The sequence below is a fragment of the Camarhynchus parvulus genome, chromosome 7 (genome assembly GCF_901933205.1).
Source record: "Camarhynchus parvulus chromosome 7, STF_HiC, whole genome shotgun sequence".
NCBI lineage: Eukaryota > Metazoa > Chordata > Aves > Passeriformes > Thraupidae > Camarhynchus > Camarhynchus parvulus.
This window is the reverse complement of record NC_044577.1, coordinates 2,191,285-2,250,358: the sequence shown is the minus strand read 5'-3', so window position 1 is coordinate 2,250,358 and position 59,074 is coordinate 2,191,285. Positions and strand designations below refer to the sequence as shown.

Genomic DNA, 59,074 nt, shown 5'->3' with positions numbered 1-59,074 from the left:
TCCACCACCCCCTGTTCAGTGCCCACTGACACCCAGTGAGGAGCTGCAGCTCCTTTTTGCCAGGCTCATTTATTATTTGGGAACTCCCTGCCTGTAAGCTGCAGCCTGACAGATTTTGGAGGGGTGGCATAACGCCCTGCTTGCCTTTGGGCACGAGGCTGGGGAGTTTCTCCACTCTGTCTTCAGCCTCTGCCAGCACCAAGCCAAGCACAATTTCTAAAAGGAGTTACTGCCTCAGTCCAAGGGCTCAGCACTTCCCTGAAGCATTCCAGCTATTTCTTTATGTGGCTGCTCTTTCAACAGCACCAACCCAAGAGCAAACATCATAAATCCCCCTTTGAAAAGAAAAGAACTTGACTATTTGATTCCAGGGACGCCATCTCCACTCCAGCCTTATATGGAACCAAGCAAGGGCAAGAGATAAGAGTTAAAGTTTCCATACCAGTGCTTATTGCAAAACACAACCCAGTCCTGCCTGAAATCTTTGACTTTGACCAGTAGTCCTGTTGGAATACAGGAATAGAAAACAGGATTAAATTAGCCCCAAATTTATTAGGCTCTGCTTAATGAAAGGTTAAAATATTCTTTCACTTCACATATGTTTAAAAAAATTTTAAAACTGCCAGTCAGGAACTTGCAGACTGGATTTGCTGCCTTTTAAACTTTTCCTTTTAAACCTGTATATCTTTTAAAATATTCATCCTTATGCTAAGGTGTTATAAGTTATGCCTCCCCATCTGGGGAGGTATAAAAACCTGCTGTTACATTTCAGTGGGAAGGTGCACAGAGAGGAGACTCTCTCCCCTTGTGCTGGTGTTAGCACCGCTCAGGGAGAGAGGCTGTGCTTTACCCAGCCTCGAGCATCTCCGAGCGGCGCTGCTCCTTTGGGGTAGTCCTTGGCATATCCCCGCTCCTGCAAACATCCACGACCAAAAGACATGGTTCAATCAGCTTCCTCCAATCCCACTGGTTTTTTTTTAATCTTTCCTTTTCTTTTTTTTTTTAATTTTAATATCAATTTCCCACCAACAAGGGAGCAGCGCTTTGGACGCGGCGGGGCCAGCGCGGAGAGGGGGAAGCCACAAAGCGCGGAGGCGTCCCCCGAAGAGAGAGGGGGGGGTGATGACTTCGTGTGTGTGATGAGCAGCTCTGACCTCAGCCCCGGGAACGCCAGCACCAACCATCTGGATCCCATTTGCGACGCCGGCTCGCCCGGCCCCCCGGCATTCCCGAGCCAGCTGCCTCCTCCGGCCGCGCTCAGACCCACGGCAGCCGCCGCGCAGGGACCAGCGTCCCACCAGAGCCTCGTCCCGCCGCTGCTCCCTCATCCCAGCAGTGTCCGCACCCCACCAGAGGGGACCGGGAAAGCTGAGCAGCACCGCACGCCATGAAGCAGGGGTGAGAGGCGCTCCGGAGAGGAAAATCCTGGAGTAAGGAACTCTTCTGGAGGTTCACTCAGGGGTAAGTGCTGCTTTCCGTGTGGGAGCCCTCAGCCGGAGCTCGGCAGCTGCTAAGGCATGGTTCTTCTCCTTGGTGGGGTGGTAGTGTTTGGGGTTTTTTCAGCCATCCCCAGGTTTGCATCACTCTTAGAAAAGCTGCCGGCTCGCTCAGCCCGTGAGCTCCTCCCGGAGCTGATGCACCACAGGTGTGTGGGAACACTCCTGTCCCCACCACTGCAGGGGAACTAAACCCATTCAAATGCACAGACCCGTGTATTTCCCCTGCTGCCTCAGCGTGGGTTTTGGATTTGACGCCTTGGAATTGGTGCAGCAGCAGTGTGATGGGATGGGAGCAGGATGACATGGGAAGCAGTGCCCAGCGAGGGCATGTGGTGGTTTTTGGGAAGATGTATCAGCACAAGGAGGTGGGGACATCAATGGGACCTGGCAAGGAATGTGCTGAGGGGGTATCTCAGCGCCCCTTTCCTGCTCCCAGGGCTGGGATGTGTTGGATAGCTGCCCTCACCCCTCCTGCCCCAAGGTGAGGTAGAATGAACCAGCAGAGGTGCTCAGCTGTGCCAACTCAGGTCCTGCTGCCAGACATGCCCTCACTGCTCCGGGGTGGGCTGGCATGTGGCTCCAAGGATAATCCTCATCCTCTTGTGGTCATCCACAGAGAGGGAAATTAGCCAAACAGCAGCTTTTCCCCTCAGGGAAAGGGCTCTCCAGCCATACATGGAACCACTGTCCCCTTCCACAGCTCCCTCTGCTCTCCCTCCTGCCTTCCCCAGCCCTTTCCCCCCACAGCCCCAGTTGCCCTGAGCCTCCTGGGACTTGCTGAGGGGGCGGCTATGACTAATCTGGAGACACCCTGCCACCATCCCGCTGGGCTCAGCAAAGCCCTCCCTTCCCAAGCAGAGCTGGGGTGAGAAATGCTTGTGGCCAAACTGGTTTCCTGACCAAGAAGAAGGGCCAAAACTGGCTGGAATGGGGGTAGCCAAAGCCCCTCTGGTTCCAGGGAGTGCAATGGGAAACTCTCAGCTTGTTTCTGGTTGCTGTGATGATTCATGTGCGTGCTCTTGGGGGAGGAATCTTTCCTGTGTTTTTCAAAATTCTGGCTTTGCCCCATTTCTTGCTGGTTTAGGGAAAAAAGAATCAGTATTTGTGGTTGTGTAATTATGGTGCTTATATAGTGATATATATTACATTTGTTCTGGGGCACAGATGCCCAGTTTAGGAGGTTTGTAGAGAGATGCCTCCAGACTAAAGCTGTTGGAGGGAGCTGGAGAATTCCTCCAAGGTCATGTAAGAATGCAGTGGTGGCAGAGGAGAGACTCAACTCCACATCTCCCTGGCACCATCCCTTCAGTCAGAGCTCAGGCAAACAGGCTTTTCATCCCCAAAATGTCTCTGTCTTTGCAGTGAGGCTGACCATGACCAGGGCTGTGCCAGTGTTTAAGACAGGAGTGCAGGGCTGCATGCTTGCTGCCACCACACCATGGTTCATTCATCCCCTCTCCAGTTTCCAGCACCCTCCCCAGTCCCCTTTCTGGTTTTTCAAACATCTCTACGACTTTCCATTCAAACTCAATAACTTTCCCTGATTTCAGGGTGAGCTAAACCAGCCCCTGCTTTATTCCCACATGTCAAGGAGGGGGAAAAGTTTTTTTAAAAATTAGCGTTCCTCCTCTACTTTTGCTACGTGCCTGTCCAGGAACAGGAGGGAACATCTTATTCCTTCCACCAGTACAAGCTGTGGTAAGTGCACAGCCTTGCCAGCCTTGGATTGTGTTCCCCACAGGATTTGCAGCAGAGGGGTGAGCCTGCCCTGTGCTGGGCGTGCACGGCGCCGGGTGGCACTGCGTGCCTGCCCCCGCTGCTGTGAATCACAGCCAGCCTTACCCCTCCACATGCCCATCACTTTTTCCACCTTTTTAAGTGATCTGTGTTCCACATTAAGGAGCTGATTTGTTTGGGTGGAGAGGCTCCAGGAGGCTCCGGTTACTATACATAAAGAGTCATTGATCTTCGAGGGAGTTTCCTCTTTTTTTTTTTAGCAAATACTCCCTTTCCTCTTATTAACGACTCTATTTTGGTCTCAGTCTTTGGATGGAGAAAACAACGCGATTTTAAGCCAACAGCATGCTTAGAAGGACAGCAATGAATATGTGATTCATATTAAATTCTAGCACCCAGAGAACTTGCCTGGGTAGGATATAGAAGCACTGTAACTCTATTGCTTTGCTGAACCCTGGTTTTCAAAAGTCAGAGTTCCAGTGGCTTGCAAAAGCAGGGAGATTTTTTCCACCCTTTCTGTCTTCTTTTTCTTTTTTTTTTTTTTTAAATATTCAGGTCTGCCTTTGTAGGAATAAATTTTTTCAGGGTCAGCCCTCAACCCCACAAGCCTCACCTTCCCAGTAGCACTTGGCAGCAACGTTTACACTTCAAAAGAGCTGAGACAAATCCTAATGTCTCCACCTGGAGCCATGAATAAATCCAGGATCTGTCCTGTTCAGCTCATCCTGAGTCTCTGGAACTAGCTTGGCTTCTCCCAAGGGCTGTGGAACCAGGCAGAATAGTATTCTGTGATGAAGAGGTGGCCAGACATTGGACACTTCTGTCCCTTGAAAAGGTGACCAAGCTTTTTTTTTTTTTCATGGAAAAAATCATGGCATTCAGCTCAGAATCGTGCTGGGAGTGGCTTTTGGCTAACGTTTTCCCCAGCTCAGGGAAATATGAGGGGGAATTCATCCAGGCGAGAGAGGAGCATGCCTCACCTCCAGAGGGCAATCTGCAGCTCCCTGGCTCCGCATCAGGATTTTGGGAGCTGCTTCTCCCAGCTGCTCACTCCACAGCCATGACTGCAATCTTATCCCACTGCTGGGGGTGCAAAAAAAAAAATTTAGTTGTTCTAGGTGCCTGGTGTCCGCTTCCAAGCCACTGGCAGGGCTTACAACTGCAGGTGAAGGCAGAAACCTCTTTTTTTTGGCTCTGACATCCCCATGAGAGACTTCTGGAGAGCTCTAGAGGATGCTCACAGCATCCTGCACCAGCTGTGGGATGATGCTTTGCTCTCCCTGTCCCCCTTTCAAATGCAACTCTTTTTTCCATGAGAAAAGCACGATCCACCCCACATGCACAAGGGAATTTAGGGGCTGCAATTGCTTCCCAGGTTTTTAGTCAATATATTTTTTGTGGATGCTGCATGGCTGGGCAGGAAAAGTGGACTAGATATCCTGTGATTTGGGGTAGTGGGGCATCCCAAAGGTCCCTGGGCGTGCCAGCTGGGAAAGCTGCACAAGGCCAACCCCAAATCCAGGCCATTTGTCCCCAAAAATGTGCCAGTCATGGCTCTGCCTACCATGCTTGCCATGCTCTGCTCCTTCCCAGAGGCTGCTCAGCTTTCCAGCAGGAATGTGTCACAGGAACAGGGAGATTATGGGTGCAAATGTCATAAATGCAATCACAAAATGGTTTTGGGTTGGAAGGGACATTAAAAACCATTTTGTTCCAGTCCCTTTCAACACTTCCAGGGATGGGGAAGCCACAGCTTCTCTGGGCACTCTGTGCCAGGGCCTCACCACCCTCACAGGGAAGAATTTCTTCCCATTATCCCATCTATTCTATTTTAACTACACACTAGTGAAAAAAACCCACCCAACACACACAAGCAAACAAGAGCTTAGAAAGTGAATTTAAAACATCCACTCAAAGGAAAAAAAAATGTAAAATGTCAGATTTTATGCACAGAGAAGTATGCAATATATGCAAAAAATAGCTGCTGGGGAAAATATTTAAGGAAATCACTTCATTGTGTCGGAGGTAGAAATGATTGCTTTTTGAGAGCAGTATTAGGAACAGATGTATTGCTTCTGATGAAATACTGTAATATTAAGAGGTCAGCACAGACTATATAAACTCTAGACAGACATAAAACTTTCAGATTATTGAAGGCTACAGAAGTTAATCTCTTAGCACATGAATCATGAAGAAATTGGCTCCCCAGGCTTTGGTGCTTGCTTAATTCAGGAAAACTCTTTCCTTTCCTAAAGGAAAAGAGTCAAGTTTTTCAGCATATTTTTCCAGCTTGGAATGGATATAGCAAAAGATTCACCAGAGCATTCACCCCACTGGCCTGCAAGGAACTTTTCATTTAAAAAATGAAATAAATCCACAATTAAATTGCCTTGTTGAAAATACATTATTGAAAACCCAACAATGCCAGAGAATAAAGTTGCAACACAAATACTTACCATAACCAAGCATTAAAATGATTTCACATCTCTGGTTTTATCATCCATCCCCTGCAAGCTGGTGCCACCTCCAGCTCCTGTGACTGGTGGTAATTTGGGACGCAAAGCAAGAACACATTGAGCAACGGAAATTACTTCTTGTGCCTTGCTGAGGCAAGCCAAGCAATAAAAATCACATTATTCATTGTCTTAAACCCACTTTTCTCACTGAGCCAGAGACTTTGCTCCGTCAAAACAGAGCTGAGTAGAGTTTTGGGTGAACTCCCTCATCTAAGGAAAGAAAAAACAAATTAGCTTCACCCACCCAGCCCCCACTACATTACCTTTACAAAAAAAGCTGCTGTCCTTGCTGCGTCTTCTTCTACAGGAAAATCATCTCCTTGCCCACCCCTTTCTGCAAGCACTGAACTCTTCCTCATTAGCTAATGAGGGGGCTATTAGGGAAAACCCTGCTCAGGAGCAACTCTTCTTAAAGGCTCTTCTTTTCCTTAAGTTGTCAATCTCTAAGAGACATCCATCATTTCTTCCTGCAAGACTTTGCTGCCTTTTTCCTTCTGATGACTAATCCTGGCTCCTATGACGTTAGGATGGTTTTGTGTGGTGCTAAATCTCTTCTCTTGCTGATGGACAAGTGCCCCTGCTTGCACAGAAGTATAAATACCACCATGGAGGTCACAGAGAAAGCTGGAGATAGATCTGGAGGCTTCCTAAAAGATAAAATGGGGAATGAGGTGAAATGGGCTGCCCAGGGAGTGGTGGAGTGTCCATCCCTGGAGGTGTCCCAGGAACACCTGGATGTGGCACTCGGTGCTCTGGGCTGGGTGACAAGGTGGGAATCGGTCCCCAGGTTGGACTCAGTCTTGGAGATCTTCTCCAACGTAAGAAATTCTGTGGAAAATCTCAGCTTCCCACTGCTGTGGGAGTTCATGGGTGACCCTGTGGGCAGGGGGGATTCCACAGCCTCAGGGAGTTTCACTTTTCCCTTTGGCTGCATCTCGTGGCTGTAAACAGACTCTGAGCAGCTGCTCGACGTTAAGACCAAAAAAGCCCCCAAATGTTTGCTTCAGTCCTGTCACTTTTTAGCCAGCAAGACATCAATTTTCACTGGTTTATCTTGGTGCTCTGCTCATCCCCAGCTGTTGTGTCTGAAGAGGTACTGGCTGCCAGCAGCTAATAAACAGGATGATAACACAACTTCCTGCATTTTGGGAAAGAAATATGAGCAGTTCTACAGCACACATTAGTTTAGTGGGCTGTTTTCCTTAGCATGCATTTTATTTCATGTTTTTCATTCAGTTCTAGCAGCCTTTTCACTCTGTGGCATCCCACCCTTAAGGGGAAGGGGGCTCCCAGGGTTTGTAGAGGCTCGTGGTTGAAAGAAAAGACAGAAGTGAGAGGGCCTGCAAAAACTTGCAATGTTTTATTAACAAATTACACACTTGGCATGGAATTCGGTGTGTTAATCACTGATCTCCCTGATCTCAGTATAAGCACGTGGCAGGGGCTTTTGGATAAAGGACAGAGTGAAAGGGAAGAGAGGGAGGGTGATGGATTAAAGAGGGAGAGACAGAAAGGAAGGGAGAAAGAGAGATCACCATTCCTGACTCCAGCATTGATCCAGCTGGTGGGGTATCCAGGGGCACAGATGCACCTGTACCTTTTATAGCTGCATTTCCCCCTTCCTGGAGAAAAATTTCTCACTTTCTATGCAAATTAGCTGACAAGCTTTTTCCTAGACCTTTCTTGAAATGGGTCAAGGGGCTCCAGAGGTCTTCCTGCTTCTCAACACCATCCCTGTGCTGTGCTTATCTCCCCTAGCCAGAATAAGGAAGTTTGTCCCATAAAATGCTGCCGTACCTCCATGTGGCCTCTTCTCCAGCCACATCCTGTTCTTCCTCAGGGTGGGTTACTGCCAGCAATCCTTGGTTGTTATCACCAGCAATCCTTGGTTGGCTGCACAGCTATGAGGGTTTCAGATGTGCACATCTTGAATCAGAGAACCATGGAATATCCTGAGCTGGAAGGAAGCCACAAGGATGATCAAAATCCAGCTCCTGGCCCTGCACAGGACACCCCAACAATCCCACCCTATGCCTGAGAGCATTGTTCAGCACTCTAGGCTCTTCTGGGCTTCTATACAATCCCAAAGGATGCTGCAGGCAAATCCCACTCAAAAACTTGCAGCTCTTCCATAGATTTCTTCCCAGAGGGAAGACTCTCCCATGGGGTTGGGCGAGTGGTTGTCATGAGCTTGGTGCTTTTTGCAGAAAAAAAGGTCTAGGACCTACAGACCCTTCTGTATTTGTGTGCTCAAGGGACAAACCCTCTCCATCCATGCCTCCTTTGGGTGAAACTATTTTTTCTGGGAGCAAGATGCCCACCAAGGACACAGTCCATCTGAGCAGGTTTGCTCCTGCTGGAGGCACTGGGAGGTTTGGCTTGCACTGGGAAAGCCAGGTGGATGGATGGCTGCCAGCTCACAAAGGTGATGGTTTAATCTCTTTAGGAATGACAATGATACCTCTGGGCTGCAGCAGCTGCCTTTCTAAATTGAGGGGTTGCCAATAAAATGGAAGACTTTGCCATGTCTTGATTAACCTTGTGTGCTGGCTCTGGGGGCCTGTTCAATATCTCTCCTATTATTATTATTATTATTATTATTATTATTATTATTATTATTATTATTATTATTATTATTATTATTATTATTATTTTGGGGAAAAGGCAGAGGAGAGCTTTTCCCACACTCATGCTATAGGGCATCCATAAATTCCACCTGGAGCACAGGAAAGACCAAATGCTGCAAATCTCTTCGCCCAAGAAAGACCAGACCCCAGGCCGGCTTTGACACACAGGGAGCCAGAGGAAGTGTCAGGATCACATTGGATTTCAGGAAACCAGGTGGAAGTTGTCTCCTCCTTTCCACAGAACTGCCCTCTGATATCCCTGAGGAGTGTGTCTACAGCAGAAGTGGGATTAGCTCCTTATGTCCAGATTTTCTCATATTCCCAGCTCTTGGTTCTGTTCCCAGCCATGCTAACAGTAACCATCAGTGTAATTACCACAGTTTTCCTGAAAAATAAGAGTTACTCTTCCTCTTAGCTCTCTTAGGCTCTTGTTTTGGTCGTAACTGTCTGGATTGATGGAATTGGCAAGGATGCTAACAAGAAAATTGAATCACTTTTTTTTTTTTTATGATGACCTGGTTAACAGTTTGATGTGTTGGAGTCACTTTTGGCTGATTTGAGTAATTGATCCCCTTTGGGGAATGAAAGGTATTAAATCACTGTGTTCCCTTTTGGGAGGATATTTTCCCAGTTAAGCAAGCCTTGCTGGTTTCTGCTCTGTAGGCTTGGAAATGAAGATTAAATAATAAATTGGTCATCTCTATGACAACAGAAACACAGCCTTCGTGGCGGAGACGTTTCAGAAGGCTTGCCAGGTGGATCACAGATAAGAAACTTGCTTAATTTATATATTTTTGGCTCCAGCAGATAAAATATTATTCTTGGTGCCTTTCCAAAATATGATCAGCCCAGTGCAGGCTATTCCACAACCGGGGCTCTGAGCCTGGGGGAGTCCAAGGGCTTTTTGCTCTGCAGCCAGATCATGTGGCTCACTTGGGTCTAGAGTGCTTAAATTTCCATTTGTATATTTGGGACAGCTGAAAAGGTGAGCTGAGGCAAGGGGGGATTTTCAGGGGAATTATTGTGGTGTTTGGAAGAAATAAAGTGAGAAAAGGCAACAGCAAGAGGAAGTGTGTTGGCAAAGATGTATCAGCTGGTCATCCATGGTTAGGGAGGGCAGGTGGGAGGCCACTGTGTATTTTGGTAGAGAAAACTAAGCATTTTCCTATATATTACATATTGCCTGGGACAGCACAGGTAAAAAAAATCATCTAATTCCACAGAGATGGTTAAAGGTCAATTAGGCGAATTGTCACTCTATCCAGCAGCAGAGAAATTTTTTTCCTGCCAAAGTGCCACAAAAGCCTTGTAAACCCAGATGGTTTGGCTTTTCTACCTCGTGCCTCATCTGTGCCTGGCTAGCACTGCTGCTATTTCTCACTCTCCCTGTTTTCCTCCCTCAGGTCTCACGTCAGGTGCTTTGAAACAAAAGAGAATAGAAGGAAAACTCATAAAAGAGCAAAATGAGGAAACATCGACATTTGCCCCTCGTGGCAATGTTCTGCCTCCTGCTCTCAGGCTTTGGCTCAGTTGGTGCTCAACAGCAAGCAGGTAAGAGCCCGGGCTGCTTCACCTGACTTTGGCCCTGTACAAGCCCTCCTTGGCACTGTTTGGTGTTTGACGTGCATGTTCATGGGATGTTGTGGATGGATGTGTTCTGCTCCTCAGCTCCCACCTTGCTGAGGCTCCTTGGGACACGGGCCTTGCCCAGCACTCACAGTGCCTCCCCAAGCATGACACTGGCTGGTGCTGTGCCATGGAGGATGCTCTGCAGGGCACCAGGGTGTGGGACCTGCACTCAGGGTAGTCCTGAGAGGGTCTTCTCCTGGGCAGAGCTGTTCTGCCCTCCCTGCATGTGTAGAAGGGCTTTTAGCAGTGAGAAGAGCACTGCCAGTGACCTGCAGAAAGGCTGTTTAAAGAGGTGGTGCTGGCACCTTTGGGACCAGACCTGGTGTCACCAAGTGTGACAGCAGGAAAAATGCAGAAAACTCATGCCAGCACCCAGGCTGCTTAAACCAAGCTGTCCTTCCTTCCTTGAACACTACCATGGAGCCAGCAAAAACCATGCAAGAGACACAGGCAGCTAGAAGCTGAATGAGCCTGAATTAACAGGTGAAGCTGCCAGGGTCTCTGCCTGGCTCAGGGCTGGTGTCCAAAGCCATGGGCGAGAATGAAGGAGGGCAGGAGCACCTTGGCTCCCCCTGTCTGGGCAGGGCAGGTGGCATGCTGTCCCCCAGCACCTGTGGGGCTCTGGTGGCTGCGTGGTTGTTCTCCAGTGCTTCTCATTTTGCTGTGGGCGATAAGGGGAAGCTGAGCTTCACTTTCACCATGCCAAAGAGGCTGTTGGTTGTTTTGGGTGAGGAGGAGGAGGAGGAGGCATGCCTGTGCTGATCAATAGAAAATCCTAAACCCCCATCTGTTTTTTTAAAGCTGTCAAAACCATTGCCGTGGCTGATATAATATTTCTAGTGGATTCCTCCTGGAGCATTGGGAAGGAACACTTCCAACTCGTTCGAGAGTTTCTGTATGATGTTGTAAAAGCTTTAGATGTGGGAGGAAATGATTTTCGCTTTGCCCTGGTCCAGTTCAGCGGAAACCCCCACACAGAGTTCCAGTTAAACACCTTCCCCTCCACCCAGGACGTCCTATCCCATATTGCCAACATGACTTACGTGGGGGGAGGCGCCGAGCCCGGAAAAGGATTAGAGTACCTAATCGAGAAGCACCTCACTAAAGCTGCGGGAAGCAGAGCCAGTGAAGGCGTGCCCCAGGTTATTGTAGTGCTGACAGACGGACAGCCCCGGGATGATGTGGCTCTGCCCTCATCTCTCCTTAACTCGGCCCGTGTAAACCTGTTTGCGGTCGGCGTTGAGGAGCCGGTGGAAGGGGAGTTGCGGGAAGTAGCGAGCGGACCCCTCGATACGCACCGCTTCAACCTGGAGAATTTTACCACTCTCCACGGCATAGTTGGGGACTTAGTGGCGAGTGTCCGCTCCTCCATGACTCCAGAAAAGGCTGGGGCCAAAGGACTGGTTAAAGACATCACAGGTAATGGCTGACTGGTGGTATCTGCTGGCGCTGCGCTGTTTGGCATTGCCACTCTGTAGGGGCAAGACTGAGATGGACATTCAGAGGTTTAAAAATAAAGGTTTGAAGCATGTGGCCCCGTGTTTGCAGCTGCTGAGGTGCTGTTTGCAGACTGAGCCAGGGCTGCCAGGAGTCAGGGCAGGAATCCTTGAATGGGCAGTGGCACCTTGTGGCCATCCTTTGGCACATATGGCGTGGAAATTCAAGTGTAGGGAGCTCTGCAGAGTTAGCAAATTGCCCTGTCCTATTCACTCCCAAGGTGGGGAAATGGAGGGTGAACACACCAGACCTGATGGTAACCTTGACTGAAATCCTCTGGAGACTGAGAAGGTCGCTGCTGGTTATGGGGACACCATGATGGATGTCCCTTTAGAACCAGGTAGAGGGACAGGGAGATGTGCAGTGTGCCAGTCCAGAAAGTCACATTCTTGGGCAGTGTGCCATTCCAGAAAGTCACATTCTTGGCTGAAGACAGCAAAAGAAGCTGGGTGGGTAATTTCTCTGCTGAAAGCCCACCCCTGAGCTGTCCCTTAACCTCTCTCCTCATGCACCTGGAGAAGGAGTGTGATTGAGGTGTTCTCTACCAACCCATGGCTTCCACCTGCTGGAGCACTGGACCCTTCCCATAACTGAAACCTCCCTGCAAACCACGTTGGCTTCAATGGACTGACTGCAACACAGGGCCCAATTTCCCTGAAAAAAAAATCCCAAACCAATCCTCCTCCATCCCTCCTCTGTTTACGAAATTCCAGCATGGCAAGAGCCTTCTGAGCAGCTTTGTTGTTTTTCAAAACAGAAGCCCTGGGGATCAAACCTTTCTTTTTATTCCTGAGACTCCATCTGAAGGTCAAGAGCTTGTGGGGCGACGTAAGGCCACAGCAGTGTGATGAGGCAGTGTGACATTAATCCCCCTGTGTTGTCTTGCCTGATTAACCCTCACGCCAGTCCCACTGGGTGCTCTCCATCACTGCATGGCACCGAGCAACACCAAGAGGCTGTGCTCATGTGTGTTTTTTGTCGTGCAAAGCGCTTGACAGGGCAAATATCCAGGTCACAGGAAAGCCACAGGGGAGTAGCTGCCCCACAAATACAGCAACAGGCTTGCCAATGCTCAGGAAATGACACCAATATATGTGGAAAATGAATGTTACACCCAACCTGCTGGCAGCACTCTGTTGGCCGTTGGGCATCTTAGCCGTGAGGGACCCCAGTGAAATTCCCTGTTGAAATCAATTGGGAAATGGGTCTCTGGAAGTTGGCTCTCCTCCTCTGGGCCATGCCAGCAGGTAACCCCATTGAATGGAAACATCTGGAATCACAGACTTTCCCTTAAAAGCTTTAAAGCCAAATTCCTACTTTGTGTGTATTGTGCATTTCCAAGTTTGTTTCTGCTTAAAGGTATGTTTTGCAAGCATTTCCTTCCCATCCTAAAGCACAAATTTAAGGTAATCCTACTGTTGTAGTGTTGTCCCTTTATGACTTGCATGGGTGATATACCAAGTATTGTTAAACATGGGAAAAGATGTTACAGGTCTTAAACCTTGGACGATAACAGTGCGCAAAACATAGTACAAATATCTGCATAAGAGTTTAAGAAGCCATTTATTCACCTGATTACTACATGTGGCATTAAAATGTCTAAAATTGCCATAGATGCTATGTTAGAAATGAGCACTAATATGAAATGGAAGTGTAAAAAAGCCCCAGTCCTGTAGTGGTTCTAGTAAAGAGAACCAAAACTGTTGGTCTGTGGCAGTCCCTGGAGCTGACTCGTGTAAGTACAACAGTCAGCCCCGAGTTTGCCCTGAAGTATTTGTTAAATCTGACCTGTCTGTCTCATCTGACCCTCCTTGCTTAGTTGTGTAACCAGCATGCTTTTATTTGTTCTCCACACCAGCTTGTTCCATAAATGTGCACTGAAGTACAAGGTTTTTTTTACAGTGATGACAAATTATCCAACACATCTGTTTCATATCTATTTTCTCTTCCGTGGGAGCAACCCATTAGTGCCTGGAATCTTGCTCCTCCAAAAAGATATCCAGGATTATCTAAAGCATCCCTGGGTAAAACCACTGTGAGGTTTCCCTTTCATTTTTATGATGAAGTGGAACGTGTACATCCCAACTGAAAATGGCTCAGTAAAACCAAGCCTAAGCACCCCTAAATTTTGCCTCCATGGAAAAATAAATCCTGGAGCTCCTTGAAATTCTGAACCCTGGTGATTTCCTCTGAGCCAACACTGGCCATTGAGTTGGTCCAGGGGAGTGATGGCGACTTGGAGACCTTCTCCTTTGTCGCTGGAATTGCAGCATTATTTGAATCTCCTGGTTTATGAAAACATGTGCTAGAAAAATAACTGAGTTGGCAATAAATAAATAAATTTACTGGCAGTACTGGTTAACAGCAAAGATCTCGGGTTTATTCCTAGCCTTGCTAAGCCACATGCCAGCTTTGCTGCTGGTTCCACCTTTGGCTTTCCAAAGTTGAGAGCTGACAGAGAGATTTCCAAATGCTGCTTGTCTGTCATTTTCAAACAGTGAAATTTGAGTTCTTAATGTGAGTGGACAGTAACAGCATGGAAACATCTGAGCATGCTTTGGGGTTTTCCCCCCTCCTCTTTTTTGCATGCATACAGCTCTTGATGATGTTGATGGTAACATTAGTTGAGCAAAAGGAGTAAGAGCAGACACTATTTTGGATCTGCTTTGGTAAGTCTCAAAAATACTCCCCGTCAAAACCAGGTTCATGCCATGTGCAAGCTTTGTTTGGCGTGTGTATATTGTCAGCAAATGCTTGTGATCATGCAGGTATGGCCACAACAACTAGAGTTGGATAATTTTGTCATGACTGATTTCATCACCCTATTTTAACCTGATTCTGCATTCCTTGATTGAATACCCAGAATCCGTATGAAAAATACTTTCCAGAGCCCTCTGGCAATAATCAACCCACCTTTGAGTAAAATGTTTAAAGTGACACAATTTTTGTGTGGCCTGGGTTGAGAACTGTGTGGGTCAGCCTGCTAGAGACATAACTTCAGGTGGATGGTGGCAGCTGGTCAAAGAGTTACAGTCAAGGAAAAATAATGAAAACCTTTTCAATTGTTTCTAACAAATGTGTTTTAAATAATATTTATTCATGGTGGGAGAAGCCCATATATATTCAGCTTCTGTGTTTAACCAGCAAAAGAGCAGAATTGTGACAGAGAAGCTGAAACTTTCCCTGCATCCAGTAAATGCTGGCTTTTTCCTCCCCAAAAATAGAAGGCAGCAATGATAAAAACCTCCTCACCCTATACCTTCACTGTGAATTGCCACCAAAGTCCACCTTTTCTTTTGGCTCTGTCTAAATGTTTGGACAGTACAGGCCACTGATGCAATGTGCCTAGATTTCCAAAAACTGTATTTTGCCGAGGTTTCTCCTTGCATACCAATAATGCTGACCCCATGTTACTACAGCCTCTGGCTCATGTTGTGTCCACTCAAGCCCTCCCTTGATGGGCTGTGGATGCTACTGGGAAGGGCCTGAGAACTCATATTCAATCAGAATGCAGAACTAAGAGGCAAAAGTCACCTCCTCAGTGATCACGTTGTTTTGTTTTCTCATTTTCGTGTTTCTCACTGGTTTTCCAAGAAACATGTCAGAACACTGTTACAACTGCATGTAATCACCCATTTTAATGCTTTCACCTTTTGCATTTCTTTTTTTTAAAGCTCAAGAGTCCGCTGACCTAATTTTCCTTATTGACGGATCAAACAACATCGGAGGTGTCAATTTTCCAGCCATACGTGATTTCCTTGTAAATTTGATTGAAACCCTCAGAGTTGGAGCTCAGCAGATACACATTGGGGTGGTGCAGTATAGTGATCAACCCAGAACCGAGTTCTCTTTGAACAGCTACTCCACAAAAGCGGATGTCCTGGATGCCGTGAAGGCACTCGGATTCCGCGGGGGCGAGGAGGCGAACACCGGTGCGGCACTGGAGTTCGTGGTGGAGAACCTCTTCACCCAGGCGGGAGGCAGCAGGATAGAGGAAGCGGTGCCTCAGATTTTAGTGCTGATAAGTGGTGGAGAGTCTAGTGATGATATCCGAGAGGGCTTGTTAGCGGTGAAGCAAGCTGGTATATTTTCGTTTAGCATTGGGGTCCTGAATGCTGACAGTGCAGAGCTGCAGCAGATTGCTACTGATGGAAGCTTCGCCTATACTGCCCTGGATATCCGTAACCTTGATGCTCTTCAAGAATTATTACTGCCCAACATTGTTGGAGTGGCCCAAAGACTCATTTTGTTAGCGGCCCCAACCATTGTGACTGAAGGTATGTATGCCTTTCTGGACCCTTACATTTCGGGGAATCGATGAATGATTGAGCTTTTGCACTCTATACGAGCATATTTAAAGCTTTAAGTATTCTTAATTTTTTTTTCCAATTAATCTCTCTGGTCTGGTTATGGAGAAGCAGTGTTTCTGTGCAGAAACTCAGTGGCCCAGTGAGTTATCTCTCAAAAGCCATGAGGTCTTGTTGCAATAACTGGCATGACATGTGGGGTGTTTTAAAAGACAGGAGCAGAGTATAAAAAAAAAAGGATATGATAAAAAACCTCATATAATCCTTATCGAGATATCGAAGCACCCTGGCAGTAAACACTGCAGCACTGCCAGTTGTAAAAATATTTATGCCATGTAAGCTTACATTATATGTCAGTTGGAAGTGTCATGACCATAAAATGTGGCTGAGGAAGGTAACAGGAATGCTAAATGGATCCTTATGTACCAGAGTTGAAATTATCTCCTTGCTAAAACAGTAAAACTCCACAACTCACTGAAGCTCTGGGCTGCCCTTGGTAAAAGGGTGTCATTTCTGTGTTGTTGAACTTGAAAACTGAACAGCCCTTAGTTCTTCTGAGTGAAATCCCTACTTTTGATCCATCAGCTGAGAAAGTTTACTGGTTTCCATGAGGTCATGGGAATTAAAAATGCAGGTATTAATATTCTGCTTAGGTTACTTTGTCACCCATAAGTCCCATTGACATTACTTCTGGACTAGCATCAGCTCAGGTGTGGTAGAATAATGAATACCTGGATTTATGGAGCAAATAGGTGATTTATGAAAGACACAATATGTCATATTGCAGAGGCCCCTGGAAAGGGCCAGCCTGGAGCTGCTGCACTTGATTAACAGGATGCTTAATGCAAACAGCACTTGCGGGATCCCCTTGTCAGTCTGGAGTTCTGTACACACTGTTCCTCATGGTGTATGTTGACATATAAAACTGCATTCCAGATGTCTTTGCTGATCCATGCCTAAACATGATTGCTATCCTGTGGCTCAAATCAAAGGGAGGAATTTGCCTTAAAGATCATTTTATGACCTTGCCTTGATTATTCCAGGAAAGAACATTAAGAACTTCTTCCTGTAGCACCCTACAAGAACCATATTTAGCCAAATAACTTGAAGTCAGCATGTGTAGCTAAAATGTGTATGCTGGGATCTGTGCAATTCAGTGGAAAATCTCTCTTTCCAACTTGTCTGATTTTTAAAAGTTTGAATGGCAAGATTTAAAAAAATTGGTACTTTTTGTTTCACCTGCACTTGTGTATTTCTCACTTAAAGTTCCAGCTCATTTGTGGAAGGTGCTACGTCAGCCTGTACAGTTACATACAGATGGATGTGCTAAATGGGGAAGTAGATTATTTTCAAAGGAACTTTAGGGAATTTCCTTCCCCTGACACCCATGGAAATAAATTTTGACTGGTTTGCTTGATTGACATCAACCACTTGGAAGGCTGCCGTGCAAAGCAGTTTGGGAGATGCTGCTGCCCAAAAGGGATGCCAAACCCTCTGAGGTGCCAAGTGCTCCTATGAAATGCTGAAGTCATCTTGCTTCACTTTAGCTTGCCAGCTGTTCATCCTGGGCTGAAGGGGTGTTCCAAAGTGGCTTTCTGCTCCTTCACCCACTGGGGGAGCCTGGATGATGGAGTTAGATGAGGTGCTTCACCAGACAGCTGACATGGCAATGAGGATGGAACTCTGCAGGGCTGGGTTCAGCGCTGACACCCTCCAACATTCCCAGCTTTCAGAGTCAAAGATACAGTGCTTTGATCCCAAATCCTTTGAAATTCTTGGGAGGCTTGCCATCAGCTTTACAGGGCTTTGGATTAAACCCTATGAGATGTGCATAGCCCTGCTCAAAGGCTTTTGCATTAATTGTGTCCATGCAAACCATAACCGTGGGTTGTTTCTTCCTGTGTGTTTTGGGTTTGATTCTTGCATTCCTCTGAGGGAAAAGTACTGCAGGATTTGAGAGCTGCAACAGGAGCGAGAAGCAGAGGGAACTCTTCCTTCCCAGCCTCCCTCATCTTTCCAAAGCCCCTTTGACGTTTCCCCCAAAAGTCAAAAGTTTCCAGGCTCTCCACTTTTGGGTTTCCAGCTGCTGAGAAGCTAAGGATGTGCTTTGGACATTTCTCCTGGGTCACACAAAGCAGCGATGTCAGCCCTTGCTATCCATTTGGAAAGTTTCCTGTTTTCAGCCCTCTCCTCCTTGGAGTAACTGAGGAGGAAAAAAAACCTGGCAGGAGGGATGAGTGCTCGAAATCATGGCTCTGGGAACGGGATCATTTACACAAACCCCCGTTGCTTTGTGTGTAGCTCGTTCTGACAGCCTGGGCAGCCAATTGCAGACCACTATCAGCTCACTTGAGGCTGTGGCTTGAGGAGGACACCACCAGGTTGGCTTTGTGCATGTCCTCATCATTTTATGCCTGACAGCACCATGGCAGGCAATTTCAAAATTCCATTTTTTACGACTTGTCCTTAATTATACTATTTCTAGCACGACTCAATGGGAGCCGTTTGTGGAGGTCCTGCAAGGCAGGCAGATCTTTCAGGATCTGGGGGCAGAGGGGCAGCTGAGTCACAAATGTCACCCCCAGCTCCAAGTCACCCCTTAGGGCAGCCCAGTCTCATGGCACTCACCCCTAGTGAGAAACCTGACAGCACCCAGCCTTTGGGAGCACAGCTGTCCATGGCCAGCTGGTGGCTGGCCAAGGAGGACTGCAGCCAAAGTTTTGTTCTTTGTTGAAATCCAAAGTAAACAGACTTCATGCAGAAGAGCCGTGATGGGCTGGGGGCTGCTCTTCTTCATCCAGGCAGAGCAAGGCAGTGTTTGCTACTGCTTGCCCTGGGGGGTGTGAGATCCCCATGGGAGCAGGCAGTAAGCCTGGGAGGTGATGGACCTGCCTCCTGGGATCCTGAACCCATCTCAGGATCTCTTAGGTGGGTGGGTGATCTAAGGATACCCCAAGTCCAACATAACACAATGATTCATAGCACTCCAGCATAACTTGGAAGCAGCACAAAGTTTCCTTTCTCACGTCAATGGCATGAAATCAGGGAGGTGATGATGTGAGAGGATTTGTCTGAAAGATGGTATTAAGGTTAGGCATTATACATGATAATCATGTATAATGCTGTTATCACAATCATATTGGTCTCGTTAATACCTACCCTTTAAAAAAAATACATTTGCTGTATTAAATATCATGATGCTTTTGTTCCAATGCCACAAAACAGGGTTTTTTTCCTCCCTGGCCATCTTTCTTCAAACTTAGCCAGGGCACTGGAAAAGCTAATTGCGCCCTTTCTATGTCCTGTGCCATCATCAATAATAAAGTTTCAGAAGTTACAAGCCGGGGAACCTATTTGTTAAAGACATGGCCATCAGTACATAATCCAGCTCATCCATGACTGAGCCAGTTGTACCAAGAAAAACCATAATTTGTTTTTTTAGATAAAGAATAAGATTTAGGATGCAAAGACCCAAAATCCAGGTATGTTGAGTAGGTGGAGACTACTTGTGTCATTGTTCTCAGGAGCCTAATACTTCTCACACCAAACCACCACCATTCAGGTGGTTCCTCTGCAGATGGAAGGAGCATCACCTGCTTGTTTTATCTCATGTGCCCTCTGAGTGCCAAGATTTCTCCTTCCTACCTTTCATTCTTGCTTTGACGTGTACATGTATTTTAATATTCAAGTGTGTAAAAAATCACAGTTGTTGCAACTCTGCAACTCTTTGGTGTTTTTGAAAGGGGAACCAGTCAAATTTACTATTAGTCCTCTGCTGGAGTCTAAAAAAATAATTTAGACATTTTTAAAGGCATTGAGAGTAACACTGCTCCAAGTAAACAAGAGGTCCTGAGTGTTGCTGAGCTGTTGGCACAGAACTGATGCAGAGTGTTTTGAAGGCTAACATGATGTTCATGTGTTACTTGCAGTTATTGAAGTGAACAAGAAGGATATAGTCTTCCTGATAGATGGCTCAACTGCCTTGGGGGCCGCCCCCTTTAATGCAATTCGTGATTTCGTTGCCAAAATTGTCCAAAGGCTGGAGGTTGGACCCGACCTGATCCAAGTGGCCGTGGCACAGTACGCAGACACTGTGAAGCCAGAGTTTTATTTTAACACCCACCAGACCAGGAAGGATGTGATGGCCAATGTGAGGAAGATGAAGCTCATGGGTGGCACGACACTCAACACTGGCTCAGCACTGGACTTTGTGAGGACCAACTTCTTCACCAGTGCTGCCGGGTGCAGGGTGGAGGAAGGGGTGCTCCCCATGCTGGTGCTCATCACTGGGGGTAAGTCCAGGGATGCTGTTGACCAAGCTGCAGCAGAGCTGAAGAGGAACAGGATAGTCACCCTTGCTGTTGGGTCGAGAAACGCTGACCTGGCAGAGCTTCAAGAAATTGCTCATGAACAAGATTTTGTGTTCAACCCGAACGACTTCCGCCTCCAGTTCATGCAAGCCATTCTTCCTGAAGTGCTGTCACCTATCCGGACACTCTCTGGAGGACTGCTCGTCCCAGAGCCACCCTCAGGTAATTAAAGGCCTTTTTCTAATTAAGGAGGTGTGGTTTATAAGTTTGCCAATTCTTATTCTGTGACATGTACAGATAATGGGGAAAACCATACCAAATGCATGTCCAGCATGGTTAAATGTTGAGTGCATGAACAGGTCAGTGAACTTAGTAGCATGTTTGTTGTTACAGTTTTATTGTTCCTTCCTGGAGATTTTTGTCCTGTTCTCATTGTGTCACCAACATTTTAAGGCCTGGATGATGTGGAAAATGTGCTTTACTATTTAGGTACCCAAATTGTTCAGTGGAGGGTTTTGCTCTTCTTAGGGTCTGTGTAGCCTATGAATGGAACACCTGTGAGTGTTAAAGTCTCTTCCTCAGTTTGGGACTCATCCCTAGTGGGTGTTTGCTCAGGAAAGTAGAGATTTCTTTGGAGTGTAAAGAACATAAGCCGATTTGTTTGTGGAGATGTTCAGAGCTGACATTGTTGCACTGAAACTCACCCTTTACGAACATATTTAGTTTTGTATTATTTACTCTTACTCAGAGCAGTAAGAGGCATGGAAGGATATTTCAGTACTGATTTTAATTTAATCTGTTTGGAAGATGATCCAAAGCTCCATGAAGCCAGTGGACTCTTTTTAGTTGTTCTTGCCATTGACATCCGTAGACTTTGGAAGAAACCACCTGATAGGGTCGGTGCTTTTGAGGAAGTTCCCCCTGCATTTCAAGAGATGTCCTAGGTGTACAGAGATTTTATACCAAATTTCTCAGGATTTCTTCACAATAGAGATGCTTGAGGTGAAATCCATGTTACACTAGGCCATATTTGAACCTTGTATTTCTGTCTCATGGCATATGAGCATTAGAAAACCAGGATTTCTTCCAGCTCCCTGTAAGATCAATAGTGAGGTTCCCACTGGCTTAAGTAGCTGTTGAATTGTGTCCATCTTTTTTCTAGTTTCTCACGTAATTTAAAATGGATAAACCGCAGTGGAAAAGAAACAGAATGTTTGGAAAGAATCCTGAAAGAATTAAAGCATGTGCCTGATTTGCATGAAAAGAAGACATTTTGAAATCAGTTTGCCAACACTTGTCCTTTATGAAGATGAATATCACAGGACCTATAATTTAATAAGCTTTGTTTCAGAGTGTGTTTCCAACTAATACAGTTTTGCATGGCTATACACCAAAGCTGATGTACTTATTTTTCAATGTAAATTAAAAATGTTCCTGTGTTTTCTTGTTCTTCAAAGGTCATTCATGCAGCTTCTCTATTTTTCCAGTCCTTTTTTTGTGCTCACAGCTATTCACACACACAATAAGCAAGGGATCATATCCTGCCCCTACAAATTATTATTGGTAGCAACAAAACTGATTTTGACACTGGGCAGTCGCATTTTAATTGGCTGTTGTCTCACCCTGGGCCTTGAATGGCACTTTTCTGGGAAAAAATTTAAAATACAGAAAGCCAAGACAATCTGTAAAATCTTGAGAGCAATCCCTGTATTCCGAAGAGCCCTTTATTTCCTTTTTGTTCTGAATAGCTCAGTATTTATATATTTTATATACAGGACAGCAAGCTTACAGGGACAAGGCAAGCTAGAGAATGGATTAATCTAGCCAGAAATGCTTTAAACAGAAATATAATGGTCAGAATTAGCAATGGGCACAAATAAATCCTTGAATAACTCATTTGGAGGAAGGCATGTAGGGGGATGTCTTGGATGACATCAGTTCTCTGAGATTTTATTTAAAAGCTTGGCATTTTGGTCTGTGATCTGGACATGTTTAGAGCAAAAAAAGAGCACAGGGTGATGACCCTGTGGTGTCTTTGGGGTGTAGACCTACATCCTGGAGCTCAGATGCTTGGAGATAGCCCAGGAAGGATTTAACCTTAAAAAAAGGAACTAAGAGCTGCCAAAAGTGGGAAATTTCTCCCCCTTCAATATCCCACAAAACGAATGTCTATAACAACAGACAGGAAAGTGCAGAGCTCAAGAAGGCAGGTAACCTCAGGTAGCTGTTGAGCCTGACATTTAAAAGAGTTGCTGATCCTTCCCTGCCCAATTGTCCTTGTTACTTCTGTGCTGATCACACCCTTGCTCCTCTATCTCTCTCTCTCTCTCTCCGCCCTAACACGGTCCACATGCGTGTACGGCGTACGCTGCATGCACACATGATAAAAATTTTTTTCCATTTTTCGTTTTGTGCCATGTCTCATGTTGTTTTCTGTGCCCTACTGCAGTTCAAGTAACCAAAAGGGATATCATCTTTCTTTTGGATGGATCACTCAACGTCGGAAATGCCAACTTCCCCTTTGTGCGGGACTTTGTGGCCTCCCTAGTTAACTACCTTGATGTCGGCAGCGACAAAACGCGAGTGGGCTTAGTGCAATTTAGCGACACCCCCCAAACCGAGTTCTCCCTGTACTCCTACCAAACCAAAGCTGACATAATCCAGCGCCTGGGACAGCTGAGGCCCAGGGGGGGCTCGGTGCTCAACACCGGCTCTGCGCTGAACTTTGTGCTCTCAAGTCACTTCACAGAGGCCGGTGGGAGCAGGATAAATGAACAAGTGCCCCAGGTGCTGGTCCTGGTGGCGGCAGGGAGCTCTGCCGATCCCTTCCTCCAAGTTTCCAATGAATTAGCTCGGGCCGGAGTGCTGACCTTTGCTGTCGGCGTTAGGAATGCGGATAAGGCAGAACTTGAGCAGATTGCCTTTAATCCAGGAATGGTGTATTTTGTGGATGATTTCAGTGCTCTGGCAGCTTTACCCCAGGAGTTAAATAAGCCCATAACAACATATGTTAGTGGAGGTGTGGAAGAGGTTCCACTCGCCCCAACAGGTAATGCCTACCTTCCTGCATGCTGACTGCATGAAGTTGATCTTGTTTAAGAGTGAATTTCTTGTTTCCACAGTACACCTGTCCAGGCCTTGAGTCATCAAAGTGGTTATGGCTGTGCTTAACTTGATGATCTTTAAGGTCTCTTCCAAACCAAACCATTCTATGATTCTATGAATACATGGCTTGACACTGGCAGCACTTAATTTTGTTCAAGTCATTGCTACCACACCTTAAAAAGCACAGTTTAAGTCTTTTGGTAGGTCAGGACCAAAGGAGGACCTGAGTCTGTGCCCACCAGTCACCGCCTCTGGTGTTCCCTTGCTGTTCCCATAAGAGGGCCACAACCTGTAAATGCATCATGTGCAGTAAATCAGGCAATGGGAGCGTGAGATTTTGACCACAAGAAGTGGCATGGAAAGGTTAAAATCATGCCAAAGAGCACACAGGAGCAGAGGTCTAGCCGGGAACAGGTGGACAAATCCATCCCCAGAACCGCTTGGTCAAAGTGATGTCATCAGGCTGTCACAGAGGCTGAATTTGACTCCAGAAATTCAAAGCTATCCTCCAATATTAAACCCAAAAGCTTTTGGCAAGTTTAACCCTTTTTAAACAGGTATTTTTCTCACAAATTCCATTATTGTGGCTATGTGCCTGGGAAGACGTAGGAACAACTGGGACAGGTCAGCATGGAAAGGAGACCATTAAGATTAATATGAAGGTATAAGAGGCTTGGGTTTGCCTTGGGTATTCAACGAGATCAAAAGGGCATCAAATTGAAACAGGTGAAAGGCTTTTATGGATTTAGATGCTCCTTGTGATGCAAGTGGGAGAAGATCCAGAAAATGCTTTGTGTACATGTGCATGAACTGTCTACTTGTTGTCTACTGAGCCTTTCAATAGGAAAAAAACCCCAGCCAACCCTCCACTGCTGCTTTACTTCATGTCTGTATTGTCAACGTGTTGCTAGAGCTTAAATATCACTGAACCAGCCAATTCATGATGTGATCTGATGTGATACAATATATGATATTTCCATCTGGTGCCTGAATTTATTGAGTCTTAGGATACACATGTCCTTGCTTTCCCTTCTTCCTCAGATGCTCTATAGTTCTGCAGACTTTGAATACTTTGGTAAATGAGAATATTGAAAGATTGAAACCCAGCTAACTTGCAGACAATTTTCTAGGATGGCATACGAGAAGAAAAACACTTTCATTTCTTTTTTCCCCCCTCTTTTCATTTGTGAATTTATTCTAGAAAGCAAGAAGGATGTTTTATTCCTGATTGATGGCTCAGCCAACCTCTTGGGCATCTTTCCTGCCGTCCGGGATTTTGTACACAAAGTCATTTCTGACCTGAATGTGGGTCCCGACGCCACGCGAGTCGCCGTAGCTCAGTTCAGCGACACCATTCAAGTTGAATTTGACTTTGACGAGTACTCATCCAAGCAAGATATGCTTGGCAAAGTGAAAAGGATGAAGATTAAAACTGGGAAGCAGTTGAACATTGGAGCTGCACTTGATGAGGCTATAAGGAGGCTGTTTGTGAGGGAAGCTGGAAGCAGGATCGAAGAAGGGGTTCCTCAGTTTTTGGTCCTCCTCGTTGCTGGGAGATCGACTGACAATGTGGAGGAGCCATCAGATGTTCTGAAGCACGCTGGAGTGGTAACCTTTGGTATCAGAGCCAAAAATGCCGACCCTGTAGAGCTGGAAAGGATTGTTTACACCCCTCAATTCCTTCTGAACGTCGAATCCCTCCAGCGGATTTCAGAGCTTCAGCCAAGCATAGTCAACCTGCTGAGAACAGTGCAGCTTCAGCCAACAGGTACAGGGAGCCTCGGGGTTTCCAAGAGGCTGAAAGACATGACTTACATGCCCTACTCAGCTGGTAACTGGAGCATCTGGATCTGGTGGTGTTTAAAATGATTGTGTAGAAACTGCTGTTGTACTTGGAGTTTCCACTGCTCACACTCTGATCCGGCTAAGTGTTAAGTGCCAAACCAAATTTTGATGCTAAGTGGGGAAAATGCCTTTGTTCAGCTGCAAGAGCTGCAGCTGGTACTCTTTCCAGTGTGTAAAACATGGGACAAACCTGAAATAACCGGACGTTGTTGCCCCAGAGATGTTGCATTAATTGATGTGCAATGCTGGGCAAGGGCTAAAAGAAGCAAATACTGGCTTGTCTCAATTTCTCTTTCCATCTTCCCTCTTCTGGAGGAGTGGATTCCAGCACACTGGATTCACTCTTGCTCTGCTATCTCTTCCAGGATATGGTGGCAGTTTCTACATTTTCTACATACACACCAATAAATCGGATGCTCTTGACTCAGTTACCATGCAAGCTCAGTAGATGAGATGGATTAATTGAAGAATAATTTTTAAAAGTCTTCAAAAGAATTACATGGCCACAACAACAAATTCACACTGCAGTACTGGAAATCATGCATGTCCAGCTGTGTGATTTCCTGAGGCAGCCCTAATTGGAGCATTAGCTCTTCTCCCAACAGGAGGTGGAAACAAGGAAAAGTGTGATAACATCCATCTCTTCTCTCCCTAAGGGGGCAGATGGACTTAGAATCATAGAAACATAAAAAAGAAATAGGGCTGGAAGGAATCTCAGGGTGCCATCTGATACATGCCCTTGTCCCCAGCAGGATCTTTTTGCCCAGAGCTAGATGACATTGATCTAATCTGTTCTGGAAACCCTTTGGGGGAAGACTTCTGAGATTCCATAACTAATCTATGCAGTTGCTTTTATCAGACAACACTTTCCCTTCACATCACCCTTTTGTCTCCCTAGTCACAGTTCAAGTCTTCTACATCTCCTTCAACCTGAGGAGGACACAGATGTCAGCTTGCTCCCAAATTTTCATCTTTTCATCTATTCTAGATAGATGAAAAGATTTTAGATTTTTCTGCAGCCTTTTCATCTACTTTAGGCTTGACATGTAGGTCTTAGTCCTCGTGTCACCAGCTGTGTACCCGGGTCATTCAATCCTTCCTTGTAGGTCTTGTAGGTTTTCTTCTACATTTTCACCCTTTCCTCCCAACATCAGCCTGCTCCAAATGACCAGAGCATGACAATGGCATCCCCTGGTATCTCTTACCCCATCCTTTCCATAAGGATTCATGACCCTTCCCATATTTGCGCTGCTTCTGTCTCAACCAGGACTTGTGCAATCGGTGCTCTTGAATTCCATCCTCCCTTTTAAAACCATTTCTGTCTTGTCCAGACCATTTGGAATTCCTTTGACCACCAAGGACTATTAATAATTGTGCTATTTGCTCAGGGACAGCAGCATCCACCCAGTTTTCCTAGTATTCTTGGCTAAAAGACATCCATTCCATAAGAGCAACCATATTTTTTTTCTTCTTTATATTTTTATTTTCTTCTTTTATCTTATCTTTATCTTCTTTTTCTTCTTTATTTTTTATTTTTCTTTACCTGCTACACAGGGATTTTAATAGGACTTTCCCATTGTTCTTGAACTTTAGAGGAAGTATATGAAACTGGGATACACCAGGCAATGTCTGTTCCCTCTTCCCACCTATATAAATATTCCTCTCCTATGCAGGTTTCCAACAATCCTCTCAATAAATAAATTTGATCTGAAGTCTGCATTAAGAATTCAACTGCCCTTGTTAACTCTTTATATGGCTAAGCATTCATAAGTAGATAATTAATATTTTCTTCAGAGGGGCAGATCACGCTCCTGCTTGTCCCACTCGACCTTGCTCTAAACAAGCCAACAGTACTTTTTGGGATGTCATCCAGCAGTTGCTGTGTTTGAGAGGCAGTGATGTTTTCTGCTTGGCCAAGCCAAAGCTTTGCAATTCTGTTGGTCAATAGCATAACAGGTCAAAGTTCTCTGATCTTTGACACTTCATGGTCTTGATTTTGAGATTTGTTTGTTTGTTTGTTTGTGGTTTTTGTTTGTTTTGGTTGGTTTTTTTTTTTTTTTTTGAGAAGAAGAGTTTGGTCACAATTATCATGTTTTTTCCTGCCTGAAGATAGTGAAGAAAAAAAAACCAGAGATCAGTATCTAGCATTTTAGAAGAGCATTTCAGCATTTTCAGCTGGATGTCCTCTCCAGCAATTTCTTAATTTCTTTTCAGAAGTATTTATTTCTAAGTTCAGAAAAGCTTTTCTCTCCCTCTCTTCACCATCTCCCTGTGAGCACTCCCTGTATGCCATTTCATCCAGAAACTCATTGTTTCTTGGGAACAAAAGATCCCAGGGCTCCTGTTGCATGCTGCAAAGCCAAATGCCGGCTTCCCATTCCCCTTGGGAGCTCAGGTAGGAGATGGCACCCTGAAATCCCCTGGCGCCCTATTCCCATGGGTCTATGATTCTATAACTCGGTGGGTAAGGCACGGAGTGCACTGCACTCCAGTTTCCACCAGCTTCCACCTATCTGCCTCCTCAGCAGGGATTGCATCCAGTGGCAAAGGAACAAAACCACTTTTCCTGACACCTCACCTTCCCCTCCCCGAGCTTTGTTCTCCTTTGGTTCAATGTACGAGGAGAATATTAACCACTGCAAAAGAGAATCTCACTTCTCCCCCCCCTTCCCTTACTTGTCTCAAACAATAGTTGAGAGAGGTGAGAAGAAGGATGTAGTGTTTCTGATCGATGGCTCGGATGGTGTCAGAAGAGGTTTCCCTCTCCTGAAGACATTTGTCCAAAGGGTTGTGGAGAGCCTGGACATTGGCCGCGACAAGGTGCGCGTGGCCGTGGCGCAGTACAGCAACACCATACAGCCCGAGTTCCTGCTGGACACCCACGAGGACAAAGCAGATATCATCAGTGCCATCCAGCAGCTGAAGCTCATTGGAGGGTCTCCCCTGAACACGGGGGCAGCCCTTGACTACCTCATCAAGAACGTGTTCACGGTGTCAAGCGGCAGCAGGATAGCGGAGGGCGTCCCACAATTCCTGATCCTGCTGACTGCTGACCGGTCCCAGGACGATGTGAGGAGGCCCTCAGTGGTCTTGAAGACAAGTGGCACGGTGCCCTTTGGCATTGGGATCGGAAATGCCGACCTCACAGAGCTGCAGACCATTTCCTTCCTCCCAGATTTTGCTATCTCTGTGCCCGACTTCAGCCAGCTGGACTCGGTGCAGCAGGTCGTCTCCAACAGAGTCATCCGGCTGACCAAGCAAGAGATAGAATCTCTGGCCCCCGACCTGGTTTTCACATCACCCAGCCCAGGTGAGAAGATGTTTGTGTCTGCACCGAGAGCCAGTGGCAAAATATGATGTTTAGAAACATCATGGCTGCAACACAAACTGAGAAAAGCAAAGATGGCCACGGCTAAGACGCCAGGTCTGTCGTGGTCTCCCTGTTGGTGCACTCAGGGTTGGTGCAGTTTAGCTGAGCCCCCTTTAAGCCCAGCCTCTCAAAGTGGTCCATGCTGCATTCTCATGGAAGACCCACAGAGTGAATGCTATCACCTTAATCTTATTTTAAGTGGATGGATTTTAAGTCCATGCTGTTTCGTCTGGAATGGAAATTATGTCATTTAGATGCTACAGGGGCATCTTCACACCAATAAAAATCAAGGTCAGCTTTCTGCTAAATGTAAGACATGCTGATTTTTCCTACATTTGCCTCCCTAATTAACTGGGGAAAGGGAAATTTGAGGCAGGCATCAGGAGAAGAATCAGATCTTACATTTCTGGTCTCCCTTGGAGTGAAATCCAGCCAGCATATGCTTGGGAGGAAGAGTATCCACCTTGGAGAAGTCCCCTAGAAATTTACTGTCCTACTCTGTTCATTCCCTTCTAAACCAGACCACTTTCCTCCATCCCCATTTATCAGTGTGATATTCTGCAATAATTCAGGCTCTGAATTACCTGAATTACCACTGCAGAAATCACTTTATTAGGAATCAAAAAATCATCCTGGAAAGGCAGAAGCTGAGAGTATAATAGCATAGAATCTTTTCTAGAGGGCAAAGCCAAAGAAAGAGGGGTGGTTCTGAATGTAAACCAACCTGCCCTAAGTAAGGACTACCACCAGGCTACATTTTTTCGGGTGGAGATCCCATAAGGAATTACTGTTCCAGGTGTCCCATTGCTCCCTCTCGCTTCCTTTGCTCTGGAATTTGCTGTTCTTGCATCCCCTGGGATGTGCCTAGCAGCCTGGTCGTGTCTCTGTGTTGAACCCAGAGCTTCCTGCTGGGGCTCCCAGGAGTTATCCCAGGCTGGGAAAACAAGGAGTACCATCCCCATGGCCATCCTACAGTGGTGTAGATGATGAGCTTAGCTGCTCTCCATGAGCAATTCCTGGTGCTACTTCCTGACCAATGCCTTCTCTCCTGCAGCGGGTGTGAAGAGGGACGTTGTGTTCCTGGTCGACGGCTCCCGCTACGCCGCCCAGGAGTTCTACCTCGTCCGCGACCTCATCGGGAGGATCGTCAACAACCTGGACGTGGGCATCGACACCACCAGGATCTCGGTGGTGCAGTTCAGCGAGCACCCCCACGTGGAGTTCCTGCTCAACACCCACTCCACCAAGGACGAGGTGCAGAACGCCGTGAGGCAGCTGCGGTCCAAAGGTGGCCAGCTGGTGAACGTGGGGGAGGCCCTGGAGTTTGTGGCCAGGACCATCTTCACCCGGCCCTCCGGGAGCCGCATCGAGGAGGGCGTCCCGCAGTTCCTGGTCATCCTCTCCTCCCGCAAGTCCGACGATGACTTTGAGTACCCATCCCTCCAAGTCAAGCAAGTGGGGGTGGCACCTATGATGATAGCCAAGAATGTGGATACCGAAGAGATGATACAGATTTCCCTCAGTCCTGAATATGTATTCCAAGTCTCCAGCTTCCAGGAGCTGCCCAGCCTCGAGCAGAAGCTGCTGACTCCAATTGAAACCCTGACTGTGGACCAAATCAGGCGGCTGCTGGGAGACGTGCAGCCCCCCATAGGTAAGACACTGGGCTGCTACTCAAACAAACGTTGCCCAAAAGACCTCCTCTTTAAGTCAAGATTTTCCTTAGTTAAAACCAAAGTTGTAGGACATGTACAATTTTAGAAGGAAAGCTTTAGACAGATGGCAATTCTACCCAAGTACCTAAATACATTATAACCTATGATTTTTCAAGTCAAGTGCTTTAAACATGACACCTATTTGGGTCAATTTAAATTCAAATATGCAAGGTATACTATTGCCTATTCCCACTTAGCAGCTCTCTAGGAAACAGGTGTAAATCTGGGGCAAAATAAAGCTGGAAACATTGACAAATCCAGAGAAGAGTATTAATGAATGAGACAGATAAGGCTGTAAGTCATGCATGCTTCAAATTCTAGGCAGGCACACATTCCCACTTGCACACAGGCCCTTTTGGAGAGGCTCCCTGAAGCACCATGCTTAAAGTTGGCCAAAATATGCCACGTGGTTCTACCTCACATGACAGCAGATCGCACAGATATCCTCCAGCAAAGCTTAAGCAAAGCCTTGGCATGCCAATAATTTCCTCTCTTCTCACCTCCCCACAGATGTTTCTGGAGATGAAAAGGACATAGTCTTCCTCATTGACAGCTCTGACAGCGTCCGGCCGGATGGGCTGGCTCACATTCGGGATTTCATCAGCCGAATTGTCCAGCAGCTGGAAGTGGGGCCAAACAAAGTGCGGATCGGGGTGGTGCAGTTCAGCAATGGCGTCTTCCCCGAGTTCTACTTGAAGACCCACAAGTCCAAAAATGCCGTCCTGGAAGCCATCCGCCGCTTGAGGCTTAGAGGTGGGTCCCCCCTGAATGCTGGCAAAGCCCTGGACTTCGTGGTGAAGAACTACTTCATCAAGTCTGCGGGGAGCAGGATAGAAGATGGAGTGCCCCAGCACCTGGTGGTCATCCTTGGAGACCGGTCCCAGGATGACGTGGACAGACCTGCCAGAGTGATCACTTCCACAAGCATCAAACCTCTGGGTGTCGGAGCCAGGAACGTGGACAGGGACCAGCTGCAGGTCATTACCAATGATCCTGGGCGCGTGCTTGTGGTGCAGGACTTCACGGGGCTCTCAACCTTAGAAAAGAGGGTGCAGAACATTCTAGAGGAGCTCCCGATACCTACAACAGACTCACCTGGACAAATCCTACCTGGTAAGGCTGCTATTCATCCTGAAGACTTTTCTGAACAGAGTACAGATGGTATTTGTATAAAGTGAAAATGATGCTGTAATAACACCTTTTGATTCTCAAACCTCTAGTTGCATCAATTAAAAGAACTCTTTGAAGCTGTTGAGTTAGGAAAGAATATAATTAAATCAGAAAGGAGATGAGGGTGACTATCAGAAGTAAAGCTGTATGAAGTGTTATACAAAAATTTCCTTGTATGGATGTAAAATCCTGCCAAGGGTCAATGGAATTAAAATGGTAGAATGGAGAGAGAAATTTCATTTGCAAAGTGCTACTTCACAAAGTCCTGAGCAGCTTAAATGTTATAGATGCTGCAAACAATTACTAACAACTGTGTTTTCTTTGTAATCTTTTCAGGAGGCAAAAAGCAGGCCGACATTGTGTTTTTGCTGGATGGCTCCATCAATCTGGGCAGAGATAACTTCCAAGAAGTCCTCCAGTTTGTCTACTCCGTGGTGGATGCCATTTACAGGGATGGCGACTCTATCCAGGTAGGACTGGCCCAGTACAACTCGGATGTCACTGATGAGTTTTTCCTCAAGGATCACTCCACCAAAGCTCAGATTTTAGACGCTATCAACAAAGTCATCTACAAAGGCGGGCGAGTGGCGAACACTGGCGCGGCCATCAAGCACATCCAGGAGAGGCACTTTGTGAAGGAGGCCGGCAGTAGGATTGACCAGAGGGTGCCCCAGATCGCCTTCATCGTCATGGGCGGGAAGTCTACGGATGATGCACCGAGGGCCTCCTTGGAAATCACGCAGAAAGGCGTCAAGGTGTTTGCAGTCGGAGTGAGGAACATTGACCTGAAGGAAGTCAGCCTGGTGGCCAGTGAGAGCGCCATGAGTTTCAGAGCAGCCACAGCCCAGGAGTTGTCAGAGCTGAATGAGCAGGTCCTGGTCACGCTGGAAGCTGCCATGGAGGAGAGATTGTGCCCAGGAACAACAGATGTGACAAGAGGTAAGGACAATCCCTTCATGACATTCTCAGGGGTGGCTTTTAACATCCAGTGTGTTTTGATGGACTTGTTTGTCCTGCTGTTGTGCTTTGCCTATGGCCTGAGGCGCAGGATGGGCTCATTTCTCCTTCATGAATCTGATGGAGGCTGCAAACTTTTGGTACAAGAGCTGCCTGTCCATGGCTTCAGCCTGTGAATGACCAGAATAACATCACCACAGAGGTGCCACCGTGATGGAACTCAGTTCAGATGTGACAGCCAGGCACTAAATCACTGGCCTCCTACCACCACATTTAGCCTTTGCACTAAATCTCACTTTGGACTTTCTCACAGAGACATGATACCGGTATCATTGTGACAGACCAACTTGTTCCTTTGCCAAAATGAAAAGTAATGGCTCTTGTTTCCCCTCCCTGTGTCTATTACAATATAATTGAAATTTTTGGCCATCCAGGCATGCATGGTACGCTGGAAATCACTGAGTCATAGAATTCTAGTATAGTTTGAGTAGGAGGGCACCCCAAATACCATCTCGTTCCAACTTTCCTACCATGAAACACCTCCCACTATCCCAGATTATTCCAAGCCCTGTCCAACCTGGCTTTGAGCACTTCCAAGGATGGGGCTGCCACAGCTTCTCTAGGCAACCACTGCCAGGGTCTGCCCACCCTGATATGGAAGGATTTCTTCCCAATATCCCATCTAACCCTGCCCTCTGGCAGTGGGAAGCCATTCCCCCTTGTCCTGTCACTCCAGGATCTTGTCTAAAGCCCATGTCCAGCTCTCTTGTAACCCCTTTAGACAATGGAAGGAAAAAAAGAATTTCCTTTGCCAGATCAGCCAGGATGCCCACCTGATCTCATGACAGGTGTATGAGGAAAAAAGCAGAGCACGAGTGGTTGTAGTTCAAGGTAAAATTGCCTTAAGAAGGAATCCCATGATCTGGCTACTTCAGAAGCCAAGCAGGGGAATTGTGGTGAGTAAGTGAGCTGGTATTGCTGTCGGATCAGGCTCCCAGCAGCTGGTTTTACTTACTACATTACAGCCAGTCCTACTCCCAGCACAGCTGATCATGCCTCAGCCCTCTGACTTTAAGCAGAGGCGTCTCCTAAACCTCTGGAGAAATGGAAAGATAGGCACAACAGCCCTGAGCTGAGCAGCAGCTCCAGCTGGGAAGAAAAACTGAGTGCTGGGAAAAGCAAACCACTGCTGGTGGTATTAACTTATCCCAAGTGTGGTTAAGACATTAACCAGGCTAATAGCAAAGAGAATCCAAACAACTGCCTGTGATTTTCTGAGTGTCACTTCCAGCACAGGCAGAAGGTGCACGCTGTACAAGTACTGACAGGTTTCCATGTGCTGGAGAGTGAGAGAAGCAGTCTTAGCTGCCTGATGAAAATGCAAATTTCTCTTGGACTTGGTTTAGGCAGCTCATCCCAGTGCTAAAATTAAAAAAAGAAAATTAATAAAAGGCAAGTTTTCCCAGGTTATCATTGCTATGGTGAAAGGAAACAGAAGGCACTTGTGCAGCAAGTGGTATCAGTTCTTGATGCAGTGTCCTCATTAACTGCTAAAAGAGTAATTAGAAATTGAAAACCAATCATTGCATTGCTCCATGATGTTCTTTTCTCTTTCTTCCTTCCCCCTTCAGACTGTGACTTAGAAGTGATAATTGGCTTTGATGTCAGTGATGTTGGGCCCGGCCAGAACATCTTCACTTCCCAGCGAGCCCTGGAGTCCAGAGTGGAGTCTGTGCTGAACAGGATAACACAGATGCAGAAGATCAGCTGCACTGGCAACCAGGCACCCAACGTCAGGGTGGCCATCATGGCCCAGGCCCAGGGGGGACCCGTGGAGGGGCTGGATTTCTCTGAGTACCGGCCTGAGCTGCTGGAGAGGTTCCTGGACATGCGGACCCGCGGGCCCTACTACCTCAGGGCAGACACACTGAGGTCCTACCTGAGCAAATTCCGGTCCTCACCCGCTGGCAGCACCAAGGTGAGTCAGGGCCAAGGCCTCTGGGGTGGTACTGGCCGGCAAAGCTGGCTTCTGGTGTCCTTTAGTTGGTAAAGAAACTCTAAATTCATAATATATTTTTGAAAATTAATTTAATTAATTGAATTTATCCACCATAAATTTAGTCACTTAAACCCTGCTTGTTTGCAGCACTCTCCCTGCATTGCCAAGGTCCTGACAATTGATGGGCATCACTTCAGCCAGTTCTCACAATCACTGCTTAGCTGCAAATTCTTGCTCTCCAGATATTTCCTGTGTTGTTCTCTAGCAACACCTGCATGATGTACAGGAGCAGGAAGGTACAGGAACTTGGCACAGGAATGCAGAGCTTCATGGCCTGGAAAAGGTGTAGAAGTCCCCTCACCTTCTCTCAGATGAAGCATTGGAAAAAGGCCCTTCAGTTTGCACACAGATTGTGTTTCATGCCTGAAATATTCTGGGTCCTGACAGAAATTTGTTTCTCTCCCAGGTCATAATCCATTTTACTGATGGTGTGGATGAGCCAATAAGTCAGCTGGAGGCTGCTTCATCTACTTTACACTCAGAAGGTAACTTTTTGCTCTTCCAGGCAGTGATTATAGTCCATGTTAACATGTAGCCCATTTTACCACCACTTCTCCTAAATCCATCTGCTTTTGATAATAAGAGCTAACGATTTTGTGAGCTCTACATGCACTTGCTGTTCTTCACTGCCGTCCTGTGATGTTTTAGCTGCCTGCTGCCACCTAAGCATGTGGGCAACTTGCACTGGATGTGTCTGAAGATGCTTGTTCTCCATTGAAAAGGAGAAATCAAAGATGTGGATATCACACCGGAGGGTGATAACACATGGTTAGCACCTCTCCCCATCACAAAACCCCCTCTGCTTCTCCCTGCCAGGAGTCAACGCTCTCATCTTCGTCGGGCTGGACCGAGTGACCAACTTTGACAGAGTGATGCAGCTGGAGTTTGGCCGTGGCTTCACCTACAACAGGCCACTCAGAGTTAATCTGCTGGACTTGGATTTCGAGCTGGCAGAGCAGCTTGTAAGTAACTTGGCACAGGCAGTGCTGCCTTGTAATGCTGGAGGAAAGCCCACGGCTGGATGTCCTGCGGGGCTGAGCCGTGGCTGGATTACACCCTCTTGGCTCTGCTCCTCTCCCCTCCCTACCTCACGTCAGCTCCTTTCACAGATGCCACAGCAAACAAAGTTCAGAGCAGATCACAGTCTCTTCCCACTCCTGAAGAAACCCTACTCCAGCCAAGGCTTTAGGTCAAATGGGATGGGATAAGATGCCATCAAAAGCTGTAGTGCCAAAAAACCCGCCCTCTGCCTGTGTTTACACTGTTGTTTTTTTTAGCCTTACAGTAATGCCCTGTTGTGCCTGGTCAGTGCTAAACCTCTTGTAGAAGCGTTGCTTTCGAGGTTTCTTTCCCTGATCTCATGCACTGCCTGTATTTTAGACATGCTTTTAACAAATGTAGGAGTTGCCCTTTTAAGTCCCTTCCAACCTAACCCATTCCATGATTCTTTCTTCTTCTTAGGTTTACTTCTTTCCCAATGCATAGTCCCTCTCGAGTGTTAACTTGCTGTCAGCCTCAGTATGTCCAGTTCCTCCCACCTCCTCAGCTGCTACCAGCATGATTGAGCTCCTTTTCCAATAGATTTAATAAGATTGGGCTTAACCACTGGTCCCTGTGGTAAACCTGCTGGGCACTTCCCCACAAATCAAAATGCAGCCACTTGTGAGTGAGCCTTGGGTTTTGGGATAAGAGTTGGTCCTCAGCCCCTCCCCAGGTAATTCAGCCCAGAAAAATCCTTCCAAAATGTAAATGTGCAAAGCTGGCAGGAAACGTTTGCAGCCAGCAATGTACTTGGCAAAGAAAGTGATTTTTTCCCTCTTTTTTCTGTTGGATGATGTAAAACCAAGCTGTGGTTTCTCTGAGTCCATATCATTCTTTTTAACCTTTTGTTTTCTTCTTTACTGTGTGCTTGCAAATTGTTCTCAGCCTGTGGGTTGCTGGTGAGCTGCTCACTGCAGAGACTTTATTGTGGCCTGCTCCACAGCCTGGATTTTTTCCTTTGGGGATGGGATTTCTCTCTTTAGTGACAGGCACAGCTCTGGGGACTGATGTCCTACTACATCCACTCCTGCCCCACGCAGTTTCTGTTTAAACCCTTCCCTCTGATGTCCAAAATCAGCTGTTGGGGCTCTGGCATGTTTCTAATACTTTCACTTCCCATTTTTCCTGCAGGACAACATCGCAGAGAGGACGTGCTGCAAGGTCCCCTGCAAGTGCTCAGGACAGAGGGGGGACAGAGGTGTGCCAGGCCCTATAGGACCAAAGGTAGGTCACTCCATCTGGGGATGAGGAGTCCCTGTGCACAGGAGCCTGGTGGTGACGTGCAGGTCCTGTAGTTGCAGTGGGTGATGTTAATGGGGAGATCAGCTCCATTTACTCTCCCCCTTTGAAAACTGACCCTGGGACATGCAGAGCAATAGAGAGCTGCTCTTCTTCCCTTTCCCCACAGCCTCAGTGCTGCAAAACATCCAAGAGGGCAGGGATAAATGGCTGGAAAGACAGGGTGAAACATCCTGTGAAACAATTTAGGGATATCAAAAGGAGATTGTATCTCTCATTAACACATATGGCCAAGCAGCTGCTTTGTCCTTATCTAAGAAAACCTTGAATATCAACCGCAGAACCATGAAGGGAGTTAATAATTTTCTTTGTTGTCTTCTAGGGTGTCACAGGGGATCTTGGCTACGGAGGCTACCCTGGTGATGAAGGAGGACCGGTGAGTGATGGCCCTTGTTCAAATGGGGACCTCACCATAGTCAAGTGTTTGGAGGTGTTTCCACTAAATTAAAAGCCTCCAAACTTTTTTCCTGCTGGGAATGTGGATGTGGGTTAGAAGAGGCAGCAGAACTCTGAGTTTCCCACACCTGACGTGCTGAGTTGCTGGTCCCAGCTTCTCCCAAGAGAAAGTCAGTAGGGAGCTTCTCAAGAGCTGGAGAAGGATAATGGGGGAATAAGTCTCATTATTTGATGCCACCCATCTCTGTGCTATTCCCCAAGGCAAACAAAATCCTCAAGTTCATCAAATGTGCAGCCTATGCCAAAGTTATCCACACCACCTGCAGCTGAAAGATTTGAGCTAGTCCAAAAGTGGAACCAAAAGTGATGTTCCTATCCCTCACACGGCAGACAACGTGAATCCCATGAATTCATACTAACACTTTTCATCCAAACTCTGCATGAATCCCACGTCAGCCCTGGAATAAACATCCCTCCATGCATCACTCCCAAGGGGTGAAGCTGAGGCCAAGGGGCTGACGGTGCTCATGGCTTTTCCAGCAGCACAGGAGGGGCCAAAGGCTGCAGTGAGACATCCCATGCCAGGCAATGCTTTCCTGGGGCTTGAAGTTCAGGATGAGATTAGACATCTGTGCACAGCTCTGAGGGCTTCATCTTATCATTTTAGTTTTGGAAGAGAAGTTTCACAGAGCTCTTTCACAGCTGAGGGACTGGGAAGGATGTTTCTCTCTCCATGATGAACACTTGCAGTCTCACTACGTGAGGAACGTTGTGGGCAAGAGATGGTGGGGTGGCCAGGCATAACCTGCTGCTCCTGTGCCTCCAAGCCACCTCCTGTGACAGGTAGCCACAGAAACAGGCTTAGCAGACAACTCCTGACTTGTTCTTTCCCCTTTATGCACCAGGGTGAGCGTGGACCTCCGGGTGTGAATGGGACACAAGGTTTCCAGGGATGCCCCGGGCACAGAGGAACAAAGGTACGTGTGGAACAAGCCTGCTCAGAGCAGGGTGGGAGTCCCCCAGGGGTAGCTCCTGCTGCTTCAGGAGGTCACACTTGAGTGGTTGTGTCCACCTGGCCAGGCACCAGGGCTTTCAGAGGCTGTTGTGGCTTTGGTGTTGCTGTGAAGAGCAGAAAGGCAGCCCAGAGACCCAGCCTCAATCCACAGACAAGGATCTTCTGCAGTCTGGCTCTGGGGGAAAGGTTTGGAAGGGATGGATGTGCGTGTCTTGGCACAGGGCTGGGACAGTGAGTGGGTGGAACTCTGCTGCTGGGGAACAGGGAGACAAGTGTGAGCCATGGCTGAGGCTTTAAAGAGGGACCTTGAGCTAATGCTCCAGGACAGCAGCTGTGCCCCAAGCCAGAAAAGGTGGTGAAACATATAATGTTTATGGGAAGTAGTGAAATTAAGGGGATGTTTCCTACCATTTGCTCTGACCACATGATCCTCTGGCAGGGAGAAGAGGAATGCATGAACCAAGCCCATTAGCTGAGATGCTGAGTTTCATTAAAAATCTGTTCAGCCTTGGACAAAGGCACTAAGACTGGCTCTGGACTAACATAAAAATGGGTGCAGGGAGAAATGAAAGTCAGTGAAGGAAGAGTTGTGGCTGAGGAGTGAGATGTTTTATTGGATCAGCTGGATTCACCCCCATGCCTCACATATTTTATCTTGGCACAAGTATTGGGGAAGCAGCTGAAGACAAACATGGATATAAGAGAAATTAGGGAAAGTCCTGTCCTGGTCATGGCTCTGGGTCTGCCATCAAGCCTAGCCCTCCTTCTCCACTGCTCCCTATGGCAGTGAGCTGGACAAAAGTGGAGTAACTCTCTTTTTTATCTCCTTAGGGTTCTCGGGGATTCCCAGGAGAGAAGGTAGGGAGCTATTTCCTCATGCCACAGCAGTGGATAATGAGTGTGTGGCATATCAGTATCCCCCTCCCCATTCCCCCTCCCTCTCAGTGAGCATTTGCCCCTTGCCTCCCTTCCACAGGGTGAACTGGGAGAAATGGGTCTGGATGGCATTGATGGAGAAGAGGTCAGTAATTTTAATTGTTTTTCTCTTAATGACTTGATGCTTCAGTCAAGTGTCTGAAAAGCACCTTGGAAGTAGCAAATATTCTAAAATAGTTTTCTTTTTTTTAGGGAGACAAGGGTTTGCCTGGCTCCTCTGGAGAGAAGGGATACTCTGGCAGGAGGGTAGGCTTTAATCTCTTTTACAGTGGGGCTAAATGATGGTGTAGAGGTGGATTTGAGCCAGGGGAGGGTGGAAAGCCATCGTGCTCCCCTCAGGGCTGAGGGCTGGGCAGAGATGCTTTCAACAAGCAAGAGCTGCTCTTCCTAACTCTCCATCTCTCCCCACAGGGAGATAAGGGAATCAAGGGTGAACGAGGGGAACGAGGCGACCGTGGGCTCCGTGGAGATCCGGTAAATACTGCTAAGGCATCTTCTTGATTTTCCACCTACTTCCCACTGATCCTGGGCTCATCAGAGAGGGTGGCTCTGGATTATTAAATGCTGTTTGACAGTGGCAGTCCCCATGACAGAGCAAGGACTCAGAGGTGACACATGGGTACCGCATGATACCAACCCGTCAATCACTGTTTCACCATATTTAAATTCCCCTTCCTTGTCTTCTTCAGTTTTACTTCTCAGGTGAAAAGCTGTTTCTGTCTGAAAACACCAGCAATACTTCATCTATTTCAGTCAAAAAGGAAAAAAGAAGAGTTGGTTCTCAGCTCTAGCAGAGCAGTTTATGAGATTTAATTTTCATGTCGCACTTACACAGATGTTTCTCATTGCTCTGTTGCTTTCAGGGAGATTCAGGAGCTGATAATACTCAACGGGGCCCCAGAGGACAAAAGGGTGAAATTGGACCAATGGTAAAATTTCTTTGTTGTCTTGTGTTGTTTTTTGGTTTTTACAACAGAACGGGCCAGAGAATGGGAGAAAAAAGGATGCTGCCAAAAAGATGCAAGTTCCTTAAACTCATTGTGCCTTGTCAGATGGAAATACTTTTTTCCACTAGAAAATATTGTTGGTTTGCAACCAAAACTTTCTCTGGGAAGATGTCAGTTTAGAAGATGTTTTGTGTAAAAAGCACCTTTTAAATTTTTTTTTTATTATTTTACAATGCCTTTTTGGGATATTGCCTCTGAAAAGAACTTGGAAATTACCTTTGTATGGTCTCATGGGTCATATACAAAAGCAGAGAACTGATTAGATTACACCAAATCTAAACCTCCTGATTCACCTGAAACCTTTTCAAGAAAAAAAACCCCACATGCTACTTGGAAATTTTCAAAACCCACCTGTTTTCACATAGTCTCACAATAAAAAATGCATCTTAATTTGTCAGAAGGCATTTCCCAAAGAATAGGAATGTTGACTTCTGCTGGCTCAGAAACCTTGATGGAAAGTCTCTGAGTTTTTAGAAGGATTCTCATCAAAGGCAGGACTATTAACTTGTGTGAAAGCATGAAAGGAGCCATTTTTTGAGAACTGAATCTGTTTCCCCAGTGCCTGCTCATCTCAGGGCTCTCACTTGAGTTTTGTTTTTCCCTTAGGGAGATCCTGGACCGGCAGGGCTGGAGGGCCAAGACGGTGAAGTGGGGAGGAGGGTGAGTAGAGTTGCCAGACCTCCAGTCAGCAAGGCCCAAGCTTAGATTGACCATAACTTTTCCCCTCCTTCCTTTCCATGTACTTTGTTTCACAAACATCAGGAATTCAACTTCAAAACCCAGCAAGCCACCCCAAAAACAAGAAAAAAAATCCCAAAAGGAAAATGCCTCATGGCTTCCTGGCTTGTTGTAGAGACTTTAAAAGTCGAATTTATTCCCATGCAAATAACTCAGTGCTCAGATCAGTGGAGTTACACATGATTTATATACGAGACCAGGTTGGATGGTGCTTGGAACAACCTGGTCTGGTGGAAGGTGTCCTTGCCCATGGCAGGGGATTGGAATTAGATGGTCTTGAAGGTCCCTTCCATTCCAAACCAGTCTGTGATTCCATGATATGCATCTGCATTTGGCTGCTGGTTTTGGGAAAGGCAAAAACTGAGCTGGAGCAGGGATGTCTGGGATGTGTTCCCTGCTGCATGTCCCTCCTGTCCCAGGGATGGTGACACACTCCTTACATGCTTGAGGGAGCAGCTCGCCTTCGTGGGGGATATGAGGAGAGAGAAAACATGCCCAAGTCTGATTTAAGAGATCTGACCATATGGATTTCCCTTTCCCCCAGTGGTTTAAAACATCCAAATGTAATTTTTGGACTATAAAAGAAGCATTGATAAAAAGCATTTATCTAAAAACAATAGTGAAAGGTGTGCTTACATATTAGCTGAACAAGCCTCGTTGTTCCTTCCTTTGCAGGGCATGGCAGGACGAAGGGGACCCATAGGAGTAAAGGTAGGTGGTGATGGGACAACACGTGGGGCTCCTGGCACACCATGGGCCAGGCAGCTTCAGCACCCAGAGGGATGTGCAAAGAGAAGGCACATGCAGGCTTTGCTTGTTCCTCTCTGCCTCCTCTCTCCTCCAAATTTCCCAACTCCTCCTCCTCCTCCTCCTCCTCATCTTCCTGTGTGCTCCTTGCTGGACTCGGTGCAGAACCAGCTGTCCACGTACCTGCCTGTCTCCCACAGCATTCCCTGGTCAGATGTTTTGTCCCTGTGTGCTGCTGGGGCAGTGTAACAGGGCCAAGGCATGATGGTTGATGCCCATCAATTGCAGGAGGCAAATTGCCCCCACCATCACTGTGCTTATTGTCTGCTATCACCAAAAAAAAAAAAAAAAAAAAGCCCAACTGAAAATCTGTTCTTCCCTGCACTTTGTGGAGCTGTGGATACCCTGATCTCCCCTTTCCCTTCCCATGGTGCTGAGCACATCTTCCCATGCTAACCTGCACTGTGCTGTTTTATACTTGCAGGGCACCAAGGGCGCGCCTGGCCAGCCAGGGCCAGCTGGAGAACAAGGCATGCGAGGGCCACAGGTCAGTGAGTGCACAGCAGAGGGAAGGCCTTGCCTCATGATGCTGGGTGTTACTTCATCACAGCCACTTCCCCAGAGAGTCTCACCCACAAAGACTGTTGGGATTTGGGTGTTTTTGGGTGTGCTGTGGCCTGGCCGTCCTGCCTGCTGCTGTGTTCACACCAGCCAAGGTGTGATGTGTTTGCAGAGCATCTCTCAGACACTACAGAATTTGCTTCCCCTTGGATCTTGGTGTGTTTCTGCCCACGTGTGCTGACACACTCTCTTTTCTTCCCACACAGGGTCCTCCTGGCCAGGTTGGCACACCAGGCATCAGAGGAGAGCAGGGTGTCCCTGGACCCAGGGTAATCCTTCTGCTGCTTCCCAGACATGCTGTTGTTGAACTAATAAGATCCAATGTGTCTTCACATTCCCCTCTCCAAGGGCTCCAGCTCTAGTCCCATCTCTTTTAACACTCTCTTCCAGCATGATTCTCTTCTCAGCTTATGCTTAGGATTTCTTGATCAAGAGTTACAGAAGAGAAAGAGCTAAAAGCAACCACAGAGGGGTCAGGACTTCAGAGTTTGGCTCATTATTGCAATTTAAGTTAAAGAGGATCCCTGAGTGGCTGATGGGGCATCTCTGTGATGTTTCATCCTCTGAAGCCAGAGCATGACCATCTCACATGCCTGCAGGGGCCACCCCATGTATTTATTTCTCCCTCCTGCTGCATTCCTCAGCCACATCCTTTGACACAAAGCCACATTGCATTTCCCCACCCCCAGCATGATTTTCCCCCTCCTGCTTTCCCATGGATATTCTCTTAGGGACAATAGAAATTGCTGTTGGCATTTGCATTGAACTGAGCTAGATCTCCAGCTCCTCCCAAACATGAAGCAGACTTCTGAATTTCCTGAGGTGTTTTGAGAGACACCAGCCCTAGCAGTCAGTACATGATTTCTGTGGTCATCCAGTTCCCTAGTTCCTGGTACCTGAGTTTCCTTGAACATTGCCAACATGCCTCTCCTCATTTCCATTCCAGGCTGGGAGTGGACCTCCAGGACCCCCAGGAGAACGTGGCAGGATTGGTCCCCTGGGAAGGAAGGTATGTCTTCAGGAGCACTGGGCACCAGCAACATTGAAAAGCTGCTGGATTTTGCATGGGCTTAAAGAAACACATGAGATGAACCTCTTGGGCTTGCACAGTGTGGCAGAATGCTCTATGAGAACAAACCAGTGTTGATGGGGTGGGGAAGGCTCAGAGCAGCCTGGGGTTTCAGCACATCCTTTAACAGATGCTCCTCTTTTTAGGGTGAGCCTGGGAACCCTGGACCCAAAGGGCCAAATGGACAGCCAGGCCCACGAGGAGAGATGGTGAGTGTGGCCATGCCCTCCCGCCTCTAAGGACACTTAAGGAATTTTAAGGAACATTTAAGAGTTTCACAACGCCCTGTGGCTTCAGTGGGTTCTTTCTATTGGTGCTGCTGGACCTGTGGGGTTTAAGTTGTTTACATATCACATATCATTTACATATTAATGACTCTGGCTTTCCAATTTTAGGGTGATGATGGACGAGATGGAATTGGTGGCCCGGGTCCTAAAGGCAGGAAGGTAGGTGTGTGCTCAGCATTCCCCCCTCCTCAGCAAGGACAAGGAAGCAGCCAACACCTCCAGTGCAGATGGATGAGGGAATTTTCTAGAACATATCCAAATTAACTTTTCTGTTGTTTCAGGGAGAACGTGGCTTCGTAGGTTACGCAGGGCCAAAGGTGGGTGCAGCCTATGAACTGTGCATTTATTTTCCAAGGAATTTTCCATGGGTCTGTGCAGGTTTAGAGCTGCTGTTTGTGATTTTCCCCTCCTAGGGTGGACCTGGTGACCGTGGTGTTGCTGGAGGCCCTGGCCCCAAAGGAAACAGAGGCCGCAGAGTAAGTTGGACCATGGTACAAATTTTCCCTTCTGCATGAATGCCCTGAAAGATGGACACATCTTTTCCTCCAAGTGCTCCTGGGAGTCCTCCTGCAGATGTTCATGGAGGGGATTTCTCTGCTCTCTCTTCTAGGGAGATGCAGGAGTACCTGGGACACCTGGTCAGAAAGGAGAGATTGGATACCCTGGGCCATCTGTAAGTGTTCATTGCATTGCTGGTTGGCTTCATGTAATGGTCCCTGTGGGTTCCAGGGGTTGAAAAATAAGTCCATCACTGTCTCCTGCTGATTTCAAGTCAGGGAAATCCCTCTTTATTTGTCTTGGATGTGTCTCTATAAAATTTTAAGCAGCTGTTTATCACTGACAAATATTTATCCTTCCTCAAACCAAAGGAAAAACTCAAGGGACATGTTCTTACTGGGCATTAGGAATTCCCCATGGCAATACACCCCTTAAAATTCCTTCTAGGAGATTCTCATCTCTTTATCATTCACCACCCCAGTCAGGATAGGGGCATGACCAAATCTGGCTGGCACAAGGCTCCCTAGAAAGGCCAAAGGTGAACCTGGAGCATCATAACTCATAGAATGGTCTGGGTTGGGAGGGACCTGAAAGAACATCCAGTTCCAACCTCCCTTTTGGGTTTGGCCTCAGCTAGGTTTGCTTCTCACACAGAAGAGCCCTGCACTTTGTTGCTGGAAACACAGCTGAAGACAGACAGATTTTCCCATGGCTCAGTAGTTATTCTGACATGTTTCATAAGGCACCCTGGAGATAAACTTTGCACTCAACTTCTCTTCATTCTTTGAAACAGGGCCTTAAAGGCGAGAAAGGAGAATCCAGAGATGTAAGTGTGGCACAATTTCTCTCTTGTTTTGGAACACCCCTGGGTTGGCTGTGTGACATATTTCTCTCCCCCTCTTTCTTTATTTCCTAAAGCAATGTGCGCTGGTGCGGAACATCAAAGACAAATGCCGTGAGTACCTCCTCAGGGCCTTGCTAAGCCCCCCTCTCTCTACCCTTATTTGCCCATCATGTTACAAGAATGGCACTGACCAAGCTGTTTGTTCCTCTCCATCTTTTCCACAGCTTGCTGCTATGGTAAGTCTCATTCAGTCCTTTAAACCCTAGGGTGGCTGCATGTTGCTCTCCCCATGTATCAAGAATTTACTGAGGACACTGTCCTTGATCCTGACAGCTGCTTAAGTCATGACTTGTTCCTGATGCCCATTCCCCAACAGGTCCCAAGGAGTGCCCTGTCTTCCCAACTGAGCTGGCCTTTGCTATTGACACCTCCTCGGGCGTTGTGAGGGAGGTTTTCAACAGGATGAAGCAAACCGTGCTCAGAGTGGTCAACAACTTGACCATCGCTGAGAGCAACTGTCCCCGGGGAGCACGGGTGGCCCTGGTCACCTACAACAACGAGGTCACCACCGAGATCCGCTTTGCTGACTCCAGGAAGAAATCCAGCCTCCTGCAGCAGATCCAAAACTTCCAGGCAACGCTGACCACGAAGCCACGCAGCCTGGAGACCGCCATGTCCTTCGTGGCCAGGAACACCTTCAAGCGTGCCCGCAGTGGCTTCCTGATGAGGAAGGTGGCTGTCTTCTTCAGCAACGGGGACACCAGGGCGTCCCCGCAGCTCAACGATGCCGTGCTGAAGCTCTACGACGCCGGGGTTGTGCCGGTGTTCCTCACCAGCAGGCAGGATGCGGTGCTTGCCAGAGCTCTGGAGGTTGGGGTCCTTCAGCCTTTCTTTAGTTTCTGCTCATGCCCTCGGTCTGGTTTCATGGTGTTGGATGCCACAAGCAATGCTTGGCTTTCAAGGGCCTCTCAAATGTGGAAGGCTGGCTAAATTCATCCATCTATTAGGAGGGAAACCCTAATTTTGTAATGCCCACAGCACATGCTGGGAAATGCTAGTGAGACCACTCTTTTCCCAGGCCATGGCTCAAATGTGGGATGAAACAGAGGGAAAAGTCTGACAGAAAGGCAAAGGGTGGGAAGGTGGGAGTACATTAGCTTTGTTGGCAGAGGGAGAGTGGACAGACAGAGATTGAAAGCCACGAAAAAGCCCCAGATAAACTCACTGAGCACTGGTTCAAGTGGTCCCTTTTCTTAGAGTTTGTGGCTCTAAACTGACATCGGGGACACGAGGCTCCTACAAAAGGGATCCACCAAGAGCATTGTGCTGAGCAGAGAATTCCTCAGAGTTGTGGGCTGCCCTGCCCTCCCCTGAGCTGAGAGCAGCAGAAGGCAGCGTTACTGACTCTGTGTGTTTCTGTTTCCCTCTCACCAGATCAACAACACAGCGGTTGGTCACGCCATTGTTCTTCCAACCAGCGGCGGTCAGCTGAATCAAACCATTCAGAGGCTTTTGACTTGTCACATTTGTTTGGGTAACGCATCCAATTTCTCCTCTAGACACTTCCAAATCCTTCTGGCCACGCAGCAGTGGGCTGTAAAGAAGGGAATCCCAACTTGGGAGTCGGCCCTTCTGTTGATGGATACAAAGGGATTCTTGGGTTGAGCGGAAATCATTGGCATTGTGAATGAGTTTTGCTGGGCGTTCTCTGCTTTGTAAAGAGAAGCTCCTTTTGTGTCTGGTTGCCGCTTTTACAGCCTAAATACTGATAGCTAAGTGTTCTAAAAGATGGCCTTCTGCCACTTATGACAGACTGCTTTAGGGATCCCCTTGGACAAAGGAGCATATAAAAAATACCAAACACATAACTGAATGTGTTGTGGGATGAAATGACTTTGGTATTGAGCAATGGACTGGAGAATGTCCAGGGCTTGATGGTATTTTATGTGACACAAGAGGTGGTTACAGTGATGAGGGAGGGTTGTGTTTGGGTCCTGCAGGTGAAACCAACCCCCTGTGTTTCTTCCCCAGATGTGTGTGACCCCCATCCCAGCTGTGTTGGATCTGGCCAGAGACCTTCCTTCCGAGACAGAAGGGCAGCCCCCACTGATGTGGACACGGACATAGCCTTCATCCTGGACAGCTCCGAGTCCACCACCCCCTGCAGTTCAGCGAGATGAAAAAATACATTTCCCACATTGTAACCAACCTGGAAATCAGCTCAGAGCCAAAAGTATCCCAGCACCATGCCAGAGTGGCTGTTCTCCAGCAAGCTCCTTACGAACACGAAACCAACTCAAGCTTCCCACCAGTGAAAACTGAGTTCTCGCTAACTGATTATGCATCCAAAGAGAAGATCATTAATTACCTCCACAACCAAATGACCCAGCTGCACGGCACGAGGGCTCTGGGAAGTGCAATCGAACACACAATCGCTCATGTCTTCGAAAGCGCGCCGAGCCCTCGGGATCTAAAAGTCATCGTTCTGATGATGACTGGAAAGGTGAACAAAAGAGAACTCGAGCACCTGCAGAGGGCTGTCATCAGTGCAAAATGCAAAGGGTACTTCTTTGTTATCTTGGGCATTGGCTGGAAGGTGAATGCCAAGAACATCTACAGCCTCGCCAGTGAGCCCAACGATGTGTTCTTCAAGCTGGTTGATAAACCAGGAGAGCTCCATGAAGAGCCCTTGCTGCGTTTTGGCACGCTGCTGCCATCCTTTATCAGAAGTAAGTGCAACATCCTGCAGCCCAAGTGTCATGGAAGGGGCAGCAAATGGCCTCTGAAAAGTTTTGAGCAGCAGCATCTGCTGAAGTTAGTCTCCTTTTTTTTGTTTGGTGCAATTTGGGCTGCTCATACTTTACCTAGTTGAGTATGTCTGGGTTTTGCTCACCTTGGCCTCCCCATCCCCTTCCATGTTGATCCACCAAGTAGAGTTTGCACTTCAGTGTGCTCTGCCTTGGTGTCCATGGGCTCACCTGTGAATTCTGATCTCATCCCACCTGGCTTGCCTCTCACATAGGTCCTGCTGAGGCCCTTTGCAGCACTTCCTCGGTGCTCCTTCAACACCCAGCAGATCTTTCTTCCCAACTTCAGCATAAACATCATGTCCAGCAGGCCCTTGGCTGGCTCAGGCTGAGATCTGGAGTTGCTCTGTGCAGATTTAAGGACAAGATGTACAGGATTCTTTGCTCAGGGATAAATAAAGCTGCTGTATTTGGGACGTGCTGACTGTGCCTCAAAAATCTACATCTCAGCTTAGCTAGAGAACCCAGGCTGGACCTCCAGATCCTAAACACACCCATCCAGCAAGGATAAGAAGTAGACCTCTTTTAGGAAATCTAATTTTTAGCAAAAATTCCTGGAAACCATATCAATGGGCTGATATACCACAGATTCAGGAATGTCTTGCACTAAATAGAAAGCAAACATATGGAAATAAATGTTTAGGTTATCCCAGTTTGCTTTTTCCATTTACTGCTTACAGCAGTCCTGGAAATTTCTAACTCTTGATTACCTGTGTGGTTGGAAGTGCCCTGTTACAAGAAATGTGTTTATAAGTGACAGACTCAGGCAAACAGCCCTCTTGTAGTTAAAGCCCTCATGTTTATAAACTGAAATAACAAATCTCCCATCCCAGGATGTTGCAGTAACCAAACATCGAGCAAGAAAAGGAAACTTATTTCCTTTTTTTTTTTGGTTTCTTTTTAATTAAGAAGAAATAAATGTAATGTGTTGGTGGTGGGTATCCACCATCCTCAGCTCCAGTATTTAATGTCTCTCTCTGTCTCCAGGTGAATTTGCTTTCTACCTGTCTCCAGAGATAAGGAGACAGTGTGAGTGGCTCCAGAATGGCCAGCAAGTCCAGGGCCAGCACCCTGTGCTCGTTGGGCAGAAAGCAGTGTGAGTAATGCTTTGGGAGAAAGGAAAGAAAAAGCAACTTTGCTTTCAAAAATCAGGATTGTCTTTTAATTAATATAATTCTAATAATATTTCAATTAATTTTACTGGTTCCCCCAGTGCTGTGTCAAAAGAGCAACAGAGATATCTTGTAGAAAAGGGTGATATATCATTTTAAATTTGGGGTAAATTTCATGTTTATAGATGTATAAAAATATGAAGGAAATATATGCTGACTTTGATTGTGTAGGTCAGGTATTCCAGAAATTACTTTGAATTTGGGGCTTTCTGCTCCAAACATTATTTTCAGAGGCTGGGCTGCCCTGGGTTATCTGATACACAGAATCCAGCACAGCACACATGCTAATATTTTCTGAAGAGAAGTGAAAGCTTGTTGTCACCCAGACTCACTGGTGGCACAGAGCTGTCCTGGCTTCAGAAGGCCAAGCCTCTTGAAGTCAGGCAGATCTGTCTGCTGAGTTCACCCTTATCAGAATAAGGGGATGAGAGATGATAAGAGAATCACAGAACAGTTTGGGTTGGAAGGAACCTTAAAGAACATCTTCTTCCAACCCCTCGCCATGGGCAGGGACACCTTCCATAGGGGCACTTTTTCACTGCTTGGATCTAAGCACTTTTCACTCTTCACTGTGAAGAGTGAATATTTAAGGCTGGCAAAGACTCTTGACCTCAGGTGGGTTCCTGCCAGTGATTTTTACATCAACTCACCTCCATTTCCAACATTCTGCTCAGGTTCGTGGCTCCCAACGCGACCGCCAGCCGCACCTTCCCTGCCAGCACCACGGTCAGCGCCACCATCAAGCCAGCGGCGAGTGCCCACGCCAGAACCACTCCTGCCAGCACCACGGCCCAAGCCAGAGCCCCTGAGACCACCCCAGCCAGCTCTGTGGCCCAGGGCAACGCCACTGCCCAGGGAGCAGCCAGTGCCACCACCACGCACAGCAAAGCCAGCGGCCGGGCTGCCACCACCAACGCCACGGGCACCGCGGCCGGCGGCAGGAGGAGACACAGCGGTACGTGAGCGGCTCTCCCCGTGTGGGCAGGGCCTCCCTCGAGGCTGAAACACAGCAGGCTGTGGCTCTTCTCGCCCCCTGAGAGGATTATTCCTGTGGGAAATGTCACCCAGAGGGCAATTTTCGGTTTTAGATGTAAATCAGGAAGTCTGTGCTGGGGCATTGCCAACTTGCGTTAAGAATTTTGTGCAAGAATGGGTGCCCCTAGGCAAAACACAAGCAGGATCAATCCATCCCTCTACAGAGAGCTTCTCTTTCTAGTGACTCATTCTAGTGGCTCATTTGTTTCCATGTTTTCCTTGGAGCATTGCCCCTTGGCTAAGTTTTGCTATTAATGGTGATTCACATAATGGTATTGTTTGAACTCTCAGTTAATAGGAATAGTTAGTTCATCAATGGATCAGTCTGCAGACCTGTTTAGGAATGCCAAGCCTCTTTCATGTGAGCACAGTTCATAAAAAGGGGTATTTTTGCAAGGGGGTACAGGCAGATCTGCACTAGCTGAGTGAGGATCAAAAAATGTGTTCAAAAAATGTGTCAAAAAAACCAAAAAAGCACAGGGAAGCTCATCCAGTCACTGATGGCAAGTCCCTGCCTAAATAATTAACAAAAAGCAGTAAATAAAAGCAATCAGCTTTTGCAAGGCTAATGCTTTTATCAGCTTGAGGGGAATAAACTTTTCTGGGTGTTTCTTGCCTCACCAGTGCTTCAAGCAGTGTTTATAAAGGTCTCATCCAGTGATCTGCCAGAGCAGAAAAACCTTTCCAAAACATCTTCTTTGACCTGTTAAGGTTATCATTCCTGGAAATGTCCAAGACCAGGGCTTGGAGCAACCTGGTGTAGGGGAAGATATCCCTGCCCATGGCATGGAGTTTGGAACGAGATGGTCTTGAAGGTCCCTTCCAGCCCAAACCAGTCTGTGATTTTATGTTCACTCTTAGGCAGGCTTGGCTTGAAGGTCTTCAGCAGCTCAGTGAATCCATTGCACCCTAGAGAAGGAAGGATCTGACTGGGCTCATTTACAGCTGTTGGGAAAGCGCTGGGAATTTCAAGCTGTGAGAATCTTGCAAATAAAAAAAGAAAAAAAGAAAAAAAAGGGGCTTTGATTTGCTAGATTGCAACAGATTATTAAAGATAAATAAACCACTTGGTGAATCATCTGATCTGTGGAAAACAAAGCCTCCCCTATGGGGGCATTTGAGACAGCCAAGTGCCAGCCTGGCTTGCACTTGCCATGGAAAGAAGGTCCTGCAGGACCGAGGCACTTCTTCCTTGAGATCTTTTCCCTCTTCATTCACTGCCTGGTGTCCCTTCTAATTCTGATTCTGATTCTGAATCTGATTCTGATTCTGAATCTGATTCTGATTCAGATTCGGATTCGGATTCAGATTCGGATTCGGATTCTGATTCGGATTCTGATTCTGATTCTGACTCTGATTCTGATTCTGCCCTGCAGCAAAGACCCACGACATCCAGATCACAGACATCACCGAGAGCAGTGCCAGGCTGCGCTGGGCCAGCCCTGAGCCCCACAGCACCTTTGATGTCACTGTCACCTTGGCACAGGATCACTCCCTCGTGCAGAGGCAAAACCTGACCGGCACCGAGCACGTCATCCGGGGGCTCAGGAGCGGGCAGAAATATGTTGTTGTCATCACTGGCTCCCAAAAATCCCAGCCCAAAGTAACCTACACAGGGTCATTCAGCACGAGTAAGTGACTCTCAGGAGCATGTGGGCATTTATTTTTTTTCATTAAGTGGGCACAAAAAGTGGGAGGGGAAAAAAAGAATAGGGATCGGGAATAAGTTGGTACAAAAATTGCAGCCCTGGCTGTGCTAAGTTGTGTCACTTCATGTCTGCTGTCACCAGCAGGGTATGAGACATAGTAAATGTGTTTCTGAAAAATGGGAGTTTGCACTCCAGTGGGGTTAAATCAGCACAGAATGTGGGATCATTAAAGGCAGTCCCAGAGTGGGTTTGTTACGTGCTGGAGGGTTTGTACATCGGTGCAAAAGGTCTTGGTGGGGGCCCAGTCTGCACTACTGCAATTAATAATGAGTCAAACTGGTAAACTCAGTCCAGCCTGATTTCAAAATAAGCAAGAAAAGCTGCCTCCCTAGCAGCCAGTCACATAGCTACTGATCTGCTTCCCACACTACCCAGAAAAACCCACAAAGAGGAGATGAAACAGAAGGTTTAGTCCCTTGGGGATCCAAGCTCCATGTGTACACATCCATCACCAAACTCTCTGGCATGGCCAAAGGTTGCTGTCTAAGACACAGCCAATTTTTTTTTTAATACAGTTGGCACAGAGGTGACTTGGCTTGGTGGTGTGAAGTTTGTGCTGGTCCTGCCAGTGCCATGTCTGGCTTCCTCTGGCACTCCCAAGACAATTCCAGTGCCCACGGAGAGCCTTTCCTCTGGCTTCAGTGGGTTTGGACCAGTCCCTTACCTTCACAAGCAATAAACATGCCCACAAAAATGTTGAGAAAAGACATCAGTGGGTAGAAGTAACATTTGCATGTGCTGGATTGGAGCTCCCAATGCCCAGGGAAGCTGCTTTTCCCATGGAATCAACCTTGAATGGGAATAAACTGAGTAGGCAGTGGTGGCAAGCTGTGACCTGGACACTGAGTAGGATTGTCCCCCTTAGCCACAGCCAAACCACGCACTAAAGAAAAGCAAATCCAGCCCTTCCCGTGGCTGCAGACCCCTCCATGGAATTTTTTATACCTGTGCCAATCCTCACCATAGAGGGATGTGAGGCCTGATGGGAGGAGTGTGCTCCCAGGGAGCCCTTGAGGGAACAACAGAGTACAGATCCATCAGGGATTGCCTCCATGGGGGGATGCCATTTTTGTTCTGCCATCTCCAAGGCCAGGAGACCAAAGCTAAAGTGGCTCCAGAGAGGCCACAGCCAGCCCCTGAACCCCTGCCCTGTCGATGCTGTGGGGTGAGTGGGGCCATCCAAAGCAGCCCCATGGGGCCCTGGGGATGCTCCTCTGTGGTGATCCCTGAGGATGAGCCCAAGCAGAGCCACTGGGGAGGGAAGGTGATCCCATCCTGGCACAGCTGGGCAGTTGGGGATTGCCCATCCCATCAGCTGCCTCCAATAAACATTTCTCCTATGTCTGTGCTGGGCTAAACAGATCCAGACCTGGTGCCTGTGCTGGAGCAGGGGCTGGGGGTTGTTTGTGACTCTCCTGAGGGTGCTGCTGCTGCTGCCTTCCCCTTGAGTGACTCTGCCTCCCCCACAGAGACCCAGGCGCAGTCCCAGGTGTCCCTGGCCAACATGATGCTCAACACTGAGCCACTGGAAGGGCCTGAGAGCGGTGAGCGTGGGGGGATTGCTGGGCTGGGGGCTCACAGTGCCACTAACACCAAGGGATCTGCAAGTCCTGAGCATGGCCTTGGTGACACCCTTGGCAGCAAGGGTCAGAGCCCTGCTTTGGGGTCTCTGCCCCTTTTCATGGCTTTGGGCGACATCAAGCTTATCACACTGGTGCTGTCACACGCCATCAGTGTCACAACCCCTCCTCCAAGGGCCTGGAAGGGCTCTCAGCCTTCACCCAGCAGCACAGCCACTGCAGCCATGCCAACAATGGATCTGCCATCCAAAACTCATCCCCGAATCATCGCTCCCGGGTTTTCCTTCAGACATTTTGCTTGTGCTGGGGCTCATTTTCTTCACAAAGTGGTCTGAGAGCACGGGGAAATGCAGCCAGGAGTTGTGGAGCTGCTGTGGAGCTCTGGCTGCTGGTGTTGAGTGGGATGAGCATGGATCTCAGTCATGCCTGGCTGGTGGCACCACTGGAGCTTTGTGCAGCTGAGGGGTTGAGGGCTTGTGCTGGACCAACTCATTTCTCCTTCCTGCATGATCCACCATCCTTCCCTTCCCGTGTGCTCCTGCTCATTTGGCCCCTCTCCCTGCCACTGCCACCCCCCTCATCCCCCCTTGTTCCCACCAGGTGACAAGTACCCCCTGGCTTTATTTAACCCCTTGTTTAACCCCCTGGCACCAGCCCTTGGCAAACCAGGTGTGTGGGCTTCTCCTGCTCCAGGGAAAAGGGATGTGCTGAGTGCTTTGCTCTGCACTCCCGCACAGACCTCTCCATCTCAACTCCATTTGCTGACCCACTTGCAGCAGATGCCTCTGCCTGAGGATTTATGGCAGCCAGCAATCTGGGGGGAGCATTCCCCAAGGACGCTAATCCAAAGGTTTTCAACGGGATGAAGACTCTAAAGAGGGCAGGGAATTGGGGGTGGGTTTAGCTGAACCTCTTCTAGTTCATGGGAGACACCCATGTGTAAATATTCCCAGAGACTTTGGAGGAAAGCCCACACTCTGCCCTCCTTGTATGGGTAAAATAGCATGGATAGCCCAGCATAGCTAATAAAAACTCTGGGATTTGGACCTAAATTATCATTTTTGGGGCAGGAAAGGAACATATGTTTAAGTCTTCACTGAGCCTTCACATATGCCAGGTGCAACTTGCTTTTAGAGATAAACACACTTAAGGACTAGAAGTCACTGCCAAGACAAAGAGCTTTGAAGACAGGGTGGGGGGATTTGTGTGAGGGCTCAGTCCTCAGGGCACCAGTGGGGAATAAAGAGTTCCCACCATGTTGCTCCCAGGATCTGGGGATTGGATCTGTGACAAAACCAAGAGCAAGAAGAGGTAAAGGAGGCTGAGGAAGGTTTGTATCCAGCAAAGCAAGACAAAACACACAAGAGGGAAATGCCACCATTCGTGACCCAGACTTTATTTTCCATTTTCCCCCTCTCTTTTCAATCTCTTTGCTTTTTCAGCTTTTAACCCTCTCAGAATCACTTAACCTTTGCACCTTTTGCCATGCAGATTGGCCAGACCCTTGCTTGCTGGACTTTGACATGGGCATGCAGTGCAAGGACTATCAGATTGTGTGGTTCTTTGACTCCAAACACAAGTTCTGCAGCCAGGGTTGGTATGGTGGCTGTGGAGGTAATGCCAATAGATTTGAGACCGAAGCTGAGTGCTATAACAAATGCTTAAAGCCATGTAAGTACCCCATGAGGATTCACCCTTTTTGCATTTTGCCCTGTTGTCAAATGATGTTTGGATCAGAGAGAAAATACCATTTAAAATCCAAACCCGTGCACTTTTTCCTCCTCCAGCAGCAGATGAGAAAGCCATGCAGCAGCCACCTCTTGAGAAAAGATTCTCATCAGGTAACACACCCCCTCCAAAAAAAATGAATCATCACAAACAAAGCAAAGCCATTCTTTCACCCTGACCATTTCACAGCATGCATCCAAGCCTATCCAACCCCAGATCAAAAGTAGCACAGAGTTAGTTTTCACTTGCTCCTTCACACGTCCATGCCCTTCCATCTGCTTTGCATGAGCCAGTCACTTTGCATGTGTGTTGTCCCACCAGGATGTGCTGTGCTGGCACAGCCTGGGTGGCAAAGCTCCCTGGATTTCATCAGGGACCTGGGGTGGCTGAACTGGAGCGTGGCATGGTCCCAAACTGGTTTGTGTTATCTCTGTGTGACCAAGAAGCGCCACCCCTCTGCTGGAATGCAGAGAATTCCCAACATTTCTCTGCCTGTAACCAAAACACCTGATGGAAAGTGACTCCATGGGGCTTGGGCATTGCATGGAGACGTTTTCCTCCATCACCAAAAGAGAAAAGCCAAGCTTGAGGGAGGAGCCTGCAGGAAAATGGCGATGCCCTCCCTTCCTCAAGGAGTTTCTGAGGTTAAGGGGTTATGTTTGCAAACCCCTTCAAGACCTGGGAAGGGAGAAGAGGCTTGAAATCACCTGTGTTGGTTCAGCAAGGGCTTGGGACGGGAACAGAGCCCAGAAAATCCTTATCAGAGCAGCCTCCCCCTCCCAGAGGTGTTCTAGGGTCCTTTGTGGAGCTTTTTTGGAGGGAAACCAAGGAGTGAAGACAACTCTGATATCTAGAGGCAGGGCTTTAGTCCTTGCAGTGGCAGAGCAGGGTTGGAAAAGGCAAATTACAGACCCACCTCATTTGCCTTTCTTAGGTTCATTTTAGGATCCTTAAATGTATTCGGGAATTTTTGTCACTGGCAAAGATGTGGAGGAAAGGAGGAAGCGGCCACCGCCAGCCACAGAGATGTCTGGGGTGGCAGAAGGGGATTTCAAGGTGCTTTGGGGATGCAAATGGGCACCATGGATCCTCTGGCTGTAATCTGAGCACTTTGCTGCCAGAGGAAGCAGCACACAGCTTCACTCCAGAGCAGGATTCCACCCTGGGAGAGCAGGGAAGCCTCCCTGATGAGGTTTTCTCTGGAGGGCACGAGTTTCTGCTAGCCCTGTCCCACAGGCCAGCCCCTTCTGATCTCTGTCACATGCTTTGATGATGTTTCCAGCAACTGTTTCTGAGGCTAAAGTGATATTTCATCAACTTGGCACCGCTCTGCCCTGGGCACAGAGTCAAGGAAAGCAGCCTTGGGGCCCTGGAGGGATGTTCAGGTCTCTGCCCGCTGTGCTCTGCTCACTTTATTCCATTTCCATTTTCTGCAAAGCCAGAGCTGGAATCCACATGGAAAATGGACACAGGAGTTCAGTGCAGCTCAGCTTTTAAGGTGCTCAGGCTCTGGGTTCAGCCCTTAGCAGGTGCAACAATGAGAAATCAGTTGAGCTCCCAAACTTTAAGGCACTTTGGGTGCAAAAACGTGCACCAGACCCACTTCCCCTTGAAAGCCTTTAAAATGCTGTGATCCCCATTAATTATGGACTTTTTATAGGTCATTTTTCATGTGTAGATGTGGAACATGAGGCATGGTTTAGTGGTGGGCTTGGCAGTGCTGGGCTCAAGGGTCTTAGAGGACTTTTCCAGCCTTAATGATTCTATGGTTTTATTTTTTTTATTGTTATTAACTTTTTTACCATGACAAAAGTAACTCTTAAGTGTAACTGAGGAGCCCAGGCACACATTTTCTCCGTGGGATGACTTAAAACCCTGTCTCTCCCCATCTTTTCAACGTGCTACAGCTCAAAACACATTTTAACTCCCTAGTTCTTGCTCTCCATCAATTCTTGGAAAATTTTGGGTAAGCTTTTGTTTCATTTCAGACTGAAATAGGGGCAAATTAGGTTATATACACAAAAGAAATCCTTCTGTTTTGATTAGTGTTTGGATTTCATTCCTGTGCAGGGTTTGGGGTAGAGTCATTCCTGCGTTCACATCTGCTGGATTTCAGTGTTTTGGAAGGTGGGGAAGAAGGGAGATGGGCTTTGGAGAAAGAAAATCTGGATATAAAAAAGGCAAAGAGCCTGCCTAAGGCATGGGGAAGCCTTAGGCTGTAGGAGCCCAAAAGCAAAGCTGAACTGGAAGGTCAATACTGATTTCTGACTCCCCCTTCCTTATCTGTGGTGTTTATGCTGTGCTGAGCACAGGTGGCACAAGCTCCTTCTCCTTTCCTGTGTGAAGGGAGGTGTGTGACCTGATGGCAAGTCAGTGGCTGATATCAGATATTTTTTTAATTTTATTTTTTAAAAATGATTTGGCGATTTCATTTTGCCACAATCCGAGCGCTCTGTTGTTTTGTCCCCCGCTCACCCAGCCAGGAATGCAGGATGCAATGTGGTGGACTCAGGAGCATCTTCACATGGAAAATTTCTCTTTTAAGTGAAGTCAGTCATTTTAATGGTGCCAGTACTTCTTGCCTTGCAGCCCAGCCAGTCCTCTCCAACTCATTTCCTACAGATCCAAGGGATTTGCAGGCAACCACTGCCATGCAGTACTCCTCCTTCATCACTCCTGGATGCATGGCAGCAGCACAGGAGACAAACAAACTGGTGATCTCCAGAGAAAGAGGTTCTCTTTGCAAAGATGGAGATGGGATTTAGTCATCTAAATCAGGAGACTGCACAGTCTGAGCTGCGGATGCCCTTTCCCAGCCTGCATTCCAGCCCTGCCCTGCAGACGCACTCAGAAAAGGCTGTGCTTCGCCCAGGAGCGCCACTGACCCTGTTGCTCCTGGTTTTTCCCACAGTGATGGATGTCTGCCGGCTGCAGAAGGACGAGGGCACCTGCAGGGACTTTGTGCTGAAGTGGTACTACGACCCCAAGACCAAGAGCTGCGCCCGCTTCTGGTACGGCGGCTGCGGCGGCAACGACAACAGGTTCAACACGCAGAAAGAATGTGAAAAACTCTGCACCCCTGGTAAGAGGGACCAGCCACACCCTTGGCATCCCCCCTCTGCTGAGCCTGGCAGTTTGTCTTCCTTCAAAATCCAGCATCAAAACCTTATTTGTTCCTTCTTTCCCCACCAGGTACCATCAACTCCAGCGCGGTGGCGGCGATGGGGACATAGAGCCAGGGGCCGGCCAACACTTACCTCTGAGACAGCATCACCTTTGCCACCTTGCCCCTATAGAAGCTAAGGGTATAGACAACCTTGCACTGTAATATTTCATGCTTTTAACTCCCAGGCAAACCCCGAGGAGAGGGTTTTGCTGCATGACCTATCAATATGGTGCTAAACTGTTTGTGGACTGAGTGCTACACGTGCCCGGGTTATATTGTATAGCTTCAACATTGCCAAATATTTACCCAAATGCAGATTGTTATTGTCTCTCAACATGTCTTCTAAATTAGCCTTTTTTCCCCCCCAATTCTGGCTGTCTGCCTATATAAGGCATCACAAAAATGAGTCAAAAAAAAAAAAAATCATAATAATTTCACTGCAACTTGTTACCTGCTTGCTTTTATCCTTCTCATAACTGAGCGTAACTTTACAGGGGAAGCCTTTGTGTAAGAGAGTGGCTGATTCTGATAAAAAAATTGGTTCCATTTCCACTCTTCCTCTTTTGGTTTTTTTTTCTTTTTTCTCCTTTTGCTGGATTCAGTCTCAGACTAGATCTCTTGTATGCATTTGTACCACATGTGGCCAACTGAACTAGCAAGGAAAAGGAAGCAAAGTTTCCAAATGCAAATGCACTGCTGGGACCAAGGCCTCAGTTAACAAATCTTTAAATTGTGGTGTAGGATGCCTCTGGCATTCTTCTGATGTTGTATGTTTTATAAAATACAAAGCAAAGCAGTCTGGGGAAGGGGAGCAGTGGGAGGGAGGGGGGGGTTTTATTTTTATTGTGGATTCTGTGTCAGGAAGTCTATACAAAGAACTTTTAAATAAAGTCTAATGGAGGTTTTGAGAAACTTGTGGGTTTGTCTTTGTTAAAGCCAGTGTGGGTATCAATGGAATAATTTTCTAGGGTCTGGAAAGCAATTATTTTGGGGGGAATCCCACTGTTCCTCAGAGGGAGGATAGATGTGGTAAGGG

The 59,074-nt window shown here is 47.4% G+C and overlaps 1 protein-coding gene across 1 annotated transcript; it reads left to right on the top strand.

Moving 5' to 3' along the window:
• Window positions 1-1,030: 1,030 nt before the first annotated feature.
• COL6A3 (collagen type VI alpha 3 chain) lies at window positions 1,031-58,847 on the top strand. Its single transcript, XM_030951866.1, is given in 46 exon segments — window positions 1,031-1,461; window positions 9,783-9,930; window positions 15,180-15,782; window positions 19,742-20,344; window positions 22,572-23,171; window positions 24,429-24,995; window positions 27,765-28,382; window positions 29,497-30,096; window positions 30,668-31,270; window positions 31,664-32,266; window positions 33,916-34,262; window positions 34,750-34,828; window positions 35,160-35,305; window positions 36,516-36,608; window positions 37,006-37,059; window positions 37,985-38,056; window positions 38,926-38,952; window positions 39,071-39,115; window positions 39,223-39,276; window positions 39,442-39,504; window positions 39,894-39,959; window positions 40,644-40,697; window positions 41,451-41,486; window positions 42,007-42,069; window positions 42,350-42,412; window positions 43,090-43,152; window positions 43,359-43,421; window positions 43,608-43,658; window positions 43,781-43,816; window positions 43,913-43,975; window positions 44,110-44,172; window positions 44,791-44,823; window positions 44,916-44,952; window positions 45,066-45,077; window positions 45,218-45,711; window positions 46,276-46,375; window positions 46,873-46,998; window positions 47,001-47,570; window positions 48,636-48,744; window positions 49,495-49,775; window positions 51,232-51,486; window positions 53,034-53,108; window positions 54,636-54,815; window positions 54,932-54,985; window positions 57,784-57,954; window positions 58,065-58,847. Coding segments are annotated over 45 exon segments (9,024 nt in total). The 5' UTR covers window positions 1,031-1,461; window positions 9,783-9,842; the 3' UTR covers window positions 58,106-58,847.
• The last annotated feature ends 227 nt before the right edge of the window (window positions 58,848-59,074 follow it).